Source organism: Lactuca virosa, chromosome 1 (assembly GCF_052849685.1).
Source record: "Lactuca virosa cultivar CGN04683 chromosome 1, Lactuca_virosa_CGN04683_v6, whole genome shotgun sequence".
Classification (NCBI taxonomy): Eukaryota; Viridiplantae; Streptophyta; class Magnoliopsida; order Asterales; family Asteraceae; genus Lactuca; species Lactuca virosa.
In genome coordinates this window covers 114,152,616-114,224,704 of record NC_136426.1, presented here as the reverse complement: position 1 = coordinate 114,224,704, position 72,089 = coordinate 114,152,616, and the positions used below count along the sequence as shown (strand labels likewise).

The 72,089-nt window shown below is 39.6% G+C and overlaps 1 protein-coding gene and 1 long non-coding RNA gene across 7 annotated transcripts; one reads left to right on the top strand and one right to left on the bottom strand.

Annotated features, from left to right (window-relative positions):
- Positions 1-23,719: 23,719 nt before the first annotated feature.
- Positions 23,720-26,139, bottom strand: LOC145106241 (uncharacterized). Its single transcript, XR_013707522.1, has 3 exons — positions 25,857-26,139; positions 24,669-24,726; positions 23,720-23,969 (listed from the first exon to the last, which is right to left on the bottom strand). It is a non-coding gene; the product is annotated as an uncharacterized LOC145106241 (long non-coding RNA).
- A 25,810-nt stretch (positions 26,140-51,949) lies between these two features.
- Positions 51,950-55,538, top strand: LOC145156890 (uncharacterized). Of its 6 annotated transcripts, none has more exons than XM_079076131.1 (8): positions 51,950-52,121; positions 52,215-52,255; positions 52,907-53,443; positions 53,511-53,629; positions 53,711-54,295; positions 54,382-54,726; positions 54,813-54,979; positions 55,266-55,538. In XM_079076131.1, exons 3-7 carry the CDS (start codon positions 52,934-52,936, stop codon positions 54,889-54,891), a joined length of 1,638 nt encoding a protein of 545 aa, XP_078932257.1. In that variant the 5' UTR covers positions 51,950-52,121; positions 52,215-52,255; positions 52,907-52,933; the 3' UTR covers positions 54,892-54,979; positions 55,266-55,538. The 6 variants fall into 6 exon arrangements, with proteins under 6 accessions (XP_078932257.1, XP_078932244.1, XP_078932239.1 ...); XM_079076118.1 differs by lacking the exon at positions 55,266-55,538 and adding an exon at positions 55,047-55,231 and having other exon boundaries at positions 52,914-53,443; XM_079076113.1 differs by lacking the exon at positions 55,266-55,538 and adding an exon at positions 55,047-55,231.
- Positions 55,539-72,089: the final 16,551 nt, after the last annotated feature.

Below are 72,089 nucleotides of genomic sequence, written 5' to 3'. Positions count from 1 at the left end.
GATAGTGCATCGGACCCCATACAAGTAGTGCCTCCAGATTTTTAGGGCAAACACCATCACCCCTAATTCCAAATCATGCGTGGGGTAATTTGCCTCATGAGGCTTCAGCTGTCTCGAGGCATAAGAAATCATATGATCTCTCTACATAAGGACAACTCCCAATCCCGAAATAGAAGCGTCGCAATAAACCATAAAATATCCAATCCCTAAGGTAACGCAAGAATCGAGGCCTCACACAATCTCCGCCTCAGAGTCTCGAAGGCTAGCTGCTGATCCGGACCGCTCCGAAAGGTCACATTTTTCTTGGTCAGGCGGGTCAGAGGCATTGCAATCTTGGAGAAGTCCTGAATAAATCTCTGATAAAACCCCGCAAGACCCAAGAAACTCTGAATCTCATATGCATTTTTCAGAACTTCCCAACGCATCACAGCCTCGATCTTGGTCGGGTCCACCAATATACCATCCTGTTTGATGATGTGCCCCAAAAATTGCAACTCACACAACCAAAAACCGCATTTGGAGAATCTGGCATAAAGCATGTCCCTCCTCGAGGTCTCCAACACCTCTCACAAATGTTGATCATACTGCTCCTTGGTCTTAGAGTAGACTAGAATATCATCAATGAAGACAATCATAGAACGATCCAACATCGGCCTACAAACCCGGTTCATGAGATCCATGAACGCTGCTGGTGCATTGGTGAGCCCGAAAGGCATCACAACAAACTCATAATGACCATAACGAGTTCTAAAGGTTGTCCTCTATACATCCTCATCCCTGATCCTCATCTGATGGTATCCTGACCGGAAATCATTCTTGGAGAACCAAGATGCACCCTGAAGCTGATCAAATAAGTCGTCGATCCTCAAAAGTAGGTAACGGTTCTTCACCGTTAGCTTGTTCAATTGCCTATAACTGATACACATCTTGTGTGACCCTTCCTTCTTTTTCATGAACAAGATCGGTGCTCCCCAAGGGGAACTGCTTGGACGAATAAAACCCTTGTCTAGAAGCTCCTGCAGCTGTGTAGACAAATCCTACATCTCAGGTGGTGCTAGGCGATATGGCGTCTTGGCTATCGGAGCCGAACAAGGCATCAAATCATTCGGAAACTCAACCTGCCTCTCGGGAAGCACTCCCGACAACTCCTCGGAAAAGACGTCGAGAAAATCCCGCACAAAGGGTACCTTGCTCAACTCCGACATGGTCTCAACCCGCGAATCTGAGACATAAGCTAGAAACCCAAAACAACCTTGCTGAAGAAACCTCCTAGCCCTCGCAGTTGAACAGAGAGCTGGCCCATGCGAAACTCTCTCACCAGTAATGACTAGTTCTTCCCTAATTGGGGTTCGAACTCTCACCAACTTCCGCTCACAATTAATCACATCCCCATTGGGCCCTAACCAGTCCATCTCGATGATCACCTTCAACCCCCTTAAGGGAATAAGTACCAAATCGATAGGAAACCTCTCACCAAACATGTTCAAAACACATCCCCGGAAGACCCTCGCATCACTCACAATACGATCATCCGCGATCTCCACCTCCAGAGGGGAGTCCAAAGTCCCCGGAGCGTCTCGAAACTTCTGGTTGAGCGCAAGAGATACAAAGGATCGGGTAGCTCCCGAGTCAAATAAAACATGAGCCGACAACCCATTGACCAAAAAGTTCCCTATACAAGATCATATCAAACATAAGAATAACAAGAAAACAATAAAAGATAGAGATAAGTCACATACCAGTAACTACATTCGGCGCTGCTTGGGCCTCATCGGTGGTCAACTGAAACGCTTTTCTCTTCACGGTAGGAGTCTCCGCCTTGCCCTTGCGGCCATCAATAATCCTCAAGGTGGCTGGCGCAGGTGCCACCACCGCTCCAACAGACAACCTCATACAATCGGTTTTTTTATGGCCGATCTAGTTGCAGTGAAAGCAAATCAAGCCCTTCTTGGGGCACTCCCTGCTCATGTGGCCCGACTGACCATAACTGTAACATACCGAGCCCGCTACCCGACAAATCCCGCTGTATGGCTTGCTGCACTTGGCACAACAGCCCTGGCCCTGCCGGCCTCTGCTATAAATATCGAAGGTCTTGGGCTTCTTGGCCTGACCCACTGTTTTATGCACTTGTTCCGGTTTCCGCTTCGTCTGGAGCTCCAACTCGATTTCCTCTCTCGCGGACCTTCTCAATCATATCATTTAGGGTCTTGCACCCTGAAAAACTCACCAACTTGTAACATCCATAAAGTTTTCACAAAATTTTAAAACTTTTGAAACAATTCCATAAAACACCACGGTTTACAAAATATTTTTCAAAATAATTATTATCAGAGTTCATTACCAAAGATCATAAAACAAAACATGAGGATGTGCATGATCACGCCTTTGTGTTCCTGCGATCATCTGATGTACATGAAACATAACCCAAAACTGTAAGTCCAATGCTTAGTGAGTTCCCCCAAAATACCAACTCCATACAAAACCAGTACAATAATCATAAACAACAAGCATAAAGAGCATTCAGTATGACTGGAACGCCCCACCGGCCTGCAGTCTATCTGGTACGCTCATAGAACCTTCAGCATGACTGGTACGCCCCATTAGGCTTTCAGCCTATCTGGAACGTTCTTCGGGCCTTCGGTGTAACATCCTGTTTCGAATCGTCCGAGATTTAGGGTTCGTGGGCTGCAACCCAGGCATGAGGAAGCCTCGAGGCTGAGACGAGTTGCTAGAAGCGTAGGGCTTCTCGTCACCTTTCCGTGGATATGAGGTTCATTGGAAACAGACTTATAGCGAGGAAGCTATGGAAGTTTGAAGTTTTGGCAAGATAAGTCCCTTATTTGAGAAAGGTGGCAGCTGAGTACGCGGGGCGTACATGTGTGTGTCCGCTTAGCGTACTCATGTGCGTGAAGTTGAAGCGGAGCCACCTAGTACGCTGGGCGTACTAGGTACAGAGTGAAAACCCTAGATGAGGGGGGTGTCACTATATAAGGAATATGATTGCCTCATTTCTGGCCACCATTTCCAGAAACTTAACTCTCTCAAACCCTAATTTACATCCCTTGAGCTTGAGTGGCCATTTGTGAGCTTATAAGTGTTCTTGTGGGATTTTTGGAATGAAGAAGGAACATGGAAGAGAATAGAGTTGGTGTCCAGGCTTTGGATCTGAGCTTTTCTGTGGTTGGAGCATCATTTGAAGGTATAAAGCTTAAAGCTTTCCCATCCTTTTGATTTGTGCATATTATGGTCCATTTTAGGGTTTTTGGTCCCAAAGTTGAAGCTTTATGAGTTTTTGAACTCCAAAGCCTGCTATCTGTCCCTTTGAGTATTTTTAATGGCGTGAATTCATAAAAATTAGGTCTTGGACGTTAGAACCACCCCATGCATGAGATATGAGCATTTTTGGAAATAAAGAGTGAGAGTTTTTGTGTTTGGGACTTCCTTAGCCATGCAAAGGCTTAAAGTAATGAACTTTATGGAGTATGAGCCTTTAGGGAGTCCAGATCTGAGAGTATAGCTATGGTCTTAACGGTTTAAGACCAAGATAGTGGATTAAGCAAAACGGGGTGTACGCCCAGCGTAATTCCAGTACTCCCCGCGTACTGGTCAAGGTTCCCCGATCAAGGTTTATGTGTACGTTGAGCGTACCAAAGGAGGTACGCCCCGCGTAACCTTGCTGTGGGGTTTTTGGGCTAAAACCCACATTGGGCCTTAAGTGTTGGACCTAGATTTTTGGGCCTATTGGGCCGGAGATTTTGATTAGATGAATATTGTGTATGTCTTGGGCCTTTGTGTTGGACTTGCCATTTGGACTTAAGTTTAAGAGTTGGGCCTTGGGAGACCCCATTTAGTATTGGGCCTGGGTGGGCCCAATGAGCTTGAGTTAATTGTGGGTCGGGTAGTGAGCTATCTTTAGACCTAATGAGTAAGGCTTGGTCTTAGATCTTAATTGGGTTAATTGTGGGTTTTGGTTTAGTGTTAGAGGTCGGTGTGCAGCAACAACATCTATAGGAGTTGTTCTTCATCTTATGTGAGTCTTCTCACTATACTTACCATGAGTGGTATCTATGTGTGACCGGAGGGTCTTCTGTGCTTATTTGAGTTATGTGATATTATGCATTTTGTCTGTGTGATATATATGCTATATTCTGTGTTTACCAAGATAGGATCGGAGGGTCCAAACCGAGTTGTAGGACCGGAGGGTCTTCACCGAGATACTGAACTGGAGGGTCCAACCGAGCTATGAGACCGGAAGGTCCTCACTGAGACACATGACCGGATGGTCCACACCGAGACACATGAGACCGGAAGGTCCATGCCGAGTTATAGCCATGAGAGGCTTATGAGACACATGACCGGAGGGTCTTATTTGAGTATAGCCATGAGAGGCTAATGAGATATGTGTGGTATTTTGGGGAACTCACTAAGCTTCGTGTTTACCGTGTTATGTGATATGTGTTTCAGGTACTTCTCAGGATCGCGGGAAGGCGTCGGTTTGATTGTACACATAAGACTGAGTTATATTTTGTGGATCTTGGATGTGTTATTATAGACATGTGTTTTGATAAATTGAGATTTTGGACATTTGTGATTTATGTTAATGAGATTAATGTGATTTTTAAATGAAAATTTTGTTTGAAAATTTATGGTGTTACATTCGGCCTGACTGGTACGCCCTACTGGCCTTCAGTCTATCCGGGACGCCCTTGGTTTGTTGGCCTTTAGCACAAAGCAAGGCCGCCTCAACCCACCCACCATCACACATCAGCATATATCATAGCTAGCATACATAGATAATCATATAGATCAACATATCACTACACATAACATCATACAATAAATCAGGATTCATTCCAAAGGGCCGGCCTTGGTGCCTTAGACCCTATTAGTATAATAAGGAGAACTCACCTCACACTGCTGATATAATACAGAAAGTCTCCGACTGCTAGCTCACTAAAATTCCCACACTATTACGACATAAAATTATCTAATCAATACTTGGATTACCAACTAAGCTAATAGTCCAATATTAGAGTAAATGTCTATTATACCCCTTTTCCCCATTTGGGCTAAAATCCCGGCCCAGATTTGATCCAAAAGGCCAAACCATACAATAATCATCCAAGGCCCATTATTGGTCGAATTATCCAAATTGGGCCTAACTCCATCTTGGGCTTTTCCCACAACCCAATCCCTCACTTGGCCCAAAACATCACACTCAGATGGCCCAAAGAAGATCCAAACATCTAGGCCCAAAAAGATGGTCTAAAACCGAAGCCCAACACGCAAAAGCCCACAGACTGAGAACACTGGGTGTACCCAGCTTGTACTAGCTCAAGGGCTTGTACGATGCGCGTACAGGCTTGTACGCCCAACATACTCTTCCAGATTAGCCATCTTCAAGTTTAAGCTCTTAACCCATTAAGACTTTGCTCCAGGGTGTAGATCTGACCCTCTTGAGCTGGATAGACACGTAAAGTTGCTAACTTTATGTCCATGCAAGGCTAAATGAGGCTCTTTAACCCAAAAAGGGCTTAATACATGACTTAATGCTTGCATGGGACCTTTAACTTCATAAAGATGGCACCTTTATTGTTAAAGAGTCCATGAACGACCTAGATCTGAAAGAATAAGTCATTGGGACGTATTAATACCATTATCTACTCAAACCATGGCTAAAACTTATCAAGTTAGCCTAAGAAGAGATCTAAGCAACTAGTGATCAAGATAGAGACTTGATACCTTCAAATCCTTGCAAAGTAGGTAGTGGTTCTGGATCCAAAGGTTCCTTTCCACACTTGGCAACTTCAAGATCTTCAACTCCTTCAAAATGCACAAAATAGCCACCAAACTCTCTTCAAATGCTCAAATATTCAACAATGGAGGCTATAACACGATTTTAAGGTTTTAGGGGCTTTAGAGACTGGTAAGGAGGCCATCTCTAAGGTATAAGGTGGTTTATATAGGGTGCATGACCCTCCATTATGGTTTCATTAAAGTCCACGTACGCCCAGCGTACGTAGCCTGGGTCCCGACTCGGCATCGACATAGTACGCTGAGCGTACCAAGTGGTACGCCCCGCGTACCGGCTTCACATCTAGTACGCTAAGCGTACCAAGTGGTACACTACGCGTACTACTCCAAGGGATTAAAAAGGAAAGTTGCAAAAATAAAGGACCAAAAGTGAACATACCAAGACCAGGGTGTTACATACCCCCATAGTCTTCCATGTCATGGGCTACCCCGATGGTCTTCCATACAAGTGTCACGGTCTACCACCGAGGTCTTTCAGTTAAACAACACATATGCAACTATTATTCCGCATGACAAGTAATGGGCCGGACTTGGTGCCTTCGACCCATTGATATAGTGAGAAGACTCACCTCGGTCTGCTGGTAAATACTGACTGCTCGGCTACCGATCCGACAATCTCACACTAAATATACACAACTTACCCTAATTAGAATTAGGTCACAGACTCAAGACATGGGCCAAAACCCTAAGTCCCACTCCTAGAATATGTCCCATTTCGCCCATCCATAATGGGCCAAACCATATTCGGTCCATCCACAATAACGGGCTCCGTGGCCCAAAAGGCCCAAACCATGACACGCAAGGCCCATAATAGAAAACTGGGCCCACCTATCCTAAACAGGCCAAGACCCATAACTAGTTAAGGCCCAAAAGTCCAATACTTGTCCAACAACCCACTGAGCGTACGCGTGATGTAATCAACAATACGCTTAGCGTACTCGGTCTTCAGGCAGTACACACCGCGTACATCTTAGTACGCCCAACGTACTAAGTTGTTAAGCATATTTAGCCATTAAGTGCTTAATCCATGAAGTCACTTTGTCAACTTCCAGATCTTGGTCATTTAAGGGGTCCTAGGGCATAAATTTGGCAACTTTATGCCTTTGCATGCCTTATGGGAGCCCAACATCCCATTTTGTCCATTAAGACTTACTTTAAGGACCTAAACTCATGCATGGTGCCATAACAACCATCAAGATAGCATTTTTATGCCTTTAACACGCCAAAGGGACTAAGATCTAACATTACAAGCTTCTGGAGTTGCTCAAACTCACAAAAGAGAATCCATGGACCAAAAATTAGCTTATGAACAAACCCTAAATCTAAGTATCAAAAGGATTAACAAGGTAGGAGCTTTTTACTTCCAAAAGCCTCCTAAGATGATGTAGATGCAGGATCTTGAAGCTCAACCACGTCCAAGGCTTGCACACCAAGCTCTTCTTCTTGCAAACACACCAAAAAGGGCCACAAAGTCACTTTCAAGCTCAAAGATCACACTCCAAAGCAAACTAGGGTTTTAGGAACCTTTAGAGGTGTGGAGGTTGTTAATGGAGAAGGTCCAAAGGTCATAAATGAGCTTAAATATGGCTTATGCCCGAAAAATTAGGGTTTTACAATTGGCCACGTACGCCCCGCATACATCTTCGTATGCCCCGCGTACGTGGTTCAAGTCCGCAATCCCTCCACCCATGTACGCTAAGCGTACATATATGTACGCCCAGCGTACGGAAGACCTCTTCTGCAAAATATACAATAATCGAAGGACTAAAGATGACATACCTGAATCAGAGTGTTACAACAAAAGTTTCATGTTTTTATCCATATGAACCAAAAATCTTGCCAAATCAAAATCAAATTATTATATGTACTACACAAACAAGATCGTGTAAGCAAAGTTAAATTTAGAGACATGTTTATTTTTTTGTAGGATTTTCTTATCCCAGCCTGATCTTACGTTAACAATTTACAATGTGTAAACATATCATTGGTAAGATCTAAATTTTGACAACCTTTGGTTGTAGTTATATCTTATTTCCATGAATTAATTGGTAAAGTTATAAAATTTAACCAAAAATAAAAATAAATCAAATGAGTGAAATCATGCTTGTCAAAATCGCGATCCTGGTCGTATGATCGTACGATCCTACGACCCTAGGTATGAAAAACAAGTCAGATCGTAAACGGATCATATTTTGGGTAGGATCGCAGGTAAAATCGTAAGATCGTAGGTAGGATCGTAGGACCGGGATCTGATCCGATCCTACCTTCCCTTGATTTTTTGTTTTGCAAATTAATTTTTTTTTTTTACCATTTTATCTCTTTTACCCTTTACCAATTTACCGTTTATCATTTTGTTTGTGACTTATAACTAATATTTTGAAGTTTTTATAATTTTTGAACGAAAAATTGAATGTTTGAAATATTTTTCATATTTTAAAATTATAAATTAAAATTATGTTTTATATTGTGGGATCTTAGGATCTCGATTCCGATCTTACGATCCCGATCTTACAAATCCAAAAACGATCCTAGGTAGGATCTCAATCTTGATAACCTTAAGTGAAACGTCAATGGTCTTTGAGTCTTTCAAAATGTATCTACAAAAACATATTGTAAATAATAGATTGTTATTCAAGAGTGTTGCTTTTATATATATGCAATGCATTAACGAGGGTAATAACATGTATTAACAAACAAGTTTCAATAATTTTTTTTTTTGAAAATTTGGTACGTGGATTGTGTTTTTTTTAATCATATTAATTATTAAGTCACTCAACTAACTAAAGCTCTATGTTTATGTACAAAAATACGAGTTTAAGGGGCAGCAAGTAACTTTTTATTAACATGATGATAATGTGACAACTAATGCATTAAAAATTTTAAAATTTAGAGGAGATCCATTAGTACTGGTATATATGATTCGGTTTAATTACCTGGTGACTTCTCCGATCATCTTACCGGGTGTGGGTCATATTTTCTAAAAAGTTTTTTCGATCATGAATCCATTTGGATCAATAAGACATCCATCTTTTCTATTTTTCAATCTAGGTGTCAAATTTGAGCTAAATTTAAAGAATCAGGCATCTTTATCTATAAAATGTTACTCTCAATGCAGATAAGTGGCACAAGGAATATGATGATGCAGTTGACGGTGTGAATGACTATTAAAATGAGAATTTTGGTTTATTAAAAAAAAAAAAAGGTTTTCGGTATGATGTCTTTTGTGTTTGGCATCATCGATAGAGCGGAAGGAAGTTGCTAGGGAAAAAGGAGATGAGAAGTTGTTGGGGTACGAGAGTTTTCTACCAAAGTGCATACTTTGAATAAAGAAAATCATTTTTTAATTATAATTATTTCTTTTGTGTTTTTTACGTTTTTATAAAAAATATAGGAGGATCGTTTTGATATTCCCTTATGGTTATGGCGATAGAGATGAGCCAAAACCTACATCATTTAACTTGTCAAAGCCAAAGCCCGTTGTACACATAGGCGTCTTTGAGAGTGTGCGAGGTGGTCGACATCACATGATCCATATCGTGAAGGGGCCCAAGTTTACATATGATTAAGTTAACAGTCTAGTAATCAACAATCCAGTAATCAAAAAGACAAAATACAACGTATTTTCTAATTCCAATAGCTAACGCTACAATTAAAAATTGCAACAACTTACGTTTTGAATAATTGAGCTTAAAATTAAAAATTGCATTTAAGCTAATGTAAATTTACAGTAAACAAGAGCTTATGTTTTGTTCTAATTCCATACTTCTAAATTTGTAGCAACCGCAAAGATAAACAATATTTTTTGTTTTTTGGTTTTCTAATTCCACTAGACTTCATCTCTCGTTTATATTGCAGTCTCGTTCTACTTTTTTTTATCGTTAACTGAAATTGAACAACTAAGTATTTTACTATTTCTTATTTCTAAATCTGACGGCATCTTATTTTATAATCTGATTTTTTTCGTTGATTATTGAATGTAACACACTAACAAACATATTCTAAATAATTTAGTAATACTATGAGAGTATGGCGATTCACTTAACTATTGTATTATTGTTTTTTGTTTTGATTATCTATATAACATTTATCGAGTTACTGTTGTATGAATAATTTTTGCTTTTATATATATATATGGACCCATTTTTATCTTACACACCGTGCCCTCAAAATCAACGAGACACCTCCGGTTGTCCATCATTTTTTGCATCGCTACTAAAGCTATAACAAACCACCACCATATGTCAGCATCGTGTATTCTCGAACCCCCTTCCTACATGGGCCAAAACTCAAAACTTATCGTTAGTAGCAATCCATATTGTCTACATCAGCTCGTGGAGTTAGATGTAACGTTGGGGTTACAACTGCATCCTTAAAATAAAATTTATATATTAAACTTTACATTTTAATTTTCTATATATAAGCATGCTTAACTATCTTGCATCCCAACTCGAAACATTAAACCTTGTTGCTTGCTTTTTTTTTCTCAAGAATTAAAAGGATTGTTGCCGACAGTCTAGAGATGAGAGCGAGATTAATATTCCATCTTCAATTCGATAAATTTTGCTTAAATTTTTTTTTCAAGAGGCTTCATGTTTTCATCAAGATTTTGATGGTTCAAATATTATTTTAAATTTTGATTATGCTTGTGCCATCGTATTAAATTTCTAGCTCCGCCATTATTTAAATCATACACATTCCTTATCATTAGAGAAAAAACTCGAGACTAATTTGAGTTTGATTTTTGAAGAGCACACTCTCTTCCCCACTTTGTTTAGTTTGCTCACTAAAAACTGAAGTTGAGTAGACATCACTTTTCCTCGTCTTATCACTAAAAGCTGACGTGAAAAACCGTTGTCGGCTATCCTTGAGTTCTCTCCTATTCTCTAATTGTTTAAAAGTAACATGCATTTCACATCGTTTTTCGCACACATTGTGATCGCTACCTTTATAAAACAACTGTTTCAATAAGAATAAGGGTTCAAATCAATAATTTGGATTGTTTAATTGATGTGTATATTCATTTTCCTTCATAAATATCCCATCCTGAAACTGTTTGAGATTCACAAAATTTAATATTAGGATAATTAAATCAAGAACACTTTTAATATTGGCAGAGGAAGAAATTAGATATATTGTGAGTATGAGAACTTGTAACGTCTGGTTCCTGATATGTATTTAACTTATAAATTATTCATTTTTATAGAGCAACTCGACGAGTTGGAGGCCCCAAACTCGTCGAGTAGAGATGTTTTGGACTGCGCGTTTTGGTGACCAACTCGAAGAGTTGGGAGGTCTCAACGCGACGAGTTGACTGGGTAAAATGAAACCCTAATTCCAGGGTTTTGCACCCTATTTAAACACCTTAACCCCAAGGTGTTGGCTTCATTTCCAGCCTCCACTGTTCTAACCGTAAATCTCGAAACCCTAAAGCTACTTTGAGTGATTGTGAGCCATTTTGGGTGTTTTTGGTGTGTGTTGAAGCCATTGGAAGAAGGAAAAGCTTGAAGACACAAGAAGGAGCTTATAGATCCAAAATCCTTGCCTCATCCACGCCACTTTTCTGGTATAAAGCTTGAACCTTGCCTTGTAGTTGATTAGATCTTCTTTTAGGGTTATTTTGCTTGGTTCTTGTCTAAATGATATGATTCTTGGGATTTGGACATCCCAATTGGAGAATACTTTAGATCTAGGGTCTTGAGGGGTTTTCATGGCATAAAGGTGCCAACTTTATGGCCATCGAAGTCCCATGCAACCTTTAGACCATCATTTTGGCCTTTTGGAGCTTCTAAGGGCCATGCATGTAGAAAAAGTTGGGACTTTACGTGATCTTTTAGTCCCTAGAGTCCAGATCTATGACCTCATGGTCTATCTTGTAGTTTTGGTGGCTTTTGGATTAAGACTTTGGCCTTTTTGGGTTAGGGTTTGAGCTTAATCTCTTTAGGAAGGATATTAGTGGGTAAAGTTTGAAACTTTACCATTCTAGAGGCATTTCCAGTTTAGATCTGAAGTATAGGGTTTAGATCCGAAGAATAATGCCTTAATGAGTAATAAGGGGTTAACAGACTAAGGAACTCGACGAGTTGAAGTAAGTATCCCGATTATGTTGATAAGGAAGAACTCGACGAGTTGGATCGCGAAATCACGATTTTGTGATTTATGGAAACTCGACGGGTCGGAGGGTAACTCAACAAGTTAATTCAACTCGTAGCGTTGACTTTGACTTTGACTTTGACTTCGACCAAAGTTGACCCTTAAGTGGTTATGAGTATGAAGGGGTGCTTAAGGAAATATTTTATGTTTAGGGGATTGAGTTGGGTTGATATTCGGAGTCGGGGACTGTTCAACTACTTTCTAGTATTCGAGGTGAGTTACCTTCCCGGTATCAGTAGGTCGAAGGCACCGATGTCGGCCCACTTATTGTTGTTTATAGTGAGATGATTGTCTTTGTGATAATTGTCTGGCATGCCACTATCTGTTGCGACTTATATGCTTGTATGCTATGATATTATGTGGTAGTGGTAGGGAGGGGTGAAATAGACCCCGTAACCGGTTGAAAGAGACCGAAGGGGTAGGATAACACCTAGATATGCTAGGAAGTATGTGATTTATATGCTAGGATAATATGTGGTAGTGGTAGGGGTGAAATAGACCCCGTAACCGATTGAAAGAGACCGAAGGGGTAGGCCCTCACCCAGATATGCTCGGCAGTACCGGTTGAAAGAGACCGAAGGGGTTGAGACATACCCAATACCGGTGGAAAGAGACCGAATGGTTATGTATGTATGGTATGTGGTATGATGGGGTAACTGACTAAGCTTCGTGCTTATGGTTTCCAGTTTTGGTTTCAGGTACTTCTTCTTTGAAAGGAAAGGAGCCGACATGATCGCAGCACATCACACTATGGTTTTTCCGCACATGAGATGTTTGGGAGTTGTACTCTGATATTACTTTTCTATGACATGTTTTGGATATTTGACATATTGGTTTTGATTATGATATGGGATGGAATTCTCGATGTTTTCAGAATATCATTTTTATAAATTACTTAATTAAAAATGAAATTTTTGGGTCATGAATTTTGGGATGTTACAAGTTTATATCAGAGCCTTGGTTTGAGGGATTCAGACACACTTTCAAGGGTGCCTGGACTTAAATTGAGGGTTTGAGAGGTTTTTACAAGAAAAATAAATTTTCTAAAATTAAAATTTAGGGTTTTGATAAAGAACAAGTAGTGTGATGCGTGCAATTGGCCGAGCTCAAGTAAGTTTTCCGCAAGATACCACACATGTTTATTATGATATATGATATGGTTATGAGAATTGCATGCTAGATTAGGGCTAAGGATCTAGGAAGGATGCCTTGTATGCCTACTGTATGTGCTTACTGAACTGCATGCTAGTACTGATTAGCTAGTGATATGATGGCCTGATTAGGATATGCTTGGTTTTGGTTACTCAATGCTCGAATGTTGCTTGCTTTGTGCTATTAGGAGTTCTAGTTATCTTTAACTAACTAGTAAACGAATATGCTAAGTTACATATTGCGAGGAATAAATAATTTCATAAGGTTAGGATTAGCCCTATTGCACAACTCTCGTCTGAGTCTAATCGTTGTAGGGAGAGACCTCTTATTCGAAGAATTATCTGGTCTTAGCAATATGTAATGGTATTCGCAAGCTAGTTAGGGAGTGATAGCAATGACTTCTTATGTAGATGATGGCGGAGAGTGGGTTGGAGGTTACCCTAGGGTAAGACTAGGATGAGATTAGTGACAAGAATTATTTGATTGAGAATTGTATTTATGGATAAGAAGCGACTTGGGTAACCCAAGGCAACCCAGGAGGAAGGTACGGATAGATTTGGAAGGTAGTATGGGCCCGTACTACTGAAAGCAGAGGATCCGTACTTGACTCTTGGAGAGTTGCGGGGAACCAGGAGTGGCAGAGTGTGAGACCTCTAGATGATTATGTATGACCCTGAAGATTGTATGGTTTGTTTTAGAATGGTAGTAACGTGTCATGGAGCAGGGGCTCAGGATCGGGGTCTGGTTCGGGTATGTGTTCCGAACAAGTTGATGACGGATTGCGCGAGTTCATTGCATCCGAGATTACGAGAGGCATCCTTGAGTCGACCCCGGTGATTTTCGGGTCGATCAAGGAGGGTATCATTAAGCTGATGGAGGATCGACTTAGGGCATTCAGGAGTGACATGGCACCTGGCCAATCTGGGACTCGTACGCTCTCTTTCAAGGATTTCAGGGGATGCGGAGCACCAGACTTCATCGGGGTGAAGGACCCCATTGTAGCTAGACAATGAATTGCGGAGATCGATTCTGCACAAGTGACGAGCTTCTGCCCTTAGGGGTTGAAGGTCAGGTTTGCGGCTGGGTGTTTGAGGGAGTGAGCTAGAGACTGGTGGGAGGCAGTCAGTGATACTTTGGGAGCCCCAGCCGTTAAGGCCATGACCTAGTCGGACTTTGTAGCCAAGTTCTAGGCCGAGTTTGCTCCAACTGTGGAGGTTCAACAGCTGGCCAGGGAGTTTTTGGACATGAGACAGACTACTGAGACGGTAGCAGAGATTACCGCCAAGTTCAGGGAGAGGGCCTTGTTGGTGCCCAGTATGCGGGTGATGAGGAGATGAAGAAAACCCGTTACCATGACATGTTGAGAGCTGACATTCAGAAATATGTTAGTTATTCGGCGTACCCGACCTTGGATAATATGATATCCAGGGAACGAGATAGGGAGATTGATATAGAGCACATCAGGAAGAGGAAGGTAGAGACTGGGCAGGCGACTGGGGTTTCGGTGAAGAAACCCAAGGGATTCGACTCGAGGTCGAAGGGCCAGCAGGGCCGGAGCCGCTGTGGGAAATGCGGCAAGACGCATGAGGGAGTTTGCAGATTAGGGTGATCGGGCTGCTATAAGTGCGGCAAGCTTGGGCACTTTGGCAGGGATTGTACTGCCTCTTCCCCTACCGTTAAGACATCAGACCTGCTTTGTTTTCACTGCAATCAGCGAGCCTATAAAAAGGCCAACTGCCCAAGATTGGTATCTGGAGCGCCAGTGGCGGCGCCAGCTCCAACGACCCTGCGGATCACAGATGTCCGTTAGGGAAAGTCAGATGCTCTTGTGGTGACGAGCCGAATCAGCTCCGAGCAAACCGAACCACTGATTCCGAACCCTCCCTCTCGGTTCTTAAGGACCGAACCTCGCAGCTTCGCCCCTATTTCCCGGTTTTCGACTACTTTCGCCTCTTAAGCCCGTTTTTGACGATTTTGACGTGGATTTTTCACCAAATTCATATTTTTAGTATTTTAAACTCCCTAAAATCATATTTTAATCACATCCTAAGGATTTATTAATTATAAATCATTATTTTGCATTAAAGAAAATAGCTTAGGATATTTTATGCTACAAGTGAGTCAAGTGTGTCCACTTGCACCTATGTGTCACTTTCTCATTGGTCCAACCTTATCCACATCACACACATCAATGTAAACATCCATTCACCATAGCCACTTGCTCCAGCAATCCTTCATATAAAGAAATACCTGGGGATTTCGTTGATCATTTTCTTCACCATCAAACACTTACACACTTCTTAACCATCAAGAGAGCCTCTTTTTCTCTCAACTTCCAACCACACTTTTGAAGTGTTCTTGAGTTATTTATTAACTTATTGGTAAGTATTTCCTTCTAAACTATAATAGGTATAGTTAGGTTGCATATACAATACAAACATTATGATAAACTATAATAGGTATAGTTTATGTTTCATTTACATTTCGAACTCATTACAAAAGTTTTTCATATAAACGGGGTACGAATACAAAGTACCGGATTTTCATACAAAAGGGGTACATTACAAAGTACCGAGTTTTCATACAAAAAGGGGGTACATGACAAAGTACCGGGTTTTCATACAAAAGGGATACATTACAAAGTATCGGGTTCTCATATAAACGGGGTACGAATACAAAATATCGGGTTTATACAAAAGGGGTACATTACAAAGTATCGGGTTCTCATATAAACGGGGTACGAATACAAAGTATCGGGTTTATACAAAAGGGGTACATTACAAAGTACCGGGTTTACACAAAATGGCTTTTATGATATTAAAACTATGTATACTATTTTAAGTATGGGAATTTACTTACAAAAATGGAGTCTTAATACATTAAAGGCTACAAGCCATCTTTTTGAAAACACAGAATCCACCAGGTTAAACGTCATCATTGGCAAAGTGAGGACATCTTCAAACTAGTTTTCTTAATAGCAAAACTACACATTTGTAAACTACGTATGGTATTTATACTTACATATTTTGGTCTTGGTTCAATTAAGGCTACAACACACTTTACGGAAAATATAGGATTTTCTGGAAACATTAGAGACTTAAGAACCACACAAAAAGGGGTTTTATGCACATACAAAACTACATATGCTATTTTAAGTATGGAGATTTACTTACAAAAATAGTGTCTTAGTAAATACGTAGTGGATCCGTTCGATCTAAAAACTTTACTAACATGTACACACCAAGAAATCGCACCAGGAACATATTTTGTTTACTAGTCTTTCGAATTTTGAAACGTTCTTTAAAAACATGAGAAACACATATATATTTTGGTCTTAAGACTCGAAGGCAACATTCCATTTTTCCAAAGAACAAAAGGACGTATCCATTTTACAACAAAAATGCTTATGAACTCACCAGCTTTAATGTTGATACTCTTTCAAACTACTTGTATTCTCAGGAAATTAGTAAGTCAAGTATGCATACAGGTTTCAAGAAGACAAAGCATCATAGTACCAAGTCTTAGTTTAACTGTTTACTTTTGGAAGTTAAACCTATGTAAATCAATTACAATGTAAATTATATGTTATCAATGAAATGGTTGTTGTTGCTTTGATTACTATTGTACAATTGTTGTGATACTGTGCATGACGTCCTACGCCCCCGAACGTTTCCGTCGTTCCGGTTTGGGTGTGTGACAGATTGGTATCAGAGCATTGTTTATAGTGAACTAAGTATATCAACCTATAAAAGATATACAACTATAAATACAATGGGGCCGAAGTGCTCTAACTTAAATTATACTTTTAGAATCTAATAATATTTTTACGAAAGTATATATACACGCATATATTTATTTATATATATACATACTAGAGCAGGTATCACAAAAGGAACAAAACAAAAGTATTTAGAGGTTGGACACTACAGTCAAACCTAGACAGTTATGTAATCATATCTGGGATAAATATAGCCTGATCAACTATATTTATTCAAGATACGACCAACATGTGTTCAGGAGTGATAGTGGTGTGTCGACGGAACTAAAACTTACCAATTCTACATAAAGGAATATTAAAACCAAACATAAAGATTTAAAATACTATAGGAGTATTTTATGATACCATGCAATAAACAACAAATCTAAAAAAAAAAAAAAAAACTCATAAGTTTCATATATCAAGAATCTCAAGAATCAAACATGCAACTAAAATACTATGGGAGTATTTGAGGTGCTATAACTAACTTATATGAAAACTAAAAAAAAAAAAAAAAAAAAGACCCTGACTGGTTGGCCTATGATTTCAGAATGTATACTCTCAGAGTTATATATAATTGAGATTTTATAGACTTAGAATCTGTGATCTTCGCTCTACTTCCTGTTCCTTGTTTGGTTGTGGACTTAGAGTAGGATCACTTATTCGAATGTCTATTTGATCTTGGTTATGTATAATCGGTATACACTACGTAATTATAGAAGGACCCAATGAGGATCACCATAAAAATATCAATATTTTATTAATCTCATAGATTCATTAGGCATTTTCATTCTCGTGCAACCAACACACCTAGACAGAGTAAGTAGTCAACGGAAGAGTCGAGACAGAACCAGAAAAGGGTTCACGAAGAGGATTCTGAGAAAAAATCGAAAGAAAGGAAAGACACTATAAAAATCATTAAACAAAACCTTATCCCGTTCGGAGTGGACTAGGAAATACCGTATGTATCATGCTAATAAACTAAGAAACTAATATAGCCTAGTGAGTCATTGACTACACTACTCGCGCTGTGCTACCGTACCTTACATCTCCACTAGTAGCTGTAAAACCAGAAGAAATACTCCCTTCTAGAACCATAAAAATCGACCCTATTAAAAATCAGTATCGATACTCGATTATAGTCGAACTAAATTCTAGATAAAATACTTATTTCTTCTCTCTACCACAAGTACATCATGGGAATGTAAGATGAGACATTAGAAATCGTATATCAAAACAAGAAATTTATGCATGTATATAAATAAATGGGTTACATCTAGAAACAACTATTGTTACTTACCAGCTTATTTCATACATTGTAACAGAATCATGCCTCCGCATGGAAATAACCAGTCAACCAACAAAACACCATTCCTGCAGATAGACTCTGCTACCTTTCAAGCTGCGATTTTAGCCGCCGTGTCCGCCGTTATGGCACATCTCAATGCAAATAACACTAGTGAAAATGGAAGTGGTGTAGACAATTCAAACCGTAGTAACAACCAAGGAAATCGACAAGTACCTACCTATAAGAATCCTTCAACTCACAAATCTAAGATCAATAAACGAAAGTTCTGGAACAAAAAGAAGAGCGGAGTATCTCCAAAACTTGCCAGGAGGCAGCAAACTGCGGCAACCCCTGCAACCACAACATCTACTACTCCAGCACCAACACCGGTGCGCCAATATGTTGGAAATCTTCCAAACTGCAACAAGTGCAACTACCATCATACCGGAGTCTGCTGAGTGTTGCGTTGCATTGGGTGCAACAAAAATGGGCATACTATCCCTTTTTGTAGAAACCCAGCCCAACACATCACTTCAACCACCAATGCTAGTACCAGTCAGATATGTCATGCATGTGGTGAATTAGGGCATTTCAAGAGAGATTGTCCAACAGAGAAGAATGACGGAGGAGTAGGAGGTGTTTAGCAACGGGACGTGGCGAAACAACAAGGAACCCTACTAGAATTGTTGGTACGTATCCTAACAACGATAATTTAACATCAAATTTTACTCTAAAAATTCCGGAATTTAAGGCAAAAACTCATAAATTATAGACTTAGAGTGAAAGATAAGGACCCTCGCATGTGAGCTAGTACGACTTAGCGTATACCTCAGGGTCATCTATAAGTAAGATTTATAGACTTAGAGTGAGTGATTCTGCCTTATTTCCTGTTCCTTGTCTGGTTGTGGAATTAGGGCAGCATCGCTCAGTCAACGGTATTTAAAATCCTAATTATGCGTGACTGGTATACCCCAAGTAATAATAAATCACCCGATAGGGATTCTATTCTAAAAAGGGCATCATTTTCAACTTCTCAAAACTCACGTACTATTAATACTCACTAAGAAGCAATACACAAATGTTCACAGTACTAATAACAAAAGGAAAAACTGAAAACACCGAGAACATATACAAGGGAGGCATTACCGTCTAACAAAGACTCTTTCCAGATCAAGTTAATATCTAAGAGATCCCGACGTCATCATTCAAATTCAATTGGCTTGGTCCTCACCATACCAATTGTGTGTTCTACGGATTTAGTATTCGTCTTAACTAGCCGACTAACAAAGCCATAGTCACTCATAGCGGTGAACCCGACGCAAACCCCAGAATCATCGCCTGCCTCAAACCTTCGAAGTACTCGTGTGAGGAGTACCACACTTTTCGTAGTTTTCCTCAACAAACCTTTCAAGAATACCACACGTATAGCAAGTCAACTTCAAGGGTAGCGACAGGTGGGCCATACGGTTAAACTATCACCACTTGGGGCATGCATCGGGGTGGTATATAATTAAGATCCTACGGATTTCGGATGTATGATTCCGCCTTATCTCCTGTTCCTCGTTTTTTTGTGGACTTGGGGCAGAATTACCCAGCTAACAATCTAACCGATCTTAACTATATACGACTTGAATACACTAAGTGATGATAGAGGAACCAAGTATAAGAACCTACCACGACTTCAGGACGTAGCCGTCGGGAGTATGGATGGACTCGACACCATTTAGGTAATTATTGATAGATTAACCAAAACCGAACGCCTCCTACGAGTAAAAGAGACAAACGAAATGGAGAAACTGACAAGGACTTACATTAAGGAAAATTATACAACTACATGGAGTACCGATATCCATTATCTCCAATAGGGATAGTAGATTTACATCACAGTTCTGACAGTCGCTACACAAACCTACTGGGACTAGATTTGGACATGTGTACAGCCTACCACCCACAGACCGACGGACAGAAACCAAGGACCATTCAAACATAGGAAGACATGCTAAGAGCCCGGGTGATAACATTCGGTAAGACTTAGAATACTCATTTACCACTTAGTGAATTCTCGTACAAAATAGTTATCACACAAGCATCAATGTTGCTCCGTTCGAAGCCCTCTTCGGCCGTAAGTGCATATCACCTTTATACTGGGCTGAGGTGGGCGACACGTAACTAGTTAAGGGGCAAGTTCCTAACAACACTCTCACCGGCCTTGAGATCATAAGGTAAACGACAGAAAGAATCGTCCAAATTCGAGAACGACTGAAGATTTCTCAGACCGAAAAAAGAGTTATACGGATAAAAGAAGGAAGCCCTTGGAATTCCAAGTTGGGAATCGAATACTGTTGAAAGTCTCGCCCTGGGAAGGAGTGATACGTTTTGGGAATCATGGGAAACTTAAATCAAGGTATATCAGGCCATTCGAAATCCTTGCTAGGATTGGTCCGGTAGCATACAAGCTTCAATTACCGCAGGAACTTAACAATGTCCGTCCTACCTTTCATGTGTCTAATTTGAAGAAATTCTTGTCCGATGAAACCCTTCTCATTCCACTTGTCGAAATTGAGATCAACGAGAACCTCCACTTCGTAGAGGAACCTGTTGAAATCATGGATCGAGAGGTCGAAATGACAAAGCAAATCCACATTCCTATCGTAAAGGTCCGCTGGAACGCCAAGCGAGGACCCGAATTTAGTTGGGAACGCGAGGACCAATCGAAGCAAAAGTACCCACATCTATTCCCCAAACCCCTGAAGTCCCACTCAAAATGCTAATTTCGGGACACAATTCCTTCTAACGGGGGATAATGTGACAACCGTCAAACTTTGGTCAAGTTAAAGTCAAGAAAAGTCAACGGGTCAAACCGGTCAACTCAACTAGTACTTTTATTATAGAAGTTATTCTATGTGTGAAAATGTACAATTATGTATCATGAATGCAAGTGTCTCGTAGATTTTAAGTGTTTAGCAATGTAAAACCCTAAGAAGGGAGAGTAAATGCACCAAAACACGATTATGGACCCTTTGAGGGCTTAAAACATTCATAAACAAAGCCTAAATGAGTTTACGAACCTTGCATTGCGAGGATAAACACTAACAAAGACTACAGTCAAATCTCTCCCAAATCTCTCTCAACTTTTTATAGTCATCCAGGTCATCCCGACCCTTAACTTAGTCAAAAACCACTTGAATCGGGGAGTTAACTTGAAAAACAACCATTTAGGACCGAAACCCTTCTCAAGACCGAACCCTCTTAGAGGCGAACCTCTTAGAGCCGAACCCTACTAAGACCGAAACACCTCATTTGGACCGAAGCTACCATAGACCGAAGCCGAACTTCGGAGGACCGAATGTCCCTTTCGGACCGAGACCCTGACGAGCCGAATCAGCTCCGGGCAAACCGAATCACTGAGACCGAACCCTCCCTCTCGGTTCTTAAGGACCGAACCTCGCAGTTTCGCCCCTATTTCCTAGTTTTCGACTACTTTCGCCTCTTAAGCCCGTTTTTGACGATTTTGACGTGGATTTTTCACCAAATTCATATTTTTAGTATTTTAAACTCCCTAAACTCATATTTTAATCACATCCTAAGGATTTATTAATTATAAATCATTATTTTGCATTAAAGAAAATAGCTTAGGATATTTTATGCTACAAGTGAGTCAAGTGTGTCCACTTGCACCTATGTGTCACTTTCTCATTGGTCCAACCTTATCCACATCACACACATCAATGTAAACATCCATTCACCCTAGCCACTTGCTCCAGCAATCCTTCATATAAAGAAATACCTGGGGATTTCGTTGATCATTTTCTTCACCATCAAACACTTACACACTTCTTAACAATCAAAAGAGCCTTTTTTCTCTCAACTTCCAGCCACACTTTTGAAGTGTTCTTGAGTTATTTATTCACTTATTGGTAAGTATTTTCTTCTAACTCAAGTACTATTACACGTTATCGTAACACTCTTGAATCATCTACACACATATTAACACAAAATCGTTCTAAGGATCATCCAAAAACTTCGTGTGTTCATCAAGTGTTCTTGACGTGAAACTCATCATCTTCAACCTTCCATCCTTCAAGAAATCACATAAGGTGAGTTCATACCCCTACATTTTCCGGTTTTCTTTAGTTTTCAGGGGGGGAATACAAGTTAAAACACCAAAAACTTAACTAAACTCAAACATCATCTTTCAACGGAAAAGTTGAGTTCTATTCACGGACTGTTTTGACCATCGTAAACTTAATATCTTTCAAAACTGTTTAATATGCAAATAGTTCAGGTTTATACCTTTAAAATGACTACTTTCACATCTCCATACGAGTTTTCTACACTTTATGGCGATTTTTACAAAACAGCCTATCGTTTCAGAAACCACTTCGGACCAGTCTGTGAAGTTGGACCTTTTTACACAAGTTAAAGGTCACTAAAAATCATGATAAAAATTATTAATAAAATAGACACATTTTCTAGACCCTCATAGTTTACGGATCTAAATTGCGACCTCTGACGATTTTTCTATAAATTTTTCCAATAGCAGGAACAGAAAAGTTAAAAACTATAAATAGTTAACAATCCTATTTACACATTGTAACTTGCTGAGCAAGGTGTGTAGTATTATTTGAATACATGTTGCTGATAGTACATATTATTTACCTTAGTTTAAAGGTATGAATCATATACAAAGAAGTACTACCACTATAAATAATTATAATAAATTATAATAAGTAAAGTTAAGTCTATTCTACACCACAAACAAACATGCTAAACTATAATAGGTATAGTTAGGTTGCATATACAATACAAACATTATGATAAATTATAATAGGTATAGTTTATGTTTCATTTACATTTCGAACTCATTACAAAAGTTTTTCATATAAACAGGGTACGAATACAAAGTACCGGGTTTTCATACAAAAGGGGTACATTACAAAGTACCGGGTTTTCATACAAAAAGGGGGTACATGACAAAGTACCGGGTTTTCATACAAAAGGGGTACATTACAAAGTACCGGGTTCTCATATAAACGGGGTACGAATACAAAGTATCGGGTTTATACAAAAGGGGTACATTACAAAGTACCGGGTTCTCATATAAGCGGGGTACGAATACAAAGTACCGGGTATATACAAAAGGGTACATTACAAAGTACCGGGTTTATACAAAAGGGGTACATTACAAAGTACCGGGTTTACACAAAATGGTTTTTATGATATTAAAACTACGTATACTATTTTAAGTATGAGAATTTACTTACAAAAATGGAGTCTTAATACATTAAAGGCTACAAGCCATCTTTTTGAAAACACAAAATCCACCACCACCAGGTTAAACGTCATCATTGGCAAAGTGAGGACATCTTCAAACTAGTTTTCTTATTAGCAAAACTACACATTTGTAAACTACGTATGATATTTACACTTACATATTTTGGCCTTGGTTCAATTAAGGCTACAACACACTTTACGAAAAATATAGGATTTTCTGGAAACATTAGAGACTTAAGAACCACACAAAAAGGGGTTTTATGCATATACAAAACTACACATGCTATTTTAAGTATGGAGATTTACTTACAAAAATAGTGTCTTAGTAAATACGTAGTTGAAAAATCCTAAAAATACAGTCCAAAAATTTCATTTTAAACCATTAGTAAAACCATAAATATCCTCATCATATAAAAATCATAAGTCATGTATCAAAGTCATATGTCAAAATACATCAGAGTATAAACATCTCAGGCTAAACAAATGGTGTGTGCACTGCAATCTTCCCGAGCTCCTCTTTTGAAAACTGAGTACCTGAAACCAAAACTGAAAACCGTAAGCACGAAGCTTAGTGAGTCTCCCTAATCTACCACATACCATCTACACATAGCATGCAACTAGGAGATACGGGCCTCGCCCACACTCCGCTAACTGGGAGATACGGACCCCACCCACACTCCGCTATCTAGGAGATACGGGCCTCGCCCACACTCCACTGTCTAGGAGATACGGGCCTCGCCCACACTCCACTATCTCTAAGGTACGGGCCTCGCCCATGCTCAACTACTTCGAGATACGGGCCTCGCCCACACTCGGCTATGATGAGATACGGGCCTCGCCCACACTCAACTACTAAACCCAACATACAAGTATCACACAGACAACATGTAAAGCTAATCTAATGTTCAATCATATATCATAATCGATTACAACTACGAGATACGGGCCCCGCCCACACTCAGCTACTATGAGATACGGGCCCCGCCCACACTCAGCTACTATGAGTTACGGGCCCCGCCCATACTCACTAGTCATGAAAATACATATAAGTTCTAAACGAACAACAAATATCACTAGCATATAAATATGTACCATAACAGCTATCTATGAGATACGGGCCCCCACACTCGACTACTATGAGGTACGGGTCCCGCCCACACTTACCTACTATCACATCTCGTATACGAGACGACCTTGGTGCCTTAGACTCGTTCCTACTAGAAGAGGACTAACCTCGCACTGCTGAAGTTCCGCAAATAAATCTCGTGCTGCTGGCTGGCAGATCATCAAGCTGTCATCATCCAAATAGACCCAAATTAATAATTGGATCCCAAGTACATATCCATAAGTCCTTTCTTGGGTAAAAGACTACTTTACCCCTAACTTAGTTGAATTCAATCCCAAGGCCCAATCCAAAAGGCCCAATAGTATGGTAATCAACTAAAGCCCAACTATGGCCCAATTTTCTGAATTGGGCCCAAATCCTTCACATGGTCTTACTTAAAAGGCCCAACAAATTATTTGGTCCAAACACTTGGCAATCCCATAGTCCGATACCTCATAATCTTCAAGGCCCAATAATGGCCCAATTTTTCAAATTGGGCCCAAGTCTGTCCAATGGGCCTTATCTTGTAGCCCAGTCCACTACTCTAGTCCTTATACTTGTTCCTGGATGGTCCATCAATTAGTCCAAAACATCTAGGCCCAACAGGAAGGCCCAACACAACTAGGTTTCTCACATGAAATGACAATTAGGGTTAATTAGAAACACTTAACCCATTAAGGACTTAATCCATTAGGTCAACATATCGGGTGGTTGGGCATAATTCAAATTTCAATTCCAATGGCCCGTAACGCGGGTCCCGATAGGTCCAAACTAACAAACCCAAAAATTAGGGTGTTCCAAACCCTAATTAGGGTTTCTAACCCAAACACGAGCCAACCAAGTCCAACATTAAGCTTTTAGGTCCATTAGGGTCCTACTAGGCCGGGCACCACTCACTGCCACCTCGGGCGGTGGTGACCGGCGGCGGTTTACGGCGGCGGCCACCATTATCAATGGTGGCGACTCGAAATCTTGACACAAAATCAGCCTATCTTATCCCACACATGATGTACACGCACACAGCCACCTCCTATGGTGGTTGGTGGCGGAATTGGGCGGCATAATATGGTGACAACCACCACCATGAGGTGGTGGCGGTGGATTTTCTAGCCAAACACATCTATCCATGCATTCAGTTCGTGGTAGAACACACATACACTAAATGACTCGAGGTCAAGGCTCCAAACAGCCGACTAAGAGGCTGCTATCGCCGGAGCAAGCTGAAGCGGCGGTTCAAGGACCATCGGCGCCCACAGCCGCCCTACACGACGTTAAACCCACGAAAAAGAGATGAACAATGGATTGCGGTTCCTTACCCTTCGGTTCCGATGACTCGTGACCCTCGGATGACGTCGACACAACCCTTCAGCGGTCCTCGGTGGTTCCTCGGTGCCCCTGACGCCTCCGACAATCGCACATTGGTGGCGCTCCGACGGCAGCAACTTGTCTGATTGGAATGGCGGGAGGAGGAGCGACGGATGAGAAGTCTCGCATGAGGTGATGGTTGAACTCGTCCATGGCGGCTGGAAGATAGCCTCTTAGGTTTAGGGTTTTTGGGAGGCGACATGGTAAGGGATACGGGATTAAGTCTCGCTCATTTCAACATTTATTAGACAAACAACTTTGGTCCCTCCTTCCCGTTTTGTTTTCAAGTTTAGACCACAATTTACCTTTTCAACCCCAACATTAAAATCCATTACAATATAGGTATAGTATTTACTAATTACACCCGTGCTTCTATAATTCCTTCCAAATTAAATCCAGAACTTGCACTTTTGACCCTTGGCTTTTAAAATTGTAACAATTAACCTTCGAGACCAACGTCTTGCTATATATATATATATATATATATATATATATATATATATATATATATATATATATGTTTATTGATTTTAGGGAAACTATACGCTCATCAATTTATTTATTTAAATAATGGGGTGTTACAGTAGTGGATCCATTCGATCTAAAAACTTTACTAACATGTACAAACCAAGAAATCGCACCAGGAACATATTTTGTTTACTAGTCTTTCGAATTTTGAAACGTTCTTAAAAAACATGAGAAACACATATATATTTTGGTCTTAAGACTCAAACACAACATTCCATTTTTCCAAAGAACAAAAGGACGTACCCATTTTACAACAAAAATGCTTATGAACTCACCAGCTTTAATGTTGATACTCTTTCAAACTACTTGTATTCTTAGGAAATTAGTAAGTCAAGTATGCATACAGGTTTCGAGAAGACGGAGCGTCATAGTACCAAGTCTTAGTTTTGTTGTTTACTTTTGGAAGTTAAACCTATGTAAATCAATTACAATGTAAACTATATGTTATTAATGAAATGGTTGTTGTTGCTTTGATTACTATTGTACAATTGTTGTGATACTGTACATGACGTCCTCCGCCCCCGAACGTTTTCGCCGTTCCGATTTGGGGGTGTGACATGTACCGACTATGTGGGAGTATCCGGACGTGTTCCCGGAGGATTTGCCTGGGGTACCTCCGAAGAGACAGGTAGAGTTTAGGATTGACCTAGTTCCGGGTGCGGCTCCGATATCCAAGGCACCGCGGTTGGCTCCTCCCGAGATGCAGGAGTTGTTAGACAAGGGATTTATTTGACCGAGCAGTTCACCTTGGGGAACCCCGATTCTATTTGTGAAGAAGAAGGACGGATCCCATCGGATGTGTATAGACTACCGGGAGTTGAATAAGGTAACGGTGAAGAACCGTTACCCACTCCCGAGGATCGACGATCTCTTCGACCAGCTGCAGGGAGCATCTTGGTTTTCCAATATTGATTTGCGATCAGGCTATCACCAGATGAGAGTTCGGGATGAAGATTTACAGAAGACAGCCTTTCAGACTCGATATGGTCATTACGAGTTCGTGGTGATGCCGTTTGGGCTCACCAATGATCATGTCGCGTTCATGGATCTCATGAACCGCGTATACAGACTGATGTTGGATCGGTCTGTGATTGTCTTTATTGATGACATATTGGTTTACTCCAAGACGCAGGAGCAGCACGAGGAGAACTTGAGGGAGGTTCTAGATACGTTGAGGAGGGAGAGACTTTTCGCAAAGTTCTCCAGGTGCGTTTTTTAGTTGCGCGAGGTGCAGTTTTTGGGGAACCTTGTCAACCAGAACGGTATATTGGTCGATCCGTCCAAGGTAGAGGCTGTGATGAGATGGGAGGTTCCGAGGTATCCATCAGAGATTCCGAGTTTTCTTGGTCTGGCGCGTTATTATCGGAGATTCATCCAGGGTTTCTCCAAGATTGTTGTTCCACTGACCCGACTAACCAAGAAGTCGGTGACATTTCGATGGGGGCCTGAGTAGCAGGCGGCGTTTGAAACTTTGAGGCAAAAGTTGTGCGAGGCAACGATATTGACCCTGCCAGAGGGCATTGAGGATTTCGTAGTGTAATGTGACGCGTCTATCACGGGCTTAGGCGCAATGTTGATGCAGAGAGGGCGCGTCATCGCTTACGCCTCGAGGCAGTTGAAGCCTCACGAGGCGAATTACCCGACACACAACCTGGAGTTAGGGGCAGTTGTTTTTGCCCTCAAGACTTGACGAAAATACCTCTATGGGGTCCGTTGTACTATTTACACAGATCACAAGAGCCTGAGGTACTTGATGGACCCGCAAAATCTGAACATGAAACAGCGACGATGGTTAGACGTGGTGAAGGATTACGATTGCGAGATCCTCTACCACTCGGGAAAGGCCAATGTTGTGGTCGATGACAGTGATTACTTCGTTGTTGTAACAAATTCGGGAGGCACAAATATAGGCTATGAAGGAAGAGCACCGGAAAAGTGAGCGCATTGTGGGACAAGTGGCTTCCTTCAATTACGATAACCGTGGATTGTTGATACTTCATCGGAGAGTGTGGGTTTAATATCTTGGAGGTGTGCGCCAGGTTCTGATGGAGGAGGCACACAAATCCAGATTTTCTATCCATCCTGGGGCGACGAAGATGTATAGGGATCTTCGTCCTGACTATTGGTGGCCCTGCATAAAGCGGGATGTGCCTGGTACGTTGAGAGATGCTTGACTTGCAGAAAAGTCAAAGCAGAGCACCAGAGACTGCACGGAAAGATACAGCCGTTGGACATTCCAGTGTGGAAGTGGGAGGAGATCACTATGGACTTCATTACGAAGTTGCCTTAGACGGCGCACGAAGTTGACACGATATGGGTCATCGTGGATCGATTGACCAAGAGTTCCCATTTCATACCAATTCAGGAAAGTATTTAGGCAGAGAAGTTGGTAGACATCTACATTAGGGAAGTAGTAGCTCGGCATGAGGTGTCAGATTCTGTGATTTCTGACAGGGATGTGCGATTCACTTCCAGATTCTGGAAGAAATTCCATGACGAGTTGGGTACACGCCTCCACTTCAGTACAACTTTTCATCCTCAGACGGATGGGTAGAGTGAGAGGACGATTCAGACTCTGGAGGACATGCTACGTGCATGTGTATTGGATCTTGGTGGGAGTTGGGATATCTATCTTTCGTTAGCGGGATTTTCATATAAAAACATTTATCACGCTAGCATAGATCGACCTCCCTTCGAGATGCTCTATGGGAGGAAGTTCAAGACCCCGATATGTTGGGGTGACGTTGTTCAAATGGTTATGGGGAGTACCGAAGTGGTACTCAAGACGACAGAGATGATCCAGCAGGTCCGGAGTAGGATCCCGACGGCTCAGAGTCGGCAGAAGAGCAATGGCGACAAGCGCCGATCGGACTTAGAGTTTCGGGTAGGAGATATGGTTCTCCTGAAGGTGTCACCTTGGAAAGGTGTCATCCGGTTCAGGACGCGGGGCAATCTGGGCCCCAAGTACATCGGTCCGTTCAGAATTTTGGCTAGGGTGGGTCGGGTTGCGTATTGATTGGATCTGTCAGCCGAGCTTAGTCAGATCCATAGTACTTTTCATGTTTCCCAACTACGGAAGTGCTTAGTGGATGATTCCACAGTTGTGACTTTAGAGGATATTCAGGTGGATGAATGCCTGAACTACGTGGGGAGGCCAGCGACGATTCTGGATTGGAAGCCGAAAACCTTGAGGAAAAAGGTTGTACAGTTAGTGAAGGTGCAGTGGCTGCACCGCAATAGGTCAAAGTGGACATGGGAGCCATAGGAGGAGTGAGGGAGCATTATCCAAGATTATTTGAGACATCGGACTTCGAGGACGAAGTCTGAGACAAGCGGGGGAGAATTGTAACGTCTGGTTCCTGGTATGTATTTAACTTATAAATTATTCATTTTTATAGAGTAACTCGACGAGTTGGAGGCCCCAAACTCGTAGAGTATAGATGTTTTGGACTGCCCGTTTTGGTGACCAACTCGACGAGTTGGGAGATCTCAACACGACGAGTTGACTGGGTAAAATGAAATCCTAATTCCAGGTTTTTGCACCCTATTTAAAAAACTTAACCCCAAGGTGTTGGCTTCATTTCCAGCCTCCACTGTCCTAACCGTAAATCTCGAAACCCTAAAGCTACTTTGAGTGATTGTGAGCCATTTTGGGTGTTTTTGGTGTGTGTGTGTGTGTTGAAGCCATTGGAAGAAGGAAAAGCTTGAAGACACAAGAAGGAGCTTATAGATCCAAAATCCTTGCCTCATCCACGTCACTTTTCTGGTATAAAGCTTGAACCTTGCCTTGTAGTTGATTAGATCTTCTTTTAGGGTTATTTTGCTTGGTTCTTGTCCAAATGATATGATTCTTGGGATTTGGACATCCCAACTGGAGAATACTTCAGATCTAGGGTCTTGAGGGGTTTTCATGACATAAAGGTGCCAACTTTATGGCCATCGAAGTCCCATGCAACCTTTAGACCATCATTTTGGCCTTTTGGAGCTTCTACGGGCCATGCATGTAGAAAAAGCTGGGACTTTACGTGATCTTTTAGTCCCTAGAGTCCATATTTATGACCTCATGGTCTATCTTGTAGTTTTGGTGGCTTTTGGATTAAGACTTTGGCCTTTTTGGGTTAGGGTTTGAGCTTAATCTCTTTAGGAAGGATATTAGTGGGTAAAGTTGGAAACTTCACCCTTCTAGAGGCATTTCCAGTTTAGATTTGAAGAATAGGGTTTAGATCTGAAGAATAATGGCTTAATGAGTAATAAGGGGTAAACAGACTAAGAAACTCGAAGAGTTCATGGACGAACTCGACGAGTTAAAGTAAAGTGTCCCGATTCTGTTGATAAGGAAGAAATCGACGAGTTCATGGAAGAACTTGACGAGTTGGATCGCGAAATCACGATTTTGTTATTTATGAAAACTCAGCGGGTTGGAGGGTAACTCGACGAGTTGAGTCAACTCGGAGCGTTGACTTTGACTTTGACTTAGACCAAAGTTGACCCTTAAGGGGTTATGAGTATGAAGGGGTACTTAAGGAAATATTTTATCTTTAGGGGATTGAGTTGGGTTGATATTCGGTGTCGGGGACTGTCCAACTACTTTCCAGTATTCGAGGTGAGTTACCTTCCCAGTATCAGTGGGTCGAAGGCACCAATGTCGGCCCACTTATTGTTGTTTATAGTGAGATGATTGTATTTGTGATAATTGTCTGGTATGCCACTATCTGTTGCGAATTATATGCTTGTATGCTATGATATTATGTGGTAGTGGTAGGGAGGGATGAACTAGACCTCGTAACCGGTTGAAAGAGACCGAAGGGGTAGGCCAGCACCAAGATATGCAAGGCAGTATGTGATTTATGTGCTAGGATAATATGTGATAGTGGTTGGGGTGAAATAGACCCCATAACCGGTTGAAAGAGACCGAAGGGGTAGGCCAGCACCCAGATATGCTCGGCAATACCGGTTGAAAGAGACCGAAGGGGTTGAGACATACCCGGTACCGGTTGAAAGAGACCGAAGGGGTTGAAACATACCCAATACTGGTTGAAAGAGACCGACGGGGTTGAAATATACCCAGTACCAGTTGAAAGAGACCGAAGGGGCTGTAAGCACCCATATATGCTTGATGGTTATGTATGTGTGACATCCCCATTTTCACGGCCAGAAAACACCGATTTGTTTATGCTTCATTTTCAAAATCAGAGTATACTTTTAAAGAAAAGTGTTGCGAAATTTTGTTCCCAGAAAAAACATGATACATATGTTATCAAAGCATTTCCGAAGAAATGTATTTTATTCTTTTTAAAACTTTGGGATGTCAACGTCAATACATAAACATAAACATAAACAGAACTTACATACACTAGCGATCTACATCTCTTTAATCTCTCAGTGTAGTGTAGCTTTATATCGACACCTGTGATACAAATAAACTGAGTGGGTCAGGTTGGGAAACCTGGTGACTACATAGGGATTTTCAACCCACAATAATAATGTTATTATGTTTTATCATCAAACAATTAACCCAATTACCCAACCCCATTATCTTCTTTAATCCCTAAGGATCTACCCTAAGAATCATCTATCACTCATTCCTAAGGATTTTCCTAAGGAATAGGCACGAAGTCCATCGTCCCCAGGGTTTATAGAACATACACTAAATCCATAGTTGACAGGGTTCATCCAACGGGTGCTAAGTCCACAGCTCTCATTTATCGACAATATTATTTTCGGGAGTCCACCCGCAATACATGTCAATGGGTTTTTAGAGTACATCTGATGAACATATCGTTCACACACCTACAGGTTGCGAGCCTACTAGTGTTCCACTGGACCATCTAGAATAGTCTGTGGTTGTCATCCATACTCTGCTAGATGATGGGGCCAACGCTTGGGTAAAGGTTTCTCTCATTTTTCACCTCTCACCCTCATCTCATAATCTATATCACCTTTTATCTCATCCTCCAACTCATCTTTCATCACACACCGACTATTTCATCTACCCATGTTTTACCCAACATATTTGTAGATATAAATTGCATATACAGTTTAGATATGAAGAAAAAGGTTTAGATCTGAAAAAGAAATTACACATACGGTTCAGATCTGAAGAAAGAGGTTTAGATCTAAAAAACAAAGTTTAAATCTTTCATCTAGCATAGATCTCAAGTATAAAATACATATACGGTTTAGATCTGAGAAAGAAATTACACATATGGTTCAGATCTGAAGAAAAAGGTTTAGATCTGAAAAACAAAGTTTAAATCTTTCATCTAGCAGAGATCTCAAGTATAAAATACATATATGGTTTAGATATGTGAAAGAAATTTTAGATCTGAAAAGAAAAGGTTCAGATCTGAAAAGAAACGTTTGGATCTTCCATCCAGCAAATATCTCAAGTAAACAGATAATATGCATACATAACACGTAATTTATATAAAATACTTAATATCTATGTGTAAGATGAAAGTAACTATGCACTCACTTGATAAGGAGGTGATTTGGACAGCGCTTCGCTTCTTAAAATAATTTCCTTCGACGAAACCGGGAACTTTGCTTGAAAAACCAGGTTCTGTGCGGGTAGACTTTCAAACCGAAAAACTCTTTTCTCGGAGTCCTCCGGAGCTCTGGGGATTCCTTCTGGTGCTAGAGAGTACCCTAGGCTTTGAGGAGGGGGGGGGGGGTTAGGGTAGGCTAGAGAGATGTTAGAGAGATAAAGATATGGGAAAAAGTGTGAGTTAGCCGGCTGCCCTCGCACCTCTATTTATAGGTGCGAGACCTCGGAGTATGCTGGGCGTAATTCGGAGTACGCGACGCGTAAGGCGAAGTCCGTACGATGGCGTGTCAACCCCCGGATGGAACGATGTGGCTCACTTCGGACCACGCATAAGAAGACCGCTGAGCGTACCTTTGGTGTACGCGGGGTGTACTTGGTACGCGAGGCGTCCGAAGGTCTATGCGGCGCGTAGCCTCGCATCCAGCTTCGAAATTTACACCTCCGACTTCTAAAATTCGTAACTTTTGCATACGATCTCCGTTTTCGACTTTCTTTATATCCACGCGTAGGTGGGAACATGCCCTAAAACTTTCGTTTAGACTCTGTCAGCTATTTTTGACTTTATTTTAAAGTTACATTTTTAACAGGTCGGAACACGAAAAGTCCGTTAAAAATTCATAACTTCTTCATCCGACGTCCGTTTTCGTCTGTCTTTTTACCGTTGAGCTACTATTAACGAGACCTTCGATTCTTGTTTCGGTTGTGTCGGCCGAAAACCGTTCGATCTACTATTCGAACTCTGGGTTGCATACTGCTAAGCCGAAACTTAGAAAAATCATAACTTCCTCATACGAAGTCAGATTTGGGCGTTCTTTTTATGCAAGCTCTCGGTTTAACGAACATTACGACTTTCTTTTAGATCGCTAAGACTAAAAAGTCTTCTATCGTAAATTCACTATTTACGTCAAGCAGTGTCGTGCTGGTTCTGTCGCGAAACTTCGACAGATCATAACTTCTTCGTTATAACTCGGATTTCGGCATTCATTATATCTCCGGAATCCTTGTCACGACGACTACAACTTTTTTCATCGATATCAGACTTATCTAGCATTTTATTTTTGACGCTTGTTTTCATTCTTAATTTATTATATCATTATAAACAAGTGTAAAACACATAAAATCACATAATTCACATAATATTCAAGTAATTCCTCCTTATTACTTCAAAATGAGTTACAATAGTTGACCTTGATTATTTCATTATTATACTAATGCGTAGCCCAGAAACACGGGTGTTACAATTCTCTTTCCTTTAGGATGATTCCGTCCCGAAATCATGCATCAACAAACAAATGCGGATAACGACTCATCATGTCACTCTCCGTTTCCCAGGTGAGATTCGGCCCATTCGAATGTTTCTATCGCACAAGCACTAAGTTGACCATCTTGCGCCGCAACTTCTTCGTCTTACGATCAGTAATCGCCTCGGGCTCTTCGATTAGCCTCTTATTCTCATCCACTCTTAGCTCTGAAATTGGAATTATGTCGGGAACTTCTCCCGTGAACTTCCTCAATTAACACACATGGAAGGTGTTATGAATACCATCTAGTTCTTCTAGTAATTCGAGCTTGTAAGCTTGGTTCGCAATCTTCTGATGAACTTTGACCGGTCCAATAAACCTTGGACTCAACTTTCCTCTCTTCCCAAATCTTATAAGTCCCTTCTATGGTGAGACTTTAAGCAAAACTGAATCTCCAGCTTCGAATTTCATCGGTCGTCTTTTCTTGTCAGCATAGCTCTTTTGACGATCCTGAGTTGCTAACATCCTTTCTCTAACCACCTTCAACTTTTCGGCAGTCTGATGGACTATCTCGGGGCCCATAAACTGCTTTTCTCCGGATTAAAGCCAACACTACGGCGTACGACACTTCTGTTCGTACAAGGCTTGGTAAGGTGCCATCTTGATACTCAAATGGTAACTATTGTTGTAGGAAAACTCTAACAAGGGTAAGGGCTCATACTATTTACATTGGGATTCTAGGGTACATGCTCTTAGCATATCTTCTAGTGTTTGAATCGTTCTTTCAATCTGACCATCGGTCTGCGGATGGTAAACTGTATTTAAACACAACTTTCGTACCCAATTCCTCTTGTAGACTCCTCCAAAACCTTGACGTGAAACGACTATCACGATCTGCTACAATAGTTAAAGGAACACCGTGAAGTCTTACTACCTCCTTCACGTAAGCCTTTACAAGCTTATCCATAGAACATCTTTCATTGGCTGCTATGGAGTGTGCACTCTTAGTGAAACGATCAACGACCACCCAAATCATGTCGTGACCGTCCTTCATCCTGGGCAGTTTAGTGACAAAATCCATGGTGGTGTCCTCCCATTTACCCATGGGGACAGGTAAAGGTTCTAACCTCCCATATGGTTTCTGATTTTGTGTCTTAACTCTTGCACATGTCACACACTCGCCCACATACTTTGCAACATCGAGATTCATCGTCAGCCACCAGTAGTAGGGTTTCAGATCCCTATACATCTTAGTGCTGCCGGAATGAATCGAGTACATGGTCTTATGGGCTCCTTCCATCAGAAGATCTCTTACTTCGCCCATCTTTGAATACCTTCAATCCTTGATTATTCGTATCCTACACCAACGTTTTCCCTAAACGTTCTTCCTTTCAGTCATTTTTCTATGAAGCTTCTTATTGAGCTTTCTTAATGCTTTCCACAATCGTTGAGAAAACTTCTATTCTTAACACTCTTGGCCTCTTTCTTTCAAGGTTTACCTTTCAACTTAGAGCATCAGCTACAACATTTGCTTTACCGGGGTGGTAAAGTATCTCACAGTTGTAATCCCTATGTAACTCAAGCCAGTGTCATTGTCTCATATTAAATTCCTTCTATTTTAAGAGATACTGGAGACTCTTATGATTGGTGAAAAGTTTTCTTTTTGTGCCATAAAGATAATGTCTCCGTATATTTAGAGCGGATACTACCACTGAAAACTCTAGATCATGGGTGGGATAGTTCTTTTCGCACCATTTTAGTTGTCTCGATGTATATGCTATCACTTTTTCCCTCTGGGTTAGAACACAAACCAACCCAGCTCCAGATGCGTCGCTACAGACTACGAAGTTTTAAACTCCGTTCTCGGAAACACCAACAACATATGGCTTGTATAATGACTCCATACGTTATCTATTCATCCTAGGTAATAGTCGTAACTATTATGTTTCCTTCAAATGAGTATCTAACTTTTGGAATTCTTGTCTGCAGGCGGTGCTTGCTCTTGCACCCGCTCTCTATCCCATTTTGGACTTTCAATCGTGACCTTCAAGTCACAATCTTGATCCTTATTGGAGACTCCTCCTTCCTCTTAACAGACTTAAGATAATTTCTTTCCTTCGATTACCATAACGATTACCATAATAGACTGATGGGTCATGTTCTAATGACCTCTCATCGTATGATGTACTGCTTAGACTCAAGTCTTTTAGAGTCGAGTTTTTGAACGTAATATACCTTCCCTCGTGTTCCAATGTGATAATAGCATGTAGTACTTATATCTACAAGCTTCTTACTTTAACAACGATTGCGATACTTCGATCTTCTAGTTTGAGTGGGATACTACATCAGACTTGGTTCTCTGAACCACATGACTAACTCATCTTGGTCGGACTCGATTCGATATGAACTTTAGGGTCGGAATAACAATTATCTTCTTAGTCATTACCGAAACGATAGTAACGACAGATATGAACAAAACGGAATCAATTACAAGCTTCTTGGTAACCTTGTGACCTTCCATGATCCAAGTGTGAGTCATGTGCTTCCGGTAGTATAGGCCTCTACTACCATTCACACCTACTCATACCCGTCCCAAGTATTGTCTCGCAATTTTTCCAAGTCACCATTCAAGAATTTCACAGAATCATTTAACACATTAGATAACAAAACGAAGCTTTATACTATTTCCTAAAATGATTACATAGATGTTAAAGTTTAACCCATACTATGCCTCTAACAGGCTACACCACATGTTATTACAACTACTTCATAAATGTTAAAGTCCTCATCCTTGATTCCTTGCATTGTCACCTTCTTCGTCAAGGATTTTCTGCGATGCTTTTTGACTTTGGAGGTGCATTCGCTCTTGCTGCTTCATTTTTCTTCGGGCAGTTCTTAGAAATACGTCCTTCTTCGTTACACCCGAAACAAACTTTCTCGGTAAACGTACACTCATCGGCGTAATGCCCATACTTTCCACATTTGAAGCAAGTCACCTCCCTTCCAGAGTGTTTATTTTTTCATTTCCCGCACCATTTTTCATTACCTCCTCCTTTGCCAGACTTTGAGAACATGTTGCTCTTGTTGGACCTTGAAGACCCCTCAAATTTCCTCTTCTTTCCGATTTCAACCTTGTTGGCGATCCTATCGCTGATTATTTCTTCGATAGACTTAGTAACCCATATAGTTTCCTCAAGAGTAGGTGCCTGGCGTACTGGCATAGTAATTTCGTCCTTAATTTGTTGAAGTAAATGCCTTGTCTCTTCCATCTGTTGATCCAACATCATCCACACTGTTGCTTGTACTCCTGCCATCGTGATTGGCTCAGGTGCAGCTGCTACTTCTGGTGCTTTCTCGATCACTTGTGGCTCAGGCTGCGGGTTACTGTATCCGAATCCACTTCAAGTGCTCACCATGTCGATCTATACACCAAAATCAGATGTTCGATGTGTAGTGACGAGAATTTAGATAGAAAAGGTTTATTTATGATAGACGTATAAATCTCCTTATCACTCCGAAAAGTTACATGTCAATTCTAATACCGTAATCAAACGTTTAGAAACCTGTACACATAAAATTTCAAGATTCGGTCGGCAACAGACCATAGATCCGATCAAATAATAACATATACGGCATCTTTATATAAACCATTTAGCACATAAAAGCATTTTAGGCATCTTTCCTAAAATAAACTAGTGCTCGTGTCTAAAATATGGTAGACACTCATCTCACAATCATCGCTTAGGATTCTAAGTTTAAGTCTAGAAATCCTACAAATTCCTAGTTCGCTTAAACTAATGCTCTGATACAACCTGTGACATCCCCATTTTCACAGCCAGAAAAGACCGATTTGTTTATGCTTCATTTTTAAAATTAGAGTATAATTTTAAAGAAAAGTGTTGCGGAATTTTGTTCCTAGAAAAAAACATGATACATATGTTATCAAAGCATTTTCGAAAATAATGTATTGTATTCTTTTTAAAACTTTGGGATGTCAACGTCAATACAAAATCATAAGCATAAACATAACTTACATTCATTTACGCTAGCGATCTACATCTCTTTAATCTCTCAGTGTAGTGTAGCTTTATATCGACACATGTGATACAAATAAACTGAGTGGGTCAGGTTGGGAAACCTGGTGAGTACATAGGGATTTTCAACCCACAATAATAAAGTTATTATGTTTTATCATCAAACAATTAACCCAATTACCCATCCCCATTATCTTCTTTAATCCCTAAGGATCTACCCTAAGAATCATCTATCACTCATTCCTAAGGATTTTCCTAAGGAATAGGTACGAAGTCCATCTTCGCAAGGGTTTATACAACAGGCACTAAATCCATAGTTGTCAGGGTTCATCCAACGGGTGCTAAGTCCATAGCTCTCACTTATCGACAATATTATTTTCGGGAGTCCACCCGCAATACATGTCAATGGGTTTTTAGAGTACATCTGATGAACATATCGTTCACACACCTACAGGCTGCGAGCCTGCTAGTGTTCCACTGGACCGTCTAGAATAGTCTGTGGTTGTCATCTATACTCTGCTAGATGAAGGGGCCAACGCTTGGGTAAGTGTTTCTCTTATTTTTCACCTCTCACCCTCATCTCATAATCTATATCACCTTTTATCTCATCCTCCAACTCATCTTTCATCACACACCAACTATTTCATCTACCCATGTTTTACCCAACATATTTGTAGATATAAAATACATATACAGTTCAGATCTGAATAAATGGTTTAGATCTAAAAAAGAAATTACACATATGGTTCAGATCTGAAGAAAAAGGTTTAGATCTTAAAAACAAAGTTTAAATCTTTCATCTAGCATAGATCTCAAGTATAAAATACATATACAGTTTAGATCTGAGAAACAAATTACACATACGGTTCAGATCTGAAGAAAAAGGTTTAGATCTGAAAAACAAAGTTTAAATCTTTCATCTAGCATAGATCTCAAGTATAAAATATAAATATAGTTTAGATCTGAGAAAGAAATTTTAGATCTGAAAAGAAAAGGTTCAGATCTGAAAAGAAAAGTTTGGATCTTCCATCCAGCACAAATCTCAAGTAAACAGATAATATGCATGCATAACACGTAATTTATATAAAATACTTCATATCTATGTGTAAGATGAAAGTAACTATGCACTCACTTGATAAGGAGGTGATTTGTACATCACTTCGCTTCTTAAAATAATTTCCTTCGACGAAACCGGGAAGTCTGCTTGAAAAACCGGGTTCTGCGCGGGCAGAGTTTCAAACCGAAAAACTCTTTTTCTTGGAGTCCTCGGGAGCTCTGGGGCTTCCTTCAGGTGCTAGGGGGTACCCTAGGCTTTGGGGGGAGGGGGGGTTGGGGTAGGCTAGAGAGATGTTAGAGAGAGAAAGAGATGCGAAAAGTGTGAGTTAGCCGCCTGCCCTCGCACCTCTATTTATAGGTGCGAGACCTCGGAGTACGCTGGGTGTAATTCGGAGTACGCGGAGCGTAAGGCGAAGTCCGTACGATGACGTGTCAACCTCCGAATGGAACGACGTGCCTCACTTCGGACCGCGCATAAGAAGACCGCTGAGCGTACCTTTGGTGTACGCGGGGCGTACTCGGTACGCGAGGCGACCGAAGGTCTACGCGGGGAGTAGCCTCGCATCCCGCTTCGAAATTTACACCTCCGACTTCTAAAATTCGTAACTTCCGCATACGAGCTCCATTTTTGACGTTTTTTATATCCACGGGTAGGTGGGAACATGCCCTACAAATTTCGTTTAGACTCCGTCAGCTAGTTTTGACTTTATTTTTAAAGTTACATTTTTAACAGTCCGGGACTCAAAAAGTCAGTTAAAAATTCATAACTTCTTCATCCGACGTCCGTTTTCATCTGTCTTTTTACCGTTGAGCTACTATTAACGAGACCTTCGATTCTCATTTAGTTTGTGTCGGCCGAAAACCGTTCGATCTACTATTCGAACTCCGGGCTGCATACTACTAAGCCGAAACTTAGAAAAATCATAACTTCCTCACGACCACTACAACTTTCTTCATCGATATCGGGCTTATCTAACATTTTATTTTCGACACTTATTTTCATTCTTAGTTTATTATATCATTATAAACAAGTGTAAAACACATAAAATCACACAATTCACATAATATTCAAGTAATTCCTCCTTATTACTTCAAAATGAGTTACAATGGTTGACCTTGACTATTTCATTATTATACTAATGCGTAGCCCAGAAACATGGGCGTTACAATTAGGTGGGTTGCACCAAATCCCACATCATCTTGGAAAGAGAGCGAAACATTTCCTTAAAAGGGGTGTGGATACCTTCCTTGTCACAACGTGTTTTAAAGCCGTGAGGGCAGCAGATCCCATAAGAACTCTGTAGTTAAGCATGCTCGGGCGGGAGTAGTACCGGGATGGGTGACCCCCTGGGAAGTCTTCGTACTGAGTGGCCCAAAGCGGACAATATTGTGATACGTTCCAAAGGGGGATGTTACAAATGGTATCAGAGCTGGGGCACAGGTCGATGTGTTCGACAGGGACGTCGAACCCTATAATGGGGGGGGGGGGGTGAAGGTGGGTTGCACGAGATCCCACATCGGCTTGGAAGGAGAACGAAACATTTCCTTAAAAAGGGTGTGGATAACTTCCTTGTCACAACGCGTTTTAAAGCCGTAAGGGAAACAGATCCCATAAGAACTCTGCAGTTAAGCGTCCTCGGGCGGGAGTAGTACCGGGATGGGTGGCTCCCTGGGAAGTCCTCGTGCCGAGTGGCCCAAAGCGGACAATATTGTGATATGTGCCAGATGGGGATGTTATAGTATGTATGGTATGTGGTATGATGGGGGAACTTACTAAGCTTCGTGCTTACGGTTTTCAAGTTTGGTTTCAGGTACTTCTTCTTCGAAAGGAAAGGAGTCGGCATGATTGCAGCGCATCACACTATGGTTTTTCCACACATGAGATATTTGGGAGTTGTACTATGATATTAATTTTCTATGACATGTTTTGGATATTTGACATATTGGTTTTGATTATGATATGGGATGACATTGTCGATGTTTTTAGAATATCATTTTTATAAATTACTTAATTAAAAATGAAATTTTTGGGTCATAAATTTTGGGATGTTACAGAACTGTTTACAACAAACGTCTGTCCAAAAAACTTAAGATGATTTCTAATTATTCCCAAATTAATGGACAAAGTTTAAAAAAATGGTTTTTTAGAAGTTGTTAACAACTATATGGAAGTTATATCCGTTTTTTGAAATAGTCTTGAAAATTAGTAGAAAGCCTCTTAAAGAAGCACCTATACAAGACTACAACAACCTCCTGATTGAACCCTCTACAACATCTTTTGTTGTTGCCTCTATAAAGGTTTTGGCTGCAGCCTCTATAACAACTTTGGTCGTTGCATCTATAGAAGCTTCTGTTGCATCCTCTATAGTGGCTTTGGTTGTAACCTTTATAGTTTGGTTGCGTCATCTGTAAAAGATTTGATTGCGTCCTCTATATGTAACACCCCAAATTTTCTGGCATGTTTTAATTAAAACTATTTAAAAATACCCTAATATATTATAATAACAAAGTATCCTTGGAAATGGTTAATGAAGGCTTATTTTTGTTAGTTCGGTTTGTAAGGGGTGTTATTGTCACTTTTATAACGTCCCAAAAATGCCAATAAAAATTTTCATTTTAAAACATCGAGTCATACAATCAGTTGTTCCAAAATCCAACAAAGTAAAATGTATTTTCAACATCAGAGTATATCAAAATTAATCAATGCAGAAAAAGCCATCAGGGGATGCAGTGCAGTCAAGACGGACAAGCCCTTTAGAACTGGAAGTACCTGAAAATGTTTAAACCACAAAACCGTAAGCACAAAGCTTAGTGAGTTCTCCAAAATACAACATACCATACATAAGATAGGGAATGTTATGGGTCATTCATAGTCTTACTGTCACTATCATCCATGAGCCAATCATGCTCTATCCTTGCCACACCAGGAGCCAAATCCTTGTCTTATGTACAAGTGTCAAGAGCCACCTCCTAGTCTTCCTTGAAAGCATCACAAAGACAACTAGCAACATACATATAACTGTTGGGGCTAGACCCTAGACTTGCATACAATTACCAGGAGCCACCACCTGGTCTTTCATATGTATGCCAGGGGCCACCATCTGGTCTTCCATGCAAGTATCACTAAGACAACTATCATCCTACATAGTATAGTGAGAAGACTCACCTGACTCACGAAGTCAGCTAAACCACAGCTCAAAGCCACACAATCTGGTGCTACAATAGACCTAACAAATCATACAAGGTCCAACCTTAGCCTATACATCGAATCCAACAATTTGACCAACAGTCAACCATGCCAAAAAGTTAACGGCAAAGTCAAAGTCAACAACCAATAATACCAACAGTTGACCCTCACGTCGTGACCAGTCCATGGTCACGTTGTGAAAAATGCACCCGAATCGATTCTAACCTGGCCACGCTCCAACTTAGCTAACTCAGATACATACTACTCACCCGACAGTCATCACGACATGAACCCTCCTTAGTTATGTCGTGAACACAACAGACAAGATAATTGCATAATCATCCATCATCATGTCGTGACGCATCTCTATGTCACAAAGTGACCACTGGCTTGAGTTCCTAATCCTTTAAGTTTTCAACTCCCATTTTCCAAAAAGCCTTAAAGGACTCCATAGGTTCATAAAAATGACAACTTTATGGACATGCACGCTCCATGCATGTCCTCTACCCAACCTAGGTCAAAAGGCAAGAAAATGACCTAAAACTCAAGCAAGATTCACAATCCACAACCAATGCTTAGATTCAATAGATAAGATGCTCTAGGGACTCTAGAGGACCATAAAGTTGCCAAATTTATTCCATCAATTCACTCAAATCAAAACCGAGAACCAAAAGGGACTAAAACAACTTAGATCTAATAGAATAAACCATAAAGGTAGAAGCTTGAATCCTTAAAAATGGTCCACAAGGTGATATCAAGGATGAGAAGTTGTTACAAGCTTGATCTTTGCATTAAATTTCCTTTTGCTTTGTTTAAAGAGCATCAAAACCAACAAAATGAGGCAAGAACCACCAAGATGGATTAGGGTTAGGGTTTATGAGGTTTGAAGGAGATGGGGGGAGAGAAATGAATCCTAAATCCGATTTTATGGTGCTTAAATACGAAGGAAACCCAAAAATATCATGGGATTGGGTTGTAGCCCTTGTCACGTCATGACCACATACATGTCACGTCATGAACAACCTTCAGATGCATGATCTTCACCTTGGCTTGTCATGTCGTGACCACCTTATGGTCACGTTGTGACACTTGGTTTTCCCCAAAAACCAAGTGTTACTCCTTAATGCCCTAAACCGATCTAATCCAGAAAAAAAGAGTTACAACTATCCTCATGATTCTACCCACACTTGGCACAACGGCCTCGACCCTGATGGCCCCTCAATCTCGAGACAACAGTCTTGGGGCTTGTTAGCATGGCCCTCCGATGACGATGTCTACACCAATATTTGCTTACATAGAATCTCCAAATCAAGCACCCTCTCCTGGACTCTAACAATCATATCATTTAGGGTTTTGCACCCCCGATAAACTCACAAACTCATAGATACATATTGTGGAACCAATAGATTTCTCTCCCAAAACTTGGCGGTGATCTCCGCCATAGTCTCCATGGTCTAGCGAAGGTCCTGAACCTCCCTCACCAGCTGATGCACTTCAATCGCCGATGCAAACTCTTCTTAGAACCTCGTCACAAATTCTTTCCAAGTCAAGGCCACCACCGCCACATATCCTAATGCACGATCGACCTCCTCCCACCAATCACAAGCTCGGTCCCTCAGAAGGCAGGATGCAAATCCCACATTCGCCCCTTTGGGACAGACACTCGTTTGGTGAGCATTCTCTATGTCAGCGATCCATCAACGACTAGCAATGTGGTCCTTAGCCCCAAAGAACCCCGAAGCTCCACGGGCCTTGAACTCCCGAAAAGAGGGAGTCCATCCTCCTAACTGTTCTACTGCGATCTCGACCTGAAGGGTCCTGAGTCGCTCGTCCAAAAGATTCATAATCCCCTCTATGATGGTACCAAAAATCATAAGGGTGGCTTCCATAATAACGCACGTAATATCTGATGTGATAAACTCGTGCAACCGCTCATCCATCAGTTCTACACCAGAGCCAGAACCGGAACCAAAAATTCCTCCTCGAGTGGTCACCATATTGAAATACAAACATACAAATGATTAGAATAAACTCGAGGGAATTCCCACTCCGATGTTTCTTAGAATCTCTAAGATTGTCCTTGATTCGAGTACAGATCTTGTGCTTTCAGTAGTACAAGCCTAATACTACATTCCACACTTATCCATAATTTCTTCAAGAACCATCCCGAATCCTTGAAGTCACCCCACTACAACCATAAACACACAATCCATATGTTAAGCAACATATATATATATATATATATATATATATATATATATATATATATATATATATATATATCCTACTATGACTTTTCCCAGGTGAAACATCCCAAAAATCATGACCAAAAATTTCATTTTTAATTGATAAACAAAACCATAGTTATCAAATCATTCCATAAAAACATAAGTAATAGTATCTCATATCAAAACATCTGTCAAAATATTAGAGTAAACATCCCAGGCTATAAACATAATTGTGTGTGCACTGCAGTCATCCCGAGCTCTTCCCCTTGCTACCAGAAATACCTGAAACCAAAACTGAAAACTGTATGCACGAAGCTTAGTGAGTCTCCCCAAACTACCACATACCATACACATAACATGCAACTAGGAGATACGGTCCCCACCCAGACTCAATGAGATACGGCCCGCCCACACTCAACTACTATGATATACGGGCCCCGCCCACACTTAGCTACTGTGAGATATGGGCCCCACCCACACTCAACTACTATAAGATACGGGCCCCGCCCACACTCAGCTACTATGAGATACGGGCCCCGCCCACACTCAGCTACTATGAGATACGGGCCCCGCTCACACTCAGCTAATCATGAAACACATATAAGTATCACACAGACAACAAGTATAACTAAGCATATAAATCTGTACCATATCAGCTATCTATGAGATACGGGCCGCGCCCACACTCAGCTACTAATCAGATCACATATACGGGCCGGCTTTGGTGTCGTAGACCCATTCCTACTGAAGGAAACTCGCCTCAATTTTGTGAACATCTAAAAGTCCCTGCTCCGCAACCGGCTCTACTCACACCCTATACAGAACAACTTCTTAGATAAAATTCCATGCTCAAAACCCCTTCACGGGTCAACCTTGGTCAAAGTCAAAGTCAAGGTCAAAGTCAACATCCAGACAAGTCAAAGTCAACCCTGAGTTGACTCAACTCGTCGAGTCATTCCCCTGACTCGCCGAGTTTCCATGCTACTCTCAATCGTGATAAAATGAGTCAACTCGTCGAGTCCTCCCTCAGACTCTCCGAGTTCTGTCCTTTACAGAATCGGGACAAATCAAACCAACTCGTCGAGTTCCTATATGAACTCGCCGAGTTCTTCAGTCTGTTGCTTCATCTCAATGGATTAAGCCCTAAATCTTCAAATCTAAGCCCTATACTCCACATATACACTGAAATTGCTCTTTTAAGGGCAAAGTTTCCAACTTTACCCATTAATACCCTTTCTTAATGGATCTAGCTCAAACCCTAACTCTTTAGGACCTAAATCTTGGTTCACAAGCCATTAATACTCCAAGATAAAGCATACAAACTGAGATTTGGATCCTAGACAGTACATGCACACGTAAAGCTTCCACCTTTCTCTCCATGCATGGCCTTTTGGAGCTTAAAAGGCCAAAATGATATCCTATAGCTTGCATGGGCTTCAATGGCCATAAAGTTTGCACCTTTATGCCATGAAAGCCCTCCATGATTCCAGATCTGATGGTATACTCACTTGGGACGTTCATTTCCCAAGGATCGTGCTTTTTGGACCAAAAACTCAATGAAATGATAATAAGGAGATCTAAGAAGTTACTAAGCAAGATTGAGACTTTCTTACCAGAAAATGACGATAATGAAATGGAGTCTATGGATCTACTAGATTCTTCTCCAATCCCCAAGCTTCTCCTTCCTTCCCAAGCTTCAACACACACAAAACTTCACTCAAAAATGGCTCACAATCTCACAAATGCATTAGGGTTTCTGGATCTATGGTTTGGGACTTAGAGGCTGGAAATGAGGCTAGCATGTGGGGATTAGGATGCTTAAATAGGGTGCAAAACCCCGAAATTAGGGTTTCACCCCTGCCAGCCTACTCGTCAAGTTGAGTTTCTCAACTCGTTGAGTAGGTTACTTTAAACCGCGTCTCTTCTGATCTCTACTCGATGAGTTTGGGGCTCCCAACTCGTCGAGTTGCTCTAAAAAATGAATAAATTATAATTTAAATGCGTACCATGAACCAGGCGTTACACCAGGCTCTCCTAGGAATCCTCGTCTCACCTACCTCTACAATACAAGGAATCCCTAACAACATTGCTGGTTGGCTTATGCATGAAAATTGTACACAAAATGTGACCACATAGACTGTCGAATAATAATTCTACCCTAAGACCACAACCAAACAAGGAACAAGAAATAAGGTCAAACCAATCATTCTAGGGCTATATGATCCTAATCGTATACAACTTTTAAAGCATACACTTAACAATTAATTGAGCCGATATTAATCTCGAGTAATACATAGCGCCCAATACTCCTAGGATATAAGGCATCACACAAATCAGAAAATTCTAACATATGATTCCCAAAGGTATCCTTAGCCCTACTCTAGCATGCATTTCACATATCAGGCATACTAGTTATAATACATTGGTATAAGTATTTTGAGAATTATTACTCGAGTTCGGCTGATTGCACACATCACACCCTTTTTCCTTAATATAAATCTTTTTAGAAAATTTATTTCTCATTTTCAAAACCAAATCCTCAGTTTGAGTACAGACACACCCGATAGTGTGCCCAAATCCCTCAAACCAAGGCTCTGATACCAACTTATAACGTCCCAAAACTCATAGATTTTTTTTCATTTTTAAATAGAAAAAACATTCAATATATATATATATATATATATATATATATATATATATATATATATATATATATATATATATTGAATGTTTTTTCTATTTAAAAATGAAAAAAAAAATCTATGAGTTTTGGGACGTTATAAGTTGGTATCAGAGCCTTGGTATATATATATATATATATATATATATATATATATATATATATATATATCATCAATGTCAAACAGTTTTTCAAAAGGAACATCATAGTATCATCAAATCATAAGTATGACACCTCTAGTAGATAATATGCAATCACGCCAGACCCTTCCCTTTCGAATTGGAAGTACCTGAAAATGTTAAAACACAAAACCATAAGCACAAAGTTTAGTGAGTTCCCCAAAAATATCACATACCAAATAAATGGTCCTAACCCAGACAAGCAAAGGGGCCCAACCCAACATATAACGAATGGGCCCGACCTAATAATAAATAAGCTAACCCAACATACAAATGAGCCCAATCCAATAATAAATGGGCCCATCCCAACATACATAATAACGGGCCCAACCCAAACCTACACATGAAAGAGTCACAAAGACAACTAGCACAATCTAGTGAGATGACATTGGTGCATTCGACCCACGAGCATAGTGAGAAGACTCACCTCAATCTGCAGGCAAACAATCCTCACACACGACTACCGAAACTGGAACTCCCCACTCTAAACAATACCCAATAAGACCCTAATTAGAGATCAAGGTAATAAATCATACTTGAGGGTCTTAATCATAACATTCTCACTCTTTCTGGGGAAAAAGACCATTTTACCCTTCTAAACCTAGGGCCCACTCTACTTGGCCCTTAATACAATTTTGGCCAAAAATCCGTTTCTGACCCTACGCTCCAGCATACCACATGCTCTACGCCCTGCGTAGAGCAGCTGATGCCAGTCGGGGGCAAATCAGGCTACACCATGTGTATCCCAGATTACGCCATGCGTAAAGCGCTGCTTGTCAACTTTTTATTAAGTTCTTAATGCATAAAGACCAAACATCCAACACTTAGATCTGAATCTAATAAGCATTATAGGTGATAAAGTTTCAGACTTTAAGCATTTGTATGGCTTTAATGAACACAAAACCAATCCCTAAATCCTAAACATGACCAACAGTTCAAATGTTCATGCATGGATGAATAAGGGTGTCCAAGTTCCCATTTTTATGACTTACTAAGCCCATAAATGATAAGAGAAACCACTCATGATGTATGGAGTTGCTCATACTCACTAGAACCAAGATTAAGGGACAATAACTCATAAAAACTCACAACTAACTAGATTTAACAAAAGGATCAACAAGGTTTAAACTTTAAACCATGTTGATGATGAGTAGAGTCAGGATCTATAAGCTCTGAACTTCCAAGTGTTCCTTCAAAGACCCATTTCTTCACCAAAATACACAAATGGTTACTCAAAATGCCTCAAGGATCTCACAAGGATGCTAGGGTATGGTGTAAATGAGAGTGGAAGATGAGGTTAGAAAAGGGCTCAAGGGAGTTAAGGCCCTTAAATAGGGTTACAACCCTAAAATTTTGGGTTTGGATCCTGCGCACCTGCGCCCTGCGTAGGGAATTAAGTCCTCGTATCCTTAATCCCTCTTACACCCTGCATAATAAACAATCCTACGCCCTGCATATAACCATTTTTATAAAAGAAATTATTACATAATTTAAAAAGGGAAATACTTGGTAAACAAATGTTACAAATTCCAAGCAATCTCTTAAACCCCAAATTTCTAACATTATTCAAGGTTTGTTCCACAATAAGTTTGAGCTTAACTTGAAAAGTTATTAGAAGGAAATTACAATTAACCAATACCTTTATTGTTCATCCTTTCCTGCGATACTTGTACTTTCTATTATCTTTATTATTGGTAAAGTAAATACGTATATGAAATAAAAGACAAAAATGAAATAAATTGAAAAGCCCGTTGTAATAGTCTGCGGAGTTAAGGCCCGTCATGTTAAGCATCTCACACTTCATACCCATACACAAAAAAATGTAAACCATAGCAATAGTGGTCCAATTTCATACCAATCTTAAAGTCATAACGTCAATTGATTGTTGCAAGATTTTGATCATGTGCCTTACTAGTATAATTCCATTTTCTAACCAATGTGCTCGTATTGTGGGATAAGTTAAAATCCACATAAACATGTATAATACCTTGTCAAGGACACACAAGCAAAGAGGATCTTAATAAACAATTAACATGGTACGTGATCATTTTCTTAGAGTGTTTGGATAAGTTAAGCGAGAGAAAATGTATTTGATTATCCGAATTACAAAAATATAAAGTTAGTCCTTATATCATTTTATTTTTTTATAAACTTAAACATATATAGAAACGAATATATTTCATCTTTCACATTTTCAATGTCACGTCAGTTTTTCCTTAATTTTCCTTTCACTTTCAAAACCCAGGAAATTATTACCTTTCATTTTCTTTTACCTTTTTATTTTTATACAAATATTATATATTTTTTTGTAGGGAATTAAAAACCATAAATTTTAATATATATAATAATAATAATAATAATAATAATTTTTAGTATATATACAATAAAATTATATATTAAAAACTAAAAAAAAGAAAATAAAAGAAATGACAATTGGCCAATCGAAGAAATTAAATTATATATGAACAAATAGCCCTGCCCTCTTCTTCTATTATCATGTTATGTAAAATAACACAAACAGTCAACACCGTTGTCAGTTTTGCCCTATCCCATGTTCGTGCTGGATGTTTGATTATGTGCCACTTTTGTTTTAGGACTCCAAACGCTCGTTCCACATCCTTCTGTGCAGACTCCTATGTTAACTTGAACAATTTTCTTTTTTCATCGGCTGGAAATGAATATGATTTGACAAAAGTAGCATACTCTGGATATATCCCATCAACTAGGTAATACCCATACTTATATTCATTTCCATTCAAAACGTATGACATGTCTGGTGATTTACACTGCAAAATATTGTTAAATAACGGAGACGCTTGAAGCACATTCAGGTCATTGTTGGACCCCGCCATACCAAAGAATGCATGCCAAAACCATAAGTCTTGTGAAACAACCACCTCTAATATAACAGTCGGGACCCCATGATCACCTCGCGTGAATTAACCACGCCACGCATTGGGATACACTCCCACTGTGTACAATCAATACTACCAAGCATCCCTGGAAAACCATGTTTAGCTTGATGCACGACATACAACTGTTCGACATCACTTTTAGTCGGATGTCGCAAGTATATGTCACGGTAAAGCTCTATAACATACTCACAGAAAAGATATGTACATTCTCGACCTGTCCTCTCAGACATTTTCAAATACTCATCTGAAGCGTGTGCGGTTATGCTATATGCCAATTGTCTAAGAGCAGCCGTGCATTTTTGTATTGTAGTAAAACCACGTTTACCTCTAGCATCCCATCGTAATTGGAAAAACTCATAATTACGTTCTAAATCTCTAGCTATACGTAAGAATAAATTTCTACTGATATGAAAACGTTCTTCAAATCTCGATAGGTCATATAAACTAACATGGGCAAAATAATCACGTACCAAAAGTTTATTTGCCGCCTCTCATTCCCGGTTGATCCATTTTCTATGCTTCTTCTCGCGGTGAGAACTTTCGCCTCTCGCATGAATCATGTCTTGTGCCGCAGACAATAGTGTGTGCAAAACCAACTCGTCATCAGAATCGCTATCCATTTTTTGTTGAATGTGTGTGTTTGATTTGAAAGAGTTTGTATGTTTGTTTTGAAAATTATGTGTAAAAATGGGTTTATATATAGAGAGAATAAAGTAAAAATAAAAAACATTTTTTTTATTTAATGCTTTTCAGCGGTCAAAAAGCCCCAACCGATCCCGTCTTTCGTCTTCGTCCGTCCTTGACTTCACGTCACAACCAACCCACCATTAATGGGGGCGGTGTTCATGCGTGGAGAGACCCTCCACGTAAGCATTTCACACGTGGAGAGGTCTCCACGCCGGGCAGCCTAATCGTAAAGCAAAATGTGATGTTTTTGGGTGTGGTTCATTACGATTCTAATCACACCTTGTAGCCTAACCGAACAATATTTAACACATTATTGATTATTCAATAAACCAAAATATAGTTCTGATAAGATGGTTTAGGTACTTTACAACTTAGATTTGCATGCTCCCTTTGGTACTATCTTAGTTGTGGATCATACTAACTTTTATAAAATATTTTATTCGGTTTATCTTAAATGTGGGATCATACTAATTTTTATAAAATAGTTATTCGGTTTAAACGTGAACATAATAAAGTAAGAAAGAAAAAAAGAAAAAGAGGAAAACAGTGAGTCACACGACATCGTATTTATCTTTACTATGGACCCGTCTCGTCATCTTCTCAGACTTACCGTTGAATTCAAGACTCAACAAATTCCTTGCAGGAAAGCAAGTAAAAAGGCAAATTCTCAAAATAAAATAGGAAAGGGTAGAATAGTCTTTTTACAATAGCCCATTTTTCCTCCGCCTTCAAAATTAGACGTTGCAGTTGAGGCACAATTTATGCGACTTCAAGAGAAAACGTGCCCCCCTCACCTCATCTCACCTCTCTCTCTCTCTCTCTCTCTCTCTCTCTCTCATACTTTCTCTCTCTACAATGGTGTGACTAATACCTACTATTGACAGAGTTGTTTAATTTTCATTCATGTTACTGTAGAATCTGGATGCGTAAAGAGGTAATTAACAGAGCATTTTCACTTTTTATGAGCTTATTTATTTCAAACGGTGTATGCTTTGTTGCTTTTATGACATGATTCTTTACTTTTCAGTCATGTTACAGATGAATTTGGAGGTGTAAAGGAGTAAATAGGTAAACAACATAAGAATTTTCACAGGTTCATAGATTGTTTTTTCTACGAAAAATATTTATATAATCATATCAATTGGATCATACTTCGTTCATTTTATGATTATGAACTTTGATTCTGCTCTTATTACTGAAGAAATTGGAGGCGTAATGAACAGAGCATTTCACAGGTCTTGATTATTTTGCTGTATTCATTTGTTTCAATCGGTTCATAACTTTTTGGTTTATCATTTTCAAGGACTTTTTTTTTTTTTTTTTTTTTTTTTTAAATGTTGAATCTATATATACAGACTGTGTTATTATCTTTTATGAACTTATTTATTTCTGTCGTATCATTTTTTATTCATTTCTATGATTAGGCGATTTGATTTCGCTCATGCTAATGAAGAATTTGTGGAGACGTAAAGTATATAATAGAACATTTCACATGTCTGTTCACTATTTTCAGTCGATTTATTTATTGTATTTATTTCAATAGCTTTATATTCTTTTTTGATTTTGTTATTTTCTGTAAGATTGTTTTGTTTTTGTTTTTTCTGTCTAATCTACAAAGGCAGAACATATGAATTAATTTCGCCTATACTATACATCTATACTACCTCCAAATAATGATAATCAATATTTATTCCGTGAGATTTTCGAATTAAATTACAGTTCTTAGGTCCAGGATTTCAATGAACAATGGATAATTCTTATGTGAAGAAAATGGCAGTTGCTGGATTGCACAAGGCGTCACTTGATTCATATATTAATAATAAAGAGAAATCAACCACAAGAACATCATCCATCAGGAAAATGTGGCAGGATCTTGAAAGTGAGGGCAAATGCGAAAGCATTGAAAGTGAAGATACCAATGAAATTGAAAACGAATGTCCTCAAAACCAAAATCAAGTAGCAGTTCATAATAATGGATTATGCTTGCAGCGTTCTCCTTCTCTTGATGTTCCAGCAAAAGAGCGCGTGAGAAAAGTTTTCCATGATTGGGGAAGCAAAAGCTTTGAAGGTCATACACTGTATAGTTCACGTATGAATAATTGTCCAAGGGCAGAATCGGTATTTATCCGTAGGATATATGGTAGACAGGCTGTTCTGGACTTGTTAGCGAAGTTTGTGAAAGAAAGGAAAACAGAGGTTGAAGATTTATTGAAAAATCAATTCGTATCAAATTTCCCTCATCGCCCTCGAATTCAGGTCAATATTACAAAATGGTGTATCTTTCTTTGTTGTACAAAATACTAATGCTATGATTCTGTTGTAGTCATTGCTGAAAGGTAGATTTTTGAGGAATCAAAGATTTGTAGAAGATCAAAAACAGGCTTCTGTTGCAGCAAGTGAATTAGGGTTATTGAGGCAAACACATTCTGTATCTGATATAAGGTATACATTTTATCCATTTCATTTTTTTCATATTTCATTCAGTTTTTGATCTGATTATGTCCTTTCATAATATGACTGCAGGAAAGGCTTCCTCTCTAAATTGAATAACTATGACAAAAATGCTTCAGAGGTCAATGACAACATCCAACAAGCTGAAGAAATCATTCATGAAATTGGTAAAGAATTTGAAACAAATAATTTAACAAGTCCACAACAGTTTTCTTCACAAGTAGGAGAAAGACATGATGATGACGACGACGACGATGATGATGATGACTTTATCATGCAATATGAAGAAAGAGATGATTCAATGGAAGAAACAAATCAAATCACTCATCACGCTGAATTTCCACAAGGATCTCAAGTGGATGATGAAGTTGTGCGTTTACTTTCTTTACAGACAAGTACAGATAGCTTAAATTGGCAAGAAATTTCACAGGCGGAAGAAGATTGGGATGAATCAGTTACAGAAGAAGAAGAAGACGACAATGAATGGCATCATTTAACTCGGACCAACTCAGACGAGGGTATAGATGTCAATTCACCAGTAAGAAGCGATTCGCAAGAGTGGATTGAAACCCTAGAAAGTAGGAGTAACGCATTCTATTGGTTCGATGATGATGATAATAACGACAGCAGATTAGAACTCACGCAACTTACAAACAGGTAGATAAATTCATAGATCCAATCACAGTTCAATTTCATGATACCTAAATCATCAAACTAATTCAGAAAATCATTCGCGATTGTAGAAGAACAGTCTCTAATCTTCTTCAAAGTGATTTTGGTGCACGACTGAATCATCTGTTGATGCAATCATATGTGAATCGACAAAATCAAGCATTTGAATCACAAAATGAAGCTGTTGATTCATCATCAGTTGTTATCCCCCAAACAGAGGAGGAAAGGGAGATAATCAATGGGTTAAGGGTCGATATGGATGCACTTCAAGAAAGAATGAATGAAATGCAGAGGATGCTGGAGGCGTGTGTAGATATGCAAAAATCAGTGCATCAAGAGCTTAATTTAGCTCTGAATCAGTCATCATCTTGCTACTTATGTTGTGATGATGGTTTTGAATCATTACCTGAAGAAAGGTAAGGATTTTTTCTAAAACGTAAAATCATTACATTAAGATTCATTCAATTAAACATGGAATTAATTATTTATAATGTTTATTCAGATCTGGTGCACACATGTGTATATGCTCAAAATGTGCTCAGAAAATAAACTGGTCGAAGCTAAAGGAAAGTGTGAGGTGAACAAGTAGTACAAGTTCAAGACTTATAGAGCATGGGAATTAGCAGAAGGAATAAGAAAGAAAGATAACAACAGTGTTTTTTTAATCAGGTAATTTACATTAATACTTTTTGGATTGATTCAATTGTTTATTGTCTTGATTTTGAATTTTCCTCAGGTCCTACTGATCATCGGTATTGTGTGGTGATGAAATGAAGATGCTATAGCTTAGCACTAATGACAAATCCAAAAAAAAAAAAAAAAACTTACATCTTCTGTTAGTTTATGTATATTGATTTGGATTTGGGGAATTGTTGCATTGGTTTGTTCTTTTAATATTTATATATCAAATACACTTATACATGGTACATTTATGGGATTGTGGGATGCATTGCAGGGATTGGTTGGGAGTGTCATGGTTGACTAACTCATAGCCCTCAGAGCCTCTTTCATAGCAATTCAATACAAATAAGGAAGACTAAGTTCCAAAACAATACAAACACATAATATAATTCCATGTACCAAGTGAAAGATACTATGTATCAAAACAAGGATAACATCAAGTAAAAGCATGTATCATTAAAACATTGCAATTGTGACATGTATCCATTTATAAAAACACTATGTGCTCACCTTGCTAGTTGGGTCAACCATGAACCAACAACGACAATCCTCTTGTGTTCTTGTGTTTTCCCGAATTCCTTCTTTTTCCTTTCATTCAACTCCGTTAAAATCAATAATTCATATTATTCGTAAGATAGTGCAAATTTATTCCAATACTTGTCCCTTTTGACATAATGTACTTTTCATGAGAATTCCATAACGTTATTCTATAAGGACACTTTGGTCATATGAATATTTATCATGATATTCTAATGATTTATAATGCTCATTAACTTCATTGTTAGGAACAATATTTTCCACAACTTCCATTTGCATTCTATCACCAAATATATACATAATACGGGCTAAACAACTGTGGGCTAAATACACTGGACAATTGTGGGCTAAATACACTGGGCCACACAAAATATAGCTCAAATACAATAAACAATACAATATGTATAACAATACTAAAGTATACGCCAGACAGCTCCCACAGTCAGAACGGGAGTTATTGAGCGGAAGTTGAGACTGGATCTGAAGTCAAGAAATAACAAGGATGGAAGCCTTTTGGTGAAAATATCTGCATATTGAGAAGTTGACACATGAAGAACACGGACCTGTCCTAAAGCAACTGTGTCTCGAACAAATGAATATATATATATATATATATATATATATATATATATATATATATATATATATATATATATATATATATATATCAATGTGTTTTGTGCGTTCAGCTGAACAAGATTCATAGATACACTCACATTATCACAGTAAATAAGAGTGGTAGTGAGAGGGGGATAGAGAAGTTCAGGTAATAGATTGTGAAGCCAGCTATTCTTGGCAACCGCATTAGCAACACCCCGATACTCGGCTTCGGCACTGGACCGAGAAGTGGTACCCTGTCTCTTAGACGACCAAGAGAGAAGATTAGGTCCAAGAAAAACGCAATAACCTGATGTGGATCGTCTAGACGTGGGGCAGGCGACCCAATCCGTGTCAGAAAAGGTAACTAAACCCCGAGAAGGGGATGCATATAACTGAAGACCATGAACAATAGTGCCCCGAATGTACCTTAGGACGCGTTTAAGAGCCGAGAAGTGAGGTTCGCTGGGGTCATGCATAAATAAACACACTTGCTGAACTGCAAAGGTGATGTCAGGGCGAGTAAAAATCAGACACTGGAGTGCTCCTGCAAGACTGTAGTAGTTTGTTGGATCAACAACTGGCGGACCAATGCCATCAAGCTTAGCTGAGATGTCGACAGGAGTACGGGCCAACTTGCAATTAAGCATGTGAGCACACTCAAGAATCTTAGTAGCATATTTTTGTTGAAATAAAAACATTCCATGACGATCACGAGAGAAAACAATGCCCAAAAAATAAATCAGAGAACCCAAACTTGTCGTTGCAAACTCGGAGCGTAAAGTGGTAATGATCCGTTGAAGGAGACCCGTAGAGGAGGCTGTCAATACAATATCATTCACGTACAAAAGAAGGTATGCAAGCTGCTCACCCTGTCTGTAACAAATAATGACGAATCAGAGTGACTATTAGAAAAGTCATGAATGTGATGAATTGAGCAAAATGGTGATACCAAGCCTGCTGTGCCAGTTTGAGTCTATATAACGACTTTTTAAGTAAACAGACATGTTCGAGATGAGATATGTCATGAAACCCTGTTGGTTGATGCATGTATACAGTCTCTTGAAGATGACCATGAAGAAAAACATTTTTGACATCTAACTGATGAACTGGCCAATGTGAGAAATAGCGAAGCTAAGAACAATCCTGATAGTGCCCGATTTGACAACCGGACTGAAAGTCTCATCGTAGTCGATACGAGGCGTTGATTTGGACCGTTGGAAACAAGACGTGCCTTATATTGTGATAAAGAACCATTTGCATTAAATTTCTTTTTAAACAACCAAATATAGTTAACTGCATGAGCATTGGGAGGTCGAGGTACAAGTACCCAAGTTCCATTAAAAATAAGTGCATTAAACTCTTCTTTCATAGCATTTAGCCAATTAGGATCTTGGAAAGCTTGAGAATAGTTGTGAGAGATAAGGAAGGAATCGGGATGAGACTCAGTATGAAGATTAAGTTTGGTGATGGGTTTGACAATGCCATGGCGAGAATGAGTAGCCATGGAGTGAAAACGAGAGGGAGCGGAAGAATTGTTTTGGGAAACTTGACGAACCAGAGGATGAGGGTCTGAGGGACCTTCGTTGGATGATGAGACACCGATGGATGGAGTATCGTTGGTGTTAGATTCGACAACAGGAGGAGCGCCGAATGTAGACCCGCCAGCCGTGGGGTTTGAGGTGTCGGCTGGAGTGGTGACATCGACAGGAGAGGAAGGAGATGAAAGAGAATGTAGAGGCTGAGCTGGATGACTAAGGTCGTTAAAGAGATTCCGGGTGTCATCCAAATTAAGGAAATCTTACTCGGGGGAATGAGTTGGGGACGTAGAGCCAAAAGGAAAAATCGTTTCATCGAACGTGACATGGCGGGATATGACAATTTGATTTGTATGGAGGTTAAGACAACAGAAACCTTTGTGGTTGGAGGGGTATCCAAGGAAGATTCAAGGAACCGAACGAGGTTGAAGTTTATGAGTGTTGTTTATGTGAGGGTAGCAAAGGCATCCGAAAACACGAAGGTGAGAGTAGGATGGATGTTTGTTGAAAAGTTTATGGTATGGGGTGTCATTCTTTAGGGGGTGGAGTGAAAGATGTTCAAAAGATGAGAGGCCATGTGTAAAGCTTCAACCTAATAAGTTAGAGGGAGGTGAGCTTGAAAGAGCAAAGTGCGTATGATGTTATTTATAGTTTGAAGCATTCTTTTAGATTTCCCGTTTTGTTGGGAAGTGTAAGGACAAGAGAAACACATATGGATGCTATTGATGTCACATAATTGGTGAAATTGAGAGTTGTTAAATTATTTGCCATTAGCACATTGAAACGTTTGTATGTCAGTATGAAATTCTTTTTTGATGTATGCACGAAAGTGAAGAAATTTAGAAAAAAAACTTTGGATTTTTTACGAAGAGGATACACCCACACAAAATGAGAAAATTGATCAAGAAAAATGACATAATATTGAATTCCGTTATGACTTAATAAAGGATAAGTCCAAACATACGAATTAATAACTTGAAATGGAAACATAAAATCATTTTTTGACAAGGAAAAAGATAAACGAACATGTTTTCCAAGTTGACAAGCATGACATAAAATAGAAGACTTCTTATTACATTTGATAGAACTATTGGAAAGTAAATATTGAAAAACTTGATGACCAAGATGACCAAGGCGTTGATGCCACGTAAATGAGCCAACACTGAGAAGCACATGAGGAGGTGGACTTGTAAGAGGATATAAATCGCCTTGGCCATCACATAAAATGAGGATTTGTTTGGTGATAAAATGCTTCACAGAAAAACCAAACTCATCAAATTCAATCCTATATTTGTTATCATGAGTGAATTTACGAATGGAAACAAGGTTTTTAATTATTTGAGGAGTGATAAGAACATTGTTAAGAGCTAAGGTACGAAAAGGTTAAGACTAATAGAGGAGTTACCTGATTGGTTAACGGGAATACGAGATCCATCAGCAACTAAAACAAAAAAATTAAATCACTTATTTGTAAAGGACTTGAGATACCTGGATCGACATGAAAGTGGGCAGTTGCCCCGGTGTCCATATACCAATCAACATTTCCTTGTTCTTTAACATTAATGGTAGAAAACGCCTACGATAGAGAAGTTGGTTAACCCGGAAAAAATTATGCCATGAAATGGGCTGTTTGAAATGTGGGGTGGCCATAATTCTTTCTGAGGATGGAATGAAGCCGAATTGGGACATGTAAGCTATTGAAAGTGATGAGGCCTGCTATGCTGGGGGCTGGCCCAAAAATTGTTGGGGGTGAGAAGGAACCCAACAACGTTGTTGTTGGGTCGCTGATCTTGATACACACCAAGCCAAGGGTACCAAGCCCCTCATCCGCTGTTACCACCATGACCAGGTGAGAAGAAATTCCCGCCTGCTCCACCTGTTCTACCTTTTCCGCCTCCTCTGCTGGAACAACCACCCCTGCAGCCACCTCTAGAATTCCGACCACCGCCCCTGCCATTAAATTGAGTTTCGTGGTGGCAGATTGTCTTGATTCTAAGATTGGTTATCATGTGTGGTATTGAGAATAGTTAGGGCTGAAGCATGGTCTTGATGAGTAGCTTGCACCACACGATTTTGTTCCTTAATCATGGAACGTTCCTCTAGCATAAGCATCGATCGCATTTCAAGAAAAGTCGGGAATGGCTTCTGATGTCGAATGGTGGTAACCACATGAGAAAACTTTAGAGATAGGTTGTTAATGGAATAAATAACAAGATTCCCTTCGGAAACCGAGGCTCCGATGTTGGCAAGGAGATCGACAATTGACTTTATACGAGTGCAATATTGGACAACTATTGAGTTGCCAATAGTAATGGAACGTAGCTCATCATCTAGTTCCATGGCCTTAGACTCTTTGTTTTCAAGGAAAAGATCTTCAATGGACTTCCAAACTTCGGCTGTAGTAGCATCAGGTTTGTGAATGGATTGAGGGAGAGGATGAGTGAGAGTTCCATACACCCACTATTTGACAATATTATCGACTTCTTCCCATTGGGGATCATCGGTTTTGAGATACGACCCATCAAAATGCAATGGATTTTGAATAATTCCTTCCATGAATCATAATTCATGCGATCAAGATCAAGTAGAAGAGGAACATAAAACTTTATGTTAATGATGCCAAATATTTTATCAGTAGGTTTGGATTTGGAGGAGCTTGCATCTGATATAGTCATGATGAAGTAGAAACAAAAGGCGAGAAAAAAGAAGAAGATGTGATGAGAAAATCACTACCCAGTGGATCAGATAGGGTTTTAGGAGACTATTCTGATACCATATTAGGAACAACATTTTCCCATAACTTGCATTTTCACTCCATCACAAAATATATACATAATACAAGAATTAGGCTATGCTAAACAATTATGGGCTAAATACATTGGGCCACACAAAATATAACTCAAATATAATAAACAATACAATATGTATAACAATACTAAAGTATACGTCTAACATTCATTTAACTTGTATAACTAAAATATGGTGGCTTCCAGACTCGTACCATTTTGGAGTTTCTAACCAATTATAAGTATTACAATCCAATTCTACTAAATTTTCCATATTCATAAACCATAACTCATATTCTTAGTAATGAGTTTTACCTCTCATTTGACAATGCATTAACCACTTGTTCCATGAATTTGATTTATGAAAATATTAACTAAAAAAATATAAATTTCCACTAAATACATGCATGTCATCTAAGCTTATAAAGAAGAAATCCTTTCATAATTGAGCATAAAAACATTTTGGAGAAATTAATCTTCATACCCTTTATTCATAATTACACATTCCTTATAAAAAAAATCCAAAAAAATGGTAAGTGTTTACCTTGTTGATGATGTTTGGTGAACAAAAGCCTTTTAATCTACTTAAAGAATTCTTTGATCTTTACGAACACACACTAATTACACTAAGAACACACATACATACACTTATGTTCCTAATGTTTCTGGAGAGCTTTTGAGGGAACATTGAGTTAAAATGACATGAATAATCCAAAATGGTGTTAGTTTAGTAGAATACATATGGTACAACATATACATCATTCAAATGAGTTGGCATTAAAAATTAGACAAAAATTCCCTTTTCGTGCCTTCACGAGCCCTGGGAATGAGCTATTAGGCACCTTAGAAACTTTTTAGCAACTTTTCTTTTTTCTTTTTCTCCCAAAATTTCTCATTTTCAAACGGCCATAACTCAATCATTTTAAATCTAATTTCAAATATTTTTTATGTTCTAAAATCCTTATTAGGAGTACTACATCTTCTTTTTACTAGCCTTTGGCTGAATGTTTCTATCGCAACTTCTCCATTTTAAGTCCACTTGGCTTGATTCGTTTCCCTATGTACTCTTATAGTAAGAGATTTTTATTTATATATTATAATCGATATTTGGACATTAGGAAGTCCTCCTTCCAAAGCTCAATTGTAGGCCTCTCGAGATGTTTGGACAATTTTCCCATACCTAGAATATGTTTTAACTTTTTCTCAGTTTTAGAAGATTTTCCCTAACTTCAAACATCCATAACTCTCTCATATGGACCTAGGTTTGGTTGATTCTTTCATATATGGATTCTTTGTCATTTTAAATATAATTTTCATTTAAAAAATATTGCATACAAGGTATGAATATTGAGTTATAAGTTCAAGAATGAACGAAGTTTAATTCATAACTTAAGGCTCTACGTTTGCTAAACCCTTCAAATGCATAACATAGGTGCCTTCATGTACACCAACTCATTAAAGTGGACATAGATAAGCCTTCATGTGCACTAACCATTAAAGTGCACACAAATGAGCCTTCATGTGAACTAACCTATTAAATTGCACACATACGACCTTTCATGCACACTTGAATCTTTTTACATTACTTTAGTTATTAACTCTATTATTTTCACTTTATGCACTTAGAATTAAATATATTTTTATTAGATGTTGCATATATATCATATTCCAACACATATTGTACAACAAATGACCAAGTTTTCCTTTTGACCAATTTACCCATCTTATATGTATTGTATGTTATTATGACCATATTAACCGTTATAAGACATTTTGTTTAACTAGTTTAACATCCTAAATATTAAAATTCTTGGATGTTACAAGTATCCATCTGTTAAGAGGATTTCTTCCTCAGAATCGTATTGTAATCCACAAGATTGGACTGACGCTTCATCATATCTTCTTTTTTTTCCCAAGTTAGGGTTGGTCTATAAAATGCTTCCATTGAACTAGCACTAACTTGATTTCCTTATTTCTTAGTATTTTTGTTTTAACTTCATGGATTGCCTCCGATTCTTCAATTAGTTTACTAGGAGTTTCAACTCTCAAATCTTTTAAATGAATCACAACCTCTTTTTTCCTAAAATACTTCTACAAGTAACATACATGAAATGTGTCATGTTTACCCTTATGTTTTGTATGCCTAGAGTCATCAAAACTTATTAGGGAGGGTGAGACTCAGTTTCTTTTGGGGTCATGAACAGGGTGAACAAAAATCCATTCGAGAAAATGGATAACATTTTGGTTAATAAAGTGAAAGGTGCCACTCAAACCGGTAGTCGGGGTGGTGGTTGGAACCACCGTGGCGACAAAGATGGTCGCAATAGAGGAGGAGACGGTTGTGGAAGATCATCTGGAGGTGGTTTCATGCATCTTGCTATCGACTGGGGTAGACAAGTCCCTTGGACAATATACTACCCACCTCAGTGTGAGCTTCTTCCCTCGCTATCAGCTTTGGCCTAATGGCCAAATTCTTCAAACTCACACAACCTACAAACTTTTTGGCCGAAAAAAAGTTCTACTAACTCATGATGGCCAACATATTCTATAGCCCATCAATAATTAGTTCTCATATAGTCGGACAACTCGCTAGTCAGCCTAACGGCTGGAAGTTTTTCGGTATCCTACACTCGTGGATCAAGCTACCTCTCTCCGTTAGGTGTTTAGCAATATGACTCTCCAAAATCTAGGAAATGCAGACTAGTACATGGACACCAGGAAATCACATATCTTTAAAAAAATTCAGGTATACTCAATTCTTTTATTGATAAGAGAAATAATATTTTTTTGTTTTACTCTGTAATGGATCTCGTATTCTGGTTACTAAAATTAGTCAAACTACTCTCGGTCTCAATCCCTTTTAGAGAAACCATTATTAAAAAAAACCCATATCAAAATCAAGTATCGAATACAAATATCCCCAAGATCGGTGTATCATAAAATCTCCAAAAACATATTTTGAAGGATGTGTACGATCACACATTCGCCTTGCCACAGTCATGTGAAGTACCTGAAACATAAAACTAAGATAGTAAGCCAAAGCTTAGTGAGTTCCCCCAAAGTACCACAACACAACATAAAACAACATGCATATTGGGTCCACAGCTAACAGACTGGATTACCCCTAAGTCCACAACTTGAGTCTAGCTTGCCTTCCAACCCATAGCTCATGTATGGCTTACTCCCGAGCCCACAACATAAGTAGGGCATGCCTCTCGGTCCCATAACTTATGTCTGGATTGCTCCTGGGTTTGTTGGTCTCTGTACAGAGCAACATCACCTCCAACCATACAATGTCGACATTACATAACAGATAACATATAACAGTAACAGATAAACATATAACCAGTCAATCAGACTAACATGCAGATCTACAGGTCACTATCGCATAACAATATCCTATATACCAGGAATCAGTACTAACAGATCAATACATCATACCAACATCTTCTAAACCAAGACATATAACCCAGTGGGCCGACACTGGTGCCTTCGACCCACAAGTACAGTGACGAAAACTCACCTCTCAGTCTGAAAAGATCGTTGAATAGGACACAACTTTGAATATCAGCTCCACCAGTCACCTATTCATTGGAACACGACCAAACTTAACTTATAATCAAAATACCCAAAATACCCTTAGGTTAAACTTTGTCATAAACCTGGTCAAAGGTCAAGGTCAACAAGTCAACTCAGCCAGTCGCTACATCATGGCTAGCTCCAACCATGTCGCGGGGACTATAGGACAAAACAATCACATGACAGCCATCCACCATGTCGTGATGACCCATTCACCACGTCGTGGTGACTGTTCAGACCAACTTAATCCAATAAACTCTTAATCCATCAAACCAACCATTCAAACTTCCCAGAAGGCATTCTCTCATCCAATGAACCATAAAAATGGTTGTTTTAGAGACATGTATGTCAAAATAGAGTAAAATGGGCCAAGATCACATGCAAGAGTTCAAAACTCTATGAAATTCCAGATCCAACACTCCTAACCCCAAAGGGACTTTGGGGATCCATAAAGTTGGAAACTTTATGGAATCCTAACATGAAGAATAAGGCATAGAAATCTAGATCTATGCACAATAAACCGAAAAGCTACAAAAGTCCAGAAGATGCACAACAAGAAGATGAGAAGAGTTGCTTGCTGAATCCAAGCCCAAATGTCACCTTCTTCTTCTTCTAATACCTAAAAATCAACACAAAATGCTTAGAAAGCAAAATGGAGGTTAGGGTTTTCTTGGAGGCTGGGAGAGTGTCATGGAGGTTGAGGGCGAGCAACCCTATCCATCATATTCCCTTAAATAGGGGCGCAAACCTTGGAGATTCAGTTTTCTCATTAAACTATCACCACACTGTGGACATAGGCCGCTACGCCGTGGTGGTCATTTAAAACCCACGGTACAACGACCATCGCCACGTCGTGGGATGCCTTCACCACGAAGTAGTCCTGCCCAAAATCTAAAAATAAGTTCAATTTAAATACCTCCAGGAATCCGAATGTTACAATTCTCCCTCCACTTGAATCAGACTTCATCCTTGAAGTCCGTAGCTATAAACAACTCAGGGTAATACTCCCGCATCTTTGCCTCACGTTTATCAAGTCCAGTCGGAACCATTACGATGTTGCCACTAAACTTTAACTAATGGGACCACCATATTGCGCAAGGCCTTCATCCTCCTGTCCAAAATCACCACTAGTCTCTCAACATAATTTAGGCGATCATCAAACTGAATATCATCCAAAGGAACAACCGCTGAATCATCAGACACACACTTCCGAATTTGAGAAACATGGAAGGTGTTGTGAATCTGATCAAGCTCCTCAGGAAAATCCAACCGGTAAGCTACCTTGCCAACCCTGACAATTACTTGAAATGGCCCAATATATCGGGTCCCCAACTTTCCCCTCTTCCTATCGCGTATTACACCCTTACAGGGTGATACCTTCAGTAAAACCATGTCGCCAACCTGTAACTCCAACTCAGATCGACGCTTGTCGGCATAACTCTTCTGCCAACTCTGAGCTGTTTGTAGTCTCCGTCTAATCTGCTGAATAAGCTCGGTCGTTTGAAGACTACCTCAGTCCTTCCCATGACTCTATGACCAATATCTCCCCAACAAACTAGGGTACAAAACTTTCTCCCATAGAGGAGTTCGAATGGCAGCCAAGGTTCTAAATAACGTGAGGCGTGGCTTGGCGGCAAGGTCAAAGTTAAGCCATGACAAGCTTTGGCGAGCCATGACGTTTTTCAAGGCGTGACTATTTTATATATATTAAAAGAGATAAATCATATAATTATTGAATTTTATCAAGTATATCAAGTTTTTATAAGTGTAATATTAGTATTTAATATAAAAAGTTAACAAAAACTCAATTATTTTAGGCCCGATAAAAAAACCAAAAAAAACCCATGCCTTGAAAAAAACTCGCGCCATAATGCGATAAGGCGCGCCTTGACACGTTATTTGGGCGCCACGCTTAACAAACCCGCCTTGGATGTTTTCGTAACGGCTACATCACGCCTCACGCCATGGCACGCCTTGAGGCGCGCCATAGCGCGCTTTTTAGAACCATGATGGCAGCACACCAATACTGGAGTGATAGCTGTTGTTGTAAGAAAAACTCAGCTAAGGGAAGGTAGGATTCCCAACTCCCACCAAAATCTGACACAATCCCTCAATATGTCCTCAAGTTTATGAAGAAAGAGATGATTCAATGGAAGAAACAAATGTTGAATTCCCACAAAGATCTCAAGTGGATGATGAAGTAGCGCGTTTACTTTCTTTACAGACAAGTACATATAGTTTAAATTGGCAAGAAATTTTACACGCAAATGAAGAGTGGGATGAATCAGTTATAGAAGAAGATGACGAGAGTGAATGGCATCATTTAACTTGTACAAACTCAGACAAGGGTATAGATGTCAATTCACCAGTAAGAAGCGATTCTCAAGAGTAGATTGAAATCCTAGAAAGTAGGAGTAATACATTCTATTAATCTGATGATGATGATAATAACCACAATAGATTTGAATTCATGCAACTTACAAATAGGTAGATAGATGGATCCAATCACAGTTGAACTCCAAAATATTTAAAGCACTAATTAATTCAGAAAACCATTCATGATTGTAGAAGAACAGTCTATAATCTTCTTCAAATTGATTTTGGTGCACGAGTGGATCAGGTGCTGATGGAATCATATGTGAATTGACAAAATCAAGAATTTGAGAAACAAAATGAAGATGTTGTCATCCCCTAAACAGAGGACCAAAGGGAGAAAATCAATGGGTTAAAAGTTGATATGTATGCACTTGAAGAAAGAATGAATGAAATGTAGAGGATGTTGGAGGCGTGTGTCGATATGCAAAAATCGGTGCATCAAGAGCTATATTCAACTCCGAATCATTCATCATCTTGCTACTTATGTTGTGATGATGGTTTTGAATCAAAACCTGATAGGTAACGTTTTTTTAAAACTTACAATCATTAAGATTCATTAAATAAACCATGGAATTAACTATTTATAATGTTCATTTAGATCTGGTGCACACATGTGTATATCCTGAAAGTGTGCTCAGAAAGTAAACCGGTCAAAGCTGAAGGAAAGTGTGAGGTGAACAAGTAGTACAAGGTGAAGACTTATAGAGCAGGGGAAAGAGCAGGTAGAATAAGAAAGAAAGATTACCAACAATGTTTTTTTAATTAGGTAATTTACATTAATACTCTTTCGATTCAATTGATTATTGTCTTGATTTTGAATTTTCCTTCAGATCCTTTTGGTCTTCGGTCTTGTGTGGTGATGAAATGAAGATGCTAGCTTAGCACTGATGACAAATCTAAAAAAAACATAAATTCTCCGTTAGTTTTGTAACATCCGAATCCTGAGGTATGAATTTTAATTGTTTAAGTTTGAAATTTTGGATGGCCACGACATGGTGATGACATCACCACGACATGGAAAAATGATTTGGACCCGCGAATCTTAAATGAGTTCCACACTGTGGCGCTAGGTGGCCACGACTTGACGAACATTTTTGGCCAAGACCTAATCCTCGAGGTTTGAGCCTTATTTAAAGGGATAGGGAGGCTAGGGTTTGTTTATCCTCAACCTCCATCACCCTCCTAAGCTCTAAAGTAAACCCTACTCTCTTTCCTCCATTGTTGAAGATCATTTTGGTGCTTTTGGAGATCTTGAAGGAAGAAAGAAGAAGAAGTGAGACAAGATCCATCAAGCAAGTTTCCATTTCTCATCTTAACATACTTTTAGACCTCTGTAAGTGTCAACGACTCCACCGTTATATTGTTAAGTTGCTAGATCCTTAGTTTGTCCCCATACTCTTCTTGTTCTTGTTAGTTGGGGTGTTGAGATCCCATAAAGGTTGGAACTTTATGAATCTATGGGTCATTTGGAGTGGTTGAGGGTTTGGATTTGAAGTTTGGTTTGTGACAACCCAAAACTTCTATCTTGTACCTCTAGTCAATTCAATCAATGTTTAACTTGTTCTGTTAACTTCTAGCAATGTTTAAGGCATTTAAGTGTTCTAAGCTTGGGTACAATCAAGGTTGAGGCTAGGAATGAGTCAGCAAGGCATATAGTATCAAAACCGGGCCATACACTCCTTTAGGAGGAGTGTACGGCCGTACACATGGGTTTGCGACCGTACACCCCCTCATGGCAGCACACCCACTCTTATATAAAGGGTAGACCCCTTTCCTTTCATTCCTTTCACTCCTTGGCTGCACACTACACCATTCTCTCAAGCTTCTTCAACCGTGAACCCTCCAAAGCTTCACGAACGTGAGTAATTCATTCTCTAACTTGTTAACCTTGAAAGACCACTCTATCTAAGCCCTGGGTCTGCAATATTCGTCAAGTTCTTCATGTCTTGAAGAGTGTGCGGCCGCACACCCCCATAAGATGGCCGTACACTCCTAAAAGACCCTCTAAAGTGAGAGTTTGACCCCTATCTTCGAGATGGACATGACCCTAGCCTTGTTGCACCTTAAAGTAGACATTTTGGGCATATACATGAAGGGTGTATGGCCGCACACCCCTATGTACGACCGCACACACACCTTAGGGCCGCAAACCCACTTCTATGACCCTTATTGACCTCAAACTTGCACTACAACAAAGCATGGACCTAGAACACTTCATAGATGCAAGTTTGGACCTTGGAAACACCTCAAAGACACATTCCATCATGAGTGTACGGCCGCACACCTCATGGGCCGCACACCCATGGCCGTACACACCTCTAGGGTGGCCGTACACCTCCCTCACTCAATCACATATGATTTTGGCACTTGGTCCAAGTGTTTCCAAGTCCCTAGAGTGGTTCCCTACCATGTCTAGTAGTGAAATACCTCCATTTGACGCCTATATGTGTCATTACATGTTAATTAGGATCAAATTGTGTTCGAGGCTTCACTTGACACTCAACATTCCCTACCGGTCTTTCGTACAAACCACTCGCTCAAGGTGAGTTCATACCCCTACATTTTTTCGAGTTTTTAATGTTTTCAGGGAGGGAATACAAGCCAAACATAACTGATTTTATGAAAGTTACACAAACGGATTTCAATAAACTTAAAACGGACGAAATCAGTACAAACACACAGTTTCTACAGTTTTACAAAATATTTTAGATACTTTATCCCTTCTGTATTATGCTGAGCATAAGGGACGTTTTCAACGTACGAACTTAACCACATAGTTTTCAGAACAATACATGATTTACACTTACAAACATACAAACTATAATATGTATAGTTTGGGAATTCATACAAGGTTATACAAATACGTACACACAAACTATAATAGGTATAGTTTGGGAATTCATACAAGGTTATACATACACGTACACACAAACTATAATAGGTATAGTTTGGGAATTCATACCACAGTTTACAAACTCACACTTTATAAACCTTTCAGTTATTTACAAAAAGGGTTTTCAACATTATTACTTGTAAATTTGTTAGTCTAGTTGGAGACACGTCCTTGGTAACATTCACAAACTTAACTGAGTGAAGGACTAGCACTTGTGATCAGAATCTCCTCGAGGGAGAGCGTGACTGTTGTGTATAGATCTATACGGGACTGACTATCCCGCACCTTGATGCTAGCTACAGTAGGACTGGCAGGTCTACGGGTGACAAAGTCATAAAAGATACTGGTGCCCGATTCGCGCCATATCAAGTCAAAGTATGGTCATGACACTCACAATGTAGATAACATCGATTTACTTACGTAATAATAAATTAATAACACACGAACAATACTTGTTAGTACAAGTACGAACAAATACATGGTTTCTCAAGGAAAACTAATACTACTATATGTAACGCCCGTGTTTCTAGGCTAGGCATTAATATTGACGTAATAGTCTAGGTTAACCTTTGTAACTCATTTTGAAGAAATGAAAAGGAAATATGTGAATATTATGTGAATTATGTGTTTTATGCTTAATTATTAGGATTTAATTAATTAAGAATAAAAATGAGCGTTGAAAATAAATACCTGATATCTATTAAGAAAGTTGTAGTGGTCGTGACAAGGATTACGTATATATAAAGAATACCGAAATCCGAGTTATAACGAAGAAGTTATGACCTGTCGAAGTTTCGCGACAAAACCGGCACGGTGCCGAATTACGTAAAAAGTGAGTTTTTGATAAACTACTTTTTAGCCTTAGTGATCTAAACGAAAGTCGTAGTGTTCATTAAACCGAGAGTATGTATAAAAAGAACGCCCAAATCTGACTTCGTATGAGGAAGTTATGATTTTTCTAAGTTTCAGATTAGCAATAGACAGCTAAAAACTCAAATTTTAGATCGAGTGATTTTTAGCCGACACAACCTAAACGAGAATCGAAGGTCTCGTCAATAGTAGTACAACGGTAAAAAGACAGACGAAAACGGACGTCAGATGAAGAAGTTATGAATTTTTAACGGATTTCCTGTCCCGGTCTGTTAAAAATAATAATATTAAAATTAAAGTCAAAATTAACCGACTAAGTCTAAACGAAAGTTGTAGAGCGTAATTTTACCTACGCGTGCATATAAAGAACGTCAAAAACGAAGCCCGTATGCGAAAGTTATGGATTTTAGAAGTTTTTGCACAAAAATCGAGAAAAATTGCTAAAACCGAGAAATTTCGCATAGTCATGCTTCGGCCACGTCACCCTCGCTCGTAGTATGCCACGTGTCCGAAATTGCTGAGTCATCCGAGCAGCTGGCAAACGCATGTCTGAATCCGGAGAGCCGTCCGAAGCCGCCTCGCCTTCGTCCGACGCGTGCCCTTTCTGACGTGTCCGAGCTTCGCAGGCGCGCCACGACTCCACCCTCGGACCCTAGACCTCGTATCAATCAGAAGCAGCCAGCTGGACCCTCGCACGTGCATACCATCAGCCTTCCTTCGCATCTGCTGACACCTGGTCGCTTCTCAACCCTCGGATCAGAAGCCTCGCCCCTATAAATAGAAGGGTGTGAGACCCCCCGGTGGTAATTTGGAAATTTGTCATTTTACACCCCTAAACCCATATTTATTTCATTCCAACTTCCCCCAAAGCCCCGGTATTATACCAAACACCCGAAACACGTCCCGAAGTGCCCGAGAAGCCCGATAAATTTATCTTTTCGGTTTTGAAGCCCGACTCTCGCAGAGCCTGGTTTCTCAATAAAACTCCAGTTTTATTAGAAACGATCGTTTTAGGAAATGAAGTGCTGCCCGATTATCATTAAATCAAGTGAGTGTGTAGTCACTCTCATCTTACACCTAGATATGAAGTGTTTTCTATAAAATACGTGCTATATGTAATTATATTAATTGTTTAATTGAGATGACTGTTGAATAGATGTTTTAAACTGTATATGTATTTTATCTACAAATATGTTGGGTAAAACATGGGTAGACGAAATAGTCAATGTGTGTTAAAATGGTGAGAGGCATCGATGTTGTTGTTGTTGTTGTTGTTGTAATCGTCTAGCGGAGTATAGATGACGACCACATACCTTTCTAGACAGTCTAGTGGAACACTAGCAGGTTCGTAACTTGTAGGTGTTGGTGAACTATATGTTCATTGGCGTACTCCATCCCCCTCATGGTTGCCTTTAGGACATGTATGGCTGAGGAGTCCCCTTAGCAGTAGTGTGCATCCCGATGATATTCCTTAGGCTAGGTCCCTTGTGATAGGTGTTTAGGGACGTAAAGTGAGGATAACGGGAATGGGTAATCAGGGTTATTGTTGATTAGTGAACTTAATAAGTTTATTATTATTGTGGGTTGAAAACCCTATATGCTCACCAGGCTCCCAAGCCTGACCCACTCAGCTTATTATTATTACAGGTAGTGGACCCCGAGCATAGTCGAATGATGATGAGAGATTTTTGGATTATAGGCCAGTAGTTGTAAATAACTGTTGTAAGGCTTATAATGTCTTGTTTATGCTTTTGATCTGTATCGGAACATGACATCCCGAGGTTTTGATATAAAAGGAAAATATATATTTCTTAAAGAAAGGTTTTGATAAACTTTTATCATGTTTTGTTTTGGGGACCAATTCCGCAACATCTTTTAAAAGGATTTCTCTGTCTTTATTTTAAAAAACATAAATTAAATCG

Bases quoted from the DNA above. Each gene is read 5' to 3' on its own strand.
- LOC145156890 (XM_079076131.1), top strand. From the start codon at position 52,934: ATGGATAATTCTTATGTGAAGAAAATGGCAGTTGCTGGATTGCACAAG. The intron at 53,630-53,710 runs GTATACATTTTA...ATATGACTGCAG, and splicing joins CATTCTGTATCTGATATAAG to GAAAGGCTTCCTCTCTAAAT. The intron at 54,727-54,812 runs GTAAGGATTTTT...ATGTTTATTCAG, and splicing joins GAATCATTACCTGAAGAAAG to ATCTGGTGCACACATGTGTA.